Here is a 72089-nt window from a genome sequence, read left to right on the forward strand (position 1 = left end):
ATAAATTTTATTCCTTTTTCCACCATTCTTTCACACTCCACGGCTAGCCGCATCCACGGGTACCGTCCATACCAACACTTTCCAAGGAATTTAATATTTCACAACACAAAATAATTTTTCTTTACATTTCGGGACAAGACATCCCTATTACAGCCATACTTTCATGCAATGAAAAATGAATAAACACTCATCTTGAGAATAACCTATCTAACATGGAAGATACTAGCCACCCGTTTCCGCTTCATGAGCGGTACACGCACACAAAACAGAAGTTTATTTTGAATATTACAATTCGCACATACAAATTTACATAGAACGACAATAAAATACCGCATATTGGTAGGTATGGTGGACTCATTTGGCACAACTTTGGCTTTGGTACTTGGATGCACAAGAAGCATTCCCGCTTAGTACAAGTGAAGGCTAGCAAATAGATTGAGAAGCGCCCAACTAATGAAGGATAACCATCATAAGCGAACATTAAACATAACTAACACCGAATAATGCAACACAAGTAGGATGTAATTTCATAGATAATTACTGACTTCATGTGCATGCATAGGGAATCACATACCTTATCAACAATATTCTTACTAAAGCATAATTACTCATCAACACAAATCGCATATCACTATCTTCATATCACAAAACTATTGCAAAGAATCAAGTTTAACATCCAATGATCATCATTAAAGTTTTTATTATATCTCCCCTGGATATCTATCACTTTGGGACCAATTTCATTTAAAGCAAATTGCCATTGCTAATAACAAGCTCTCAAACAAATATAAGTGAAGAACGAGAACACAAGTTTCTTTAAAATTTTCAACTCTAGAAATAATATGAGTGAAGAAAGAGAGGATTTCTTCAAAGTTTCTACAAACTGTCAAAATAATCTAAGTGAAGAATGAGAGCATCTTTCTTCAAAATAACAACACCAACGTGCTAAAAAATATATAGTGACGTACTAGAGCAATTTCATGGTTCTAAAACATTTAAGTGAAGCATAGAGAGCGATTCTAACAAATCATAGCATATTTTGGTTGTCTCAAATTGTTATTTCCCAAAGGGATTATTATGAAAAACTAACAAGAAAAGCAAGAAAAGACACATAAAACACAAGACGCTCCTAGCAAAACCCACGATATGTGACGAATAAAAATATAGCTCCAAGTAATATTGTCAATGGTCGTTAGAAGAAAGAGGGGATGCCTTCCAGGGCATCACCAAGCTTAGTTGCTTGGTACTCTTTGGATATTACAATGGGGTGCCATGGAGAATCCCCAATCTTAGGCTTTTGTCACTCCTTATTCCTTTATCCGTCTTGATCTCACCAAAAACTTAAAAACTTCAATCAGACAAAACTCAAAATAACCTTCATGAGATTCGTTAGTATCAGAAAACAAATCTTTGCTTTTTAGTATTGTTGAAAACCATTCCAATTTTGTTTTTTGCATTATAACTATGGTATTCTAACTTTACCATGACTAATAATCCCTCCACCAATACAATCCATAGATTCATCAAAATAAGTACACAACAGAGAACAGTGTCAAAAACAGAATCTGTCAAAAACAGAACAGTGTGTAAAGACTCGAATTTTACTCATAGTTTTGTACCTCAAAAAATTAGGAAAAATTATTACAACCTAATAAGTTTGTATATGAATCTTTTGTAAAAGCTTTAGACACTTTTTCGCTTCTGTGATTTTTCAATATTCTGCTACTGGACTCAAAAGTTTTGTTTACCAACAAGATCAAAGCAACTATCACCCAACATGACCCTAATGGATTTACTTGGCACAAACACTAGTTAAAAAATTAATAAAACAATAATAATAGTAGCATAACAGTTCAAGCACTCGAGAAAATAAATCAAAAGTGAAAAATAAATTTTATTCATTGGGTTGCCTCCAAACAAGCGATATTGCTTTACGCCCCTATGTAGGCATAAAGCATAGATTCAAGTATTGTCATGTTTATTGGTTTCTCCATAGGTTACCCTCATGATTGATTCATATGGTAATTTAATATTAGTTAGTGGCAAGTGTTCCATACCCTGTCTTAGTGGGAAATATAATTTAATATTCCATTCTTACATATCAATCATGGCTCCTATACTACGTAAAAATGGTCTATCGAGAATTATTGGACAAGATGGATTGCAATCAATATCAAGAACAATAAAATCTATGGCCACATATTTCTATTTGTAAGAATAAGAACATCATTAATTCTTCCCACACGATTATTAATAGTAGAATCTGCTAGGTGCAAATTGAGAGAACATTCTTCAATATTGGTAAGACCAAGGACATCACAAAGAGATTTAAGAATTGTGGAAACACTAGCACCCAAATCACATAAAGCATAACACTCAAAAATTTTGATCTTGATTTTAATGGTCAGTTCCCATTCATCATATATTTTTCTAGGAATTGAAATCTCTAATTCTAACTTTTCTTCCAAATTTTTATTGCTTCCGAAATATGTTTAGTGAAAGCTTTATTTTGTTCATAGGCATTGGGTGAATTTATCATAGATTGCAACAAAGAAATACACTCAATAAAAGAGCAACTATCAAAATTAAAATATTTGTAATCCAAAATAGTGGGTGCATCACTAGCTAAAGTTTTGACCTATCCAATCCCACTTTCATCAATTTTTTCAACAAGATTTTCACCCTCCAAATCATGGAAACGCCTTCTAGCTAAAGTTGACTCTTCTTCAGTTCCCTCATCGTCAATTTTAACATTAGTAAACAAGGAATCAATAGAATAAACACAAATCATTTTAATCTGTTCATCATTTTTATGAAAGCAATCAAGAGATTTGATGGATTCATTACTAAAGCTTTGATGGATTCATTACTTTCATCTATAGAAACATATAAAGCTTTGATGGATTCATTACTATAATTTTTAGATCTAAGCATAGCGGTTCTTTTATTACTTTCATCTATAGAAACATATAAAGCTTTGATGGATTCATTAAACTTTTTGCGCATTCATAAATTCCTTAATATTATTCTCAAGATCAAAGGGCATCCTATTATTATTATTATTATTGTCAGAGTTACCATAGAAAGTACCATAATTATTTGAAGTACTTCCAGGATAAGGCCTAGGACTAATATTGCCTCTATAAGCATTATTATTAAAGTTGTTTCGAGAGACAAAATTCACATCTATGGAATCATTATTTTGATCCATCAAAGTATAAAAAGGCACATCATTAGGATCAACAGGAGCATGTTTACTAGCAACAAATTTAGTAAGAGCATCAACTTTATCACTCAAAGCATCAATTTCTTCAAAAGAATTAACTTTGTTACTAGTAGGAGCTCTTTCGGTATGCCATTGTGAATAATTAGCGATAATACTATCAAGAAATTAAGTAGCATAACGCAAAGTAATTTCCATAAAAGTAACACCCGCGGCGGAATCTAAAAGATGTCTAGAAACAAAATTCAAGCCCACATAAAAATTATGCATGATCATCCACAAATTTAAACCTTGAGTTGGGCAGTTTGTTATCATCAATTTCATCCTTTCTCAAGATTTGGCCAAATGCTCATGCTCAAGTTGTTTAAAATTCATAAACTCATTACTAAGATAAATACTTTTCATGGGAGGAAAATACGTCATGATAAAAGCATCTTTGCACTTGTTCCAAGAATCAATACTATTTCATGGCAAAGAAGAAAACCAAATTTTAGCACGAACAGGCAAAGAGAACAGAAATAATTTCTACTTAAAAATATCATTATACATATCTTTATTGTTTTGCAAAGCACACAATTCCACGAAAATGTTTAAATGGGACACAACATCCTCATTAGGTGCACCAGAAAATTGGTCTTTCATAACAAGATTCAACAAAGCAGCATTAATATCATAAGACTCCATGGTAGTGGAAGGAGGAGCTATCGGAGTGCTAATAAAATAATTATTTTTGGTATTGAAAAAATCACACAACTTAGTGTTTTCTTGAGTCATCGTGAGTATACAAACAAGAAAGCAAACAAACAAGAGATCCGGGAAGAAAATGGCAACCGAAAAGAAGACAAATAAAAAGGCAAATATTTTTGTGAAGTGGGGGAGAGGAAAATGAGAGGCAAATGGAAAATAATGTAATTGTGAGAGTTTATGTCAAGGAATTTGATAGATCTCGACTTGATCTTCCCCGACAATGGCGCCATAAACTTGCTTGGTGTTGCTGATGCGTTGGTTTTTCCCTCCAAGTGTAAAGGGTCATGTAGCACACCGACGACAATAATTCCCTCAGTTTGTAACCAAGTTATTGAACCAGTACGAAGTTCCACAAGACTATGTAAGCAGTACCTGCACACAAACAACAAATCCTCGCAACCCAACGCATGTAGGGGTTGTCAATCCCTCGTTGGTAAGATAAAACACTAAGTAGATTGATTGGTAAATGCAAATAAAGTAATGGTAAATAAAACACAACAAGGTATTTTTGGGTTTCTGATAATATAGATATGAAAATAAAAGAGAAAATAAATTGGAAACACAAATAGAAAAATAGATCTTCCAACTAGATGATGGAAAATAGACGTGGGAGCCATATGTTTCACTAGTGGATTCTCTTGAGAAAATAGCATACGAAGGATAAAAAAATTACTGTGGGGCCATTGATAGAAAAGAGAATAATTATGACGATATCCAAGACAATGATCATGTATATAGGCATCACGTCCAAGACAAGTAGACCAAATCATGCGTGCATCTACTACTGTTACTCCACACATCGATCTCTATCCAGCATGCATCTAGTGTATTAAGTTCCTGGTGAAACGAAGTAATGTTTTAAGAACGATGACATGACGTAGACAAGATCTACTCATATAGGAATAGACCCCATCATTTTATCCTTAATAGCAACGATACATGCGTATCATGTCTCCTTCTGTCACTGAGATTGAGCATCGCAAGATCGAACCCATCACAAAGCACCTCTTCCCATGGCAAGATAAAAAGATCAAGGTGGCCAAACAAAACCCAACCATCGAAGAAGAACTACAATGCTATAATAATCAAGTATGGATATAATTTCGTGGATCTGATCATAAACTCACAGTTCATCAGATCCCAATAAACACACCACAAAAGAAAGAGTTACATCAAATAGATCTCCTAGAGACCATTGTATTGACAAACAAAATGAGCGAGAAAGCCATCTAGCTATTGCCTACAGACCTATAGGTCTGATATGAACTACACATGTATCATCAGAGGAGCACAAATAAGGATGATGTACCCCTCTGTGATCGTATTCACCTCCAGCAGGGTGCCGGAAAGGGCTCTAGATTAGATCTCGTGGCTTCCGGAATTTGTGGTAGCTGAAATGACTTTTTGTTCACTCCTCTAGGGTTTTTGGAATATCGGGGATATTTATGGATTCAAGAGGCGGTTCAGGTGGTGCCCGAGGCTCCCACTGCCCACTAGGGTGCGCCAGGGGCCCATGGCGCGCCCTCGTGCCTAGTGGGCCACCTGGGCCTCCTGTGGTGAGATTCCTTGGTTCTCACATTTCCTTGTGGTCATAAAAAATCTCCAAGTAGTTTCGTGGCGTTTGGACTTCATCTGATATTGATTTTCTGCAAAGGAAAAACGAGCAAAAAATAGCAACTCGCACTGGGCACTATATCAATAGGTTAGTCCCAAAAATTGATATAAATTTTCTATAAAATGATTGTAACACATCCAATAATGATAATATAACAACATGGAACAATCCAAAGTTATACATACATTGGAGACGTATCAGTATGCCATTGAGAATAGTTGACCATGATGTTCTCCAGAAGTTTGGTGGCCTCTCCTAGGGTCACCTCCATGAAGGTACCACGTGTGGCAGAACCTAGAAGATTTCTGGATGAAAAGTTTAGTCCCCCATAGAAATTTGGGATAATCATCCATAAGTTTAGACCATAAGTTGGACAATTTATTATCATCAACTTCATTCTCTCCCAAGCTTGAGCAACATGTTTATGTTATTTCTGTTTAAAATTCATTATTTGATTCCTTAGGGAGATGATCTTAGCAGCACGAAAATACTTGGCAATGAAAGCATCTTTACACTTATCCCATGTTCCAATACTATTACATGGCAAAGATGAAAACCAAGATTTTTCTTTATCTCTAAGTGAAAAATGAAATAATTTTAATTTCACAATGTCACTTTCTAGGTCCTTTTCATTTTGCATATCACAAAGTTCCACAAAATTATTGAGGTGTGAAGCGGGATCCTCATTAGGACTTCCGAAAAAAATGATCTTTCATGATAAGATTTAGCAATCAAGCATCAATATCAAAAACATCCGCACTAGTGGCGGGTCGTATAGGAGTACTAATAAAATCATTATTATTAGTAATTCAAAAGTCACACAACTTCGTAGTATCTTGAGACATGATGACTATGAGAGCAAAGTAACAAGTGTAACAAGCAAACTAGAGAGCAAAGATGCAATCTAGTGGCAAGATAAGCAAGCAAAGATAAAAAAAAATTGTATTTTTATTTTTTTATGCGACAAACTAAATATACCAGCCAATAAAAGTCCAACAAGTGAATGAAATTTTGTGTGGAGTTACTTGATAGTTTGTGATGATATTCCCCGGCAATGGCGCCAGAACTCCTTCCATGTACTCATGATGTGTGTTGGGTTTTCCGTGAAGAGGAACGTGTAATCATAGAACAAAGTGGGTAAGTATTTCAAACAAGATATGAAACCAAGTTTATCAAACTAGTATTAATATCAATCTACAACCATCTTCTGCGGCTGCGCACAAAAGAACAAACAACTTGTACACAACGCGGGCAAAAGGGTTGTCATACCCCTTGGTCTAGTTATTTGCAAGCGAATGAGGTGTGTAGACAATTCTAAATTGCAAAATAAAATAAAAGTAAATAAATGGCAGCAAGGTGTTTGAGGTTTTAGCAATATGTTGTGAATAGACATGAGGGCCATACCTTTCCCTAGTGGCATCTCTCATGAAAATAAGCTTACGGTGGGTGAAAAATTATTGTGGGGCAATTGATAGAAGATTTGATAGTTATGTGATTTTCACGACAATTATTATGTAAATATAGGCATCACATTTATAAACAAATAGGTCGAATCATGCCTGCACCTATTACTATTGCTTCACTTGAAGAGCGCTTCTATGCTTTGCCTCTCTATATATTAGGTTCATGACAAACGAGGTAATGCTTGGAGTAAGATGACATGATGTAGACAAAGTAAACTCAACCAATATTAATAGGGATTTTTATTTCTGTGCCCCTGGTTCGTTAGTTCTACTCATTCATCCCCACGCTCTTAACTTTTGCTCACTTTTCCCCACTCCCTAGCCCGAAACCCTCAGAACTGGTCACAGCGGACGTTGCCGTTGGGTCAATGGCTTGACCGTTAACTCTCACTAGTGGGGCCGCATAGGGCGGAGTACACATTGTGACCGTTACGTGGTAACCAGTGGGGCCGCAAAACTGACACTCACCTGAATCAGATCCAGTCGCTTCCGCGCCGCCCCCTTCGCCGCCGTCGTGCCGCCTCCGCCGTCATCGTGCCGCCTCTGCCGTACTCTTGCCACCTCCGCCACAGTCGTGCCGCATCCGTCGCATCTACCCTCTCTCGCCATCTAGGATTAGGAAGTTATGTCGGGGGGCACCCCGTCCGGCCCATCGACCGTGGAGATGATTGGGTCAAATCAGAGGCTGATAATTCATGGATTCCACCTGGGTAAGCATCGTTCTCCTCTCAAATTGATTACGAGATCCGAAATTAGGCTGTATTTGACCACCGTTGGCGTGAATCAGTGCAATTTATCTGAAAATTTTAGGCCTAACTACGCCCTTTATCTTATTTCAAACGAATAGGATTGATCCTGCACTTGCTTTTTAGCTGGCGGTTAGAATGGAAACTAGCGAGCTGTGTGGAACTAAACCATATGCGATTTCTGGATTTTTCTATCCTAAAGTGGTAGAAACCACTTTTTCGTTCAGAGATTTCCGCGAGGCACTCTGTTGTGAGTATCTATGGAGCCCTGCCGATGCTGTTGAACTGAGATATTTTGACAGTACCGAGCAGCGATTTCTCCCATTAACTTGTGATGAGCATCTGGGATTGCTATTTAGTTTGAATGCTGACAGCCGTTTCGGTAAAATCCATATCGGTGTGCTTCAGGAATGCAAACAACGTATCCCGAAGGGTGTTCAGACATCATATGTCTCTACTAATAGTGAGCGTCCTCGCACTCCTTGTAGGTCGAGACCAAGTAAACCTAGTGGTTCTGAAAGCCACAACATGTCAGCTGCCGCTAATTCTGCCACTTCTCCTCTTCCTTCTGCACCTGATGTAGAAGTAGATACGGAGCCTGATGAGGAAGTGCCTCGACATGATGATGAGGATGAGATTCTATTCCCTGAACTGGTAGATAGAGTCAGTCAACAGGCAGTGGAAGATGAATATGCAGAGGAGCCTAGCAGCCGTGCAAGATTTGATGACACTGATGATGAAGAGAGGGAGGAGAACATCGACTCCTTAGTTTTACAAGAATATGATGGTGAGGACATGCCAAATTGAGTGGAACAAGGAGAATCCTGACCTTATTCCAGGAATCGTATTCGAATCGATGGTGGACTATCGTAATGCAGTGACTACATATTGCATTGTCACTTAAAACTCTTATGAGGTTGATAAGAGAGAGCCAGGAAGATTCACCGTTCATTGCCCTTATGATAGGTGTAGATGGAGGTTGCATGCATCCACTATGCGAAAGAGCAAATTGATTCAGGTATTACAACTGAATATTAATTGTACTATTTCTTAATTTTATTTGACATCATTTTTCATTTTGTTTCGGATAAGAAGCAACCCACACGGGCACACTTGCCTACCTGGAGGGGGAGGGGGAAAGGACAAATCTAAGCTTGCAAATACTAGGTGGGTGGTAGATGCAATCTTGGATTGGGTGAGGGAAACACCGACAATTGGTCCAACATCACTCCATGGGAAGCTATTTGAGAACTACAAGATTAAAGTACAATACATGAAGATTTCCTATGCTAAAGAAAGGGCTCTTGATAGGATTAATGGCCCATGGAATGAGAGTTTTCAGTTGCTTTACACCTTCAAAGCTGAAGTGGAGACGGTTAGTCTAGGGAGTGTTGTAGAGATTGACAAGCATACAGTCAAGTACAAATTAAAAGAGAAGACAATGGAGAAGGAGTGCTTCAGGAGGGCTTTTGTTTGTTTCAAGGCTTGCTGGAAGGGGTTTCTGAATGGTTGTAAGCCCTATTTGGCTGTCGATGCGACTGCTTTGAATGGAAGATGGAGAGGCCAGCTAGCAGCAGCTTCTACAGTTGATGGACACAACTGGCTATTCCCAGTTGCATTTGGTGTGTTGGATGTAGAGAGTGAGGAGAATTGGGTCTGGTTTCTGCAGCAGTTGCGCAACATTATAGGTACACCCTCAGGTTTAATTATACACACAGATGCTGGCAAGGGTTTAGAAACTGCAGTAAAAATTGTATTCCCTAGAGTGGAACATAGGGAATGTACGCGACACCTAGCACAAAATTTTAAGAACAAATTCCAAGGCAATGTTTATGATGAGAATCTATGGCTAGCATCATACACATGCAGCTTGAGGAAGCATGAGCACCATTTGAGAGTGTTGAATGCTCATAATCCTTTGGTGAAGGAGTACATGGATGAACATCATGGAAAGTTGTGGTCAAGAAGCAAATTCAATGAAATCTGCAAAGTAGACTATTTGACCAATAACCTCGCTGAGTGTTTCAATGCAAAGTTCAAGTCAGTGAAAGGGTTTTTGTTGTGGCAAGCATTTGATAAGATCAGGCAGATGATCATGGTAAACGTGGGCCTTCGTAAAAGAATTGCAGAAACACAATATGTTGGCCATCTTATGCTCCCATCTCTGATTAAGGCATTGCATGCCAAGGCAAGAGGACTAAGAATGAAATGCATTCGACCGTCGACATACGAGGCTGCGATGACATACACTGAAAGTAAAAATAGGGAATGGAGATATCCAGCAAACCTTGCAACCAATGAATGCAGCTGTAGGCAATGGCAGATCCGCGGGAAGCCGCGCATACATGCCCTACATCTCATGACTGTTATTGGAGGTGAAGATGGTGAAGTTGTTCAGTATTGCTCTGAATATTTCTCTGTTGCCAAATTTAGGGCTGCATATGCTGAAAATGTGCCTGCACTCTTGGGAAAATACCAATGGAAGATAGTACACCCAGGGTTCAAACTCCATTCTCCTGTACTGACTAGACCACCAGGAAGACCAAGGAAAAACAGGATAAGAGTTGGTGAAGAGGGTCGTGTAAAAAAACAGCGTAAGTTCAAAAGATGTGGTATCTGAGGGCATATTTCTAGGCTTGTACCAATCCAGTTGATGCATCATTTGGAGAAGAGGAACAATGGGCAGCAGCAAATGCAGAGGAGCATGCGGCAGTAGAGGAGAATGCAGTAAGTTTAGAGTATAATGCAGCAAGTTTAGAGAATGAAGCAACTAAAGTAGCTATAAGAGAGGAGGAACTTATTTTGTCTATAAGAGAGAAAATACCTCGAGAGGCAGAAACTTCGGTTGAACCATCATCTGATACGGAATATGAAACCATGTCTTGCTCCTTTAAAGATTAGTGAGCCCACAGATTTGAACCATCTCTTATAAGGTTTTGAAGCTATAAGAGATGAGGAAGTTATTTTGTCTAAAGTTCCTTTAAAGATTAGTGAGCCCACAGATGACCGTCAACTGATCATCACTTGCTCAATCAGTCAAAGCTCAACAAAACTGCCACCACCAGAAGTGAAGATCAGAAGCAACAAGACAAAGCTTTCAAAAGCACAAAATATCCGAGCCAGGGAAACGAGAAGCGAGACGGTTAACCCATCCCGGAACACAAGGAGCAAGGCAAAGATTTGAATTTGAACTTGAATGCAAGTCATAAACTTTGAATAATTTGTAATAAGGATTATGTCGTCAATTTGAAGTATTGTGAAAACTTGTAAGGTGTAATAATTCTATATGTAAACTTTGAATTTGAACTAGTGAGGCAAACTTTGAATTTTAGGCAAACTTGGAATTCGAACCAACACTTCAGTCCATTCCCCTATGGTGTGACTTGCACAGTTTGCTGACCTATTATAAACGTTAGGTGATCAATCCGATCTCTTTTGCGTCTACAAAACTTGTAGTCATGAGAAATGTGCTCGAAATGAGCTCCCAAGCTAGGGTAAACAGCCCCATTTGTAATCAAGTTTTTTTGGACCTACTCCAAATGAGCCAAATATTTTTTATTAACACCAAATCAATCTATATAGTGTAGATTCGAAGAATCACTATTTATTGAATTAATCTCTCTATTTGTACATTTTATTCAAAAAATTATTATTTAATAGAAAAACCATTAAAACACGTTTACAATATATGAAAATGGAAAACTAAGTTCAGATCCTTCTTATTCACTTTGAAATCAAGCTCTGATGATTTTTTTGATTTTTTTTAATTTTCAAAAACCGAAGGGAAACCCTACCTCCTCACCTTGGTTTCTATGAAACGTTGTACATGATAGCTCATATGTGTGAAGGTTTTTTCATGAAAATGTCCATAGACAAAGTTTATGATTTTTGGTTGGGAACATGTCACACAAGACAACATTGTGCGCAGGTTTCATATTTTTTTCCTTTTTTTAAATTAATGGTGATCATTTTACCTCAGTCGTGCCAGCTAGGGCTTTTTCATGAAAATGACCATAGACCAAATTTAGTATTTTTCCTCGTTAGTGTGTCTTATAAAACAACGAACGGCGAAGGTTTCGTATTTTTTAGATTTTTTTCAAATTAGTTATGCTCAGGCAAAGCTTTCATCACCCCGTTGACCAGCTCAAAACCCCTCTAAACCCCGCGGGGTTTCGCCTACCCTAGCTCCCAACGTCAGTCATCCGATCATACCCTAGCGCCAAGCGACAACCCTCAGATGTGGTCTTCTAGAAGTAATTCCGAGGGCAGGCTGCGAGCATGCTCCGCGCTGTTGAATCATCTGGACGGCCGCATCGTTGCATCATGGGGCGATCCGCGAGACTTGTTGGTTGTGCCTCCCCTTTCTTAGGGTACCCCCTCCTCTGCTTCTTCTTCTCCAGCGACGACAGGAGCTACTCCTCTACTTCTTCCTCTTCTACGACTTTGGGCGATATGTCGAGCTCCACTTCACCCACCCGCCCCTCGTGGACCCAGTATGGTCCACTTCCCTTGGAGTGATGTCGTGACTACCCACGCAATGCGCCACTGATACGGTTGACTTCGAAGGAGGTCAAGAATGGCAACTATGGGCGCGAGTTCGTGAAATGTGAGAGCAAGCCAGAGGGGCGGGTTGGATCTCATGATTTTTCTCTGATTTCTTTTTCTATTTTCTTTTAAATATTTTTCGATCTGGGATTTAGGGTTCTTGTTTTTGTTTTAGATCGTGAAGAAATGCACACATTTTGAATGGCTGGATGACTATGTTAAGAGGATTCAATTCAATGGTGCCCCAACCCAGGAGCTCAATCTGCCGTCAACAACAACGAATTTGGTCTCTGAAAGTGCTGCTCTCACAGTTGGGGATGCAGGTCTGAAGGGGGAAATAAAGAAGATGAACAAGAACTTGAAGCAGATGATTCAATTGAATAAGGAGGCGAATCTGATAGCTTTAGGATTTTATCCCTTTTTGTGTAGTTGCTCTAGGATTTGCTTACTTGCTGGTTATCGCTCGTTAGAGATGTTATTAGTGTGGTGTCATGTGCTCTAGGATTTGGTTAGATTTGTGGATCATGTGCTCTATACTCTGTGTTGCTTAATTCGTGGATCATGTCAGTTTCGGGGACCCGTCAGTTTTGCCACTTTTGTACACTTTCAGTTTCTTCAGTTTCATTGCATTGAATGTCATTGCGTCTCGTTGGTCCGTCTCATTGCGTTGAAACTAAGCTCTGGTTGGGTCGTCTCATTGCGTTCAATGTCAAAGGCCCACGCGCTGGCTCTGGTTTTTCCCTTGATTATTACCATGGTAAATCCATTTGTTGCCATGCCGAACAAAAATAGTGCATGATGGTAAATTGATTTGTTGTTGGACTTGCACATGTCAAATTTATTTGTACTCCACATATCATGACAATTTCCTTGTGTATATTGCCTACGGCACAACACTTTCATTTTTTGTCTACGGGTATTATAAACAAGTTTTTGCTGCAAGAAAAATATTGTACACATGATTTTTTGTTTTTGTTCTTTTATTAAGAACATGTCAGACTTAATTATGTAGATCATGATATCCATCAGAAACCACGTCTAAAATAAAGTCCGGTGGCACCATTAGCGAGCATATCAATCTGGAGAGCATGTCTAGGCTTGGCTATGGCACCATATCCATCTAGAGAGCTTGTCTACGGCTCGGCTATGGCACCATATCCATCGACCGATATCTCACGTACTCCATGACATAAAAACTAGCAACCATAGCATACTTCTTACATAAAACATAGGGTACCCTAAACCATAGCATAGTCCACAAACTATTAAAAAATTAGCTTGTTTTTGTTCATATAATATAAGGAATAGGGCCACCAACAATTCAAAAAAATTAGCTTTTCTTCTTCTTCTTTTCAACATCAACATGGCTCATTTTTCTAGCTTTTAGTTTCCTTTTTGATACTTCAACTACTCCATTATCCGCGCGTTCGAAAACTTGACCCTACTCTAAATGGGCGAAAACTTGCTGGTTTCATTGAGGAATGCAGAAGGGCTCGTGTACGGCACCATATCCATCTAGCGATTTATCTCATGTCAAATAAGATAGAAATAGAAAGCAAAAACACTGATAACCAACAACATATGAAATAGGGATAGAAATATATATCAAGCATAACCAAGTTTACGGTACAACCAACGACATAATTAAGTTAAAAATATATATAATATAAAAATCCCTAACACCCTAGGGAAAGAACGGGTCCAGGACTTCACAACCATCTTCACTACTCCCTCTCCATGCCGTATTGGCCGATGTAGTAGGGGAGGCTGTTCATACCATCGCGGGTGGGGAAGATGCAATCGAAGTTTGTGTAGATGTTGTGGGTTGTGAATGCGATGAATTCGCATCCACACCAAAACACCTTGCTGAGCAGGTAAGACGCATCAAAACTGTTGGTGAAGGTGACGGTGAGCCCTATCGACGGAGTCCTGGAGTTTGGACCCACATCGTCCATTCGAACATCACCAGCGAGCCCGCCGGGAGGTGGGCGAAGCCCGCATGGAGGAACCACTCGGCAAACATCCTTGCACCCCTCCAGCGTGAGAAGCCCACACGCGGAGCTTCCTCTCCACGACGACGTCGGGCGGATACCGTCTCTCCGCCACGGTCAATGGGAGCTCGAAGGTGGGGCCGTTGTACTACATCCTCGCCTCGCTTTGAGAGTGCTCTGGGTTTGGGTGAAGGGGGCGGCTCAAATGGATGTGTGGAGAATAGGTGGAGGGGTGATGGTTTAAATAGGGAAAGGGGAACAGAAGGGGAGTGGCACCGGCCGCGCTTTGGATTTGCTACGTTCAAACGAGCCGCGTTGATCGATATGCCACTTTAATTGCCAACAGGTTTTAATTGCCACGTTGAATAGATGCGAGTGGATCGAAAAGTGTGAAACAATGCTCTACATCGAGGACACATGTGTGGGAGATGATACGAACCAGCGGCAGCAACCGTCCCTGCATCCGTGGCGGCTGGCGTGAAAAAGAGGCCGGTCAGCGTCCGTGGCGGCTCGCGTGAAAAAGAGGTCGGTCAGCGTCTGTGGTGGCTCGCGCGAAAAAGAGGTTGGTGAGCGCATCGTGGCGGCGGTTGGCTGCGCATGCAGGTAGGCTAGCTACGTGCATGCATGCAGGCTAGCAGGACATGTCGTGCATGCATAATAGGCTTCTGTCGTTGCGGCGTGCGCACGACCCAATTCTAACCACGGCCCAACAGGCTAACCACGGCACCATCCACCGCGACCCCACTCATTAGGTCCAATGGGCGACATAGTCAGCACGGCCCCACTCATCAGAGTTAACGGTCAAAACACTTACCCGACGGCATCCATCGTTTGTGACCAGTTCTAAGGGTTTCGGCCAAGGGAGTGGGGAAAAGAGAGCAAAAGTTAAGAGCGTGGGGATCAATGATTATGGCTAAGGAACCAGGGGCAAAGAAATAAAAATCCCATATTAATAAACCCCAATGTTTTACCCTTAGTAGTAGCACCACAAAGACGCAACTTGTCCGCTTCTATCACTGGGATGTAGAAACTCGCCAGGTTGAACCTTCTACAATGCACCTCTCTCACCGAAGAAATATATATCAATCTAGTTGGCCAAACTAACTCAATAGATCAGAGCGAATTATGAAGCTATTATAATCATGGACATAAGAATCATATCATATTTAGAGGAGACTCAAATATTTATCGTGAATAATATGAACATAAACCCACAATTCATAGGATTCCAACAAACGCACTGTACAAAAGAGTTACATCATCTGGATCAAAGCGAAGATGCGATGATCATTGTATTGAAGATCAAAGAGAGAGAGAGAGATGCCATCTAGGTACTGCTATGGACCTATAGGTCTGTGGTGAACTACTCACACATCATCATGAGGGCAGCAAGGCTGATGAAGAAGCCCTCCATGATCGATCCCCCTCCGCGAGAGTTCCAGACCGGAGCTTTGATGCCCCCCCCCCCGTCAAAACAGAGACTTGTAGCAGTGTAAAAAGTGTTTTGGGACCTCCTATGATGTTTCTAGGATAAATAGGAATTTATCGTCCATAGAACGGGGTCGGGAGAGCCATGAGGTGGCCACAAGCTATCAGGCTGCGCTCCCCCAGGTCACGGCCTAATGGCTTGTGAGTGCCTCGTGTGCCTCCCGGCCTTCTTCTGGTTCTCCACTTTGTTCTTTTGTTCTAAAATAATTCACAAAAAGTTTTAGGTCCATTGGGCTTCGTTTGGTACTCAAACCTGAAAAGTCGAAAAACATGCAGAAAACAACAACTAGCATTAGACACTGGGTTAGTAGGTTAGTGCTTAAGTAATGTATATTGGTAGAAGTTCCTAAAAAGTGTTCTAGAATGATCACATAATAGCATGGAACAATAGGAAATTGTAGATACCTTGGAGACATATCAGTGATGCACAAGTGTCTTAGTCGTGCGCCCCCACGATTGTTGTTATTCTGCACGTGCTTGTCGCGGTTGTATTGCATGGGACACGTCGGATATTTCACCGCCGCCTCATCCACTAATGTGGCATTATCCTTGGACGCTGTTGGTGCATCCTTGAATGTCACAACGGTGGGGTCCGGGTCACGGCTCGTAGAGATTCATGCAGTGTTGTGGCTGCGCTCACCAGCACGGTGAGCGCGGTGCTCACATCCGTCATCATCGCCTGTAGGCACCTGCAAAGGCAGCTTGGACATAGACAGGGTGACTGCCGACGCGTCCTTGGCCTTCTTGGGTGCCACGGAGTTTAGTGAAAATGATGATGGAGATGTGCCAAAGCTGGTGCAGGTTCGCACATACAATCCCACTACCAGGCGCGTAGAAGATGTCGAGGTACGACAATCTCTGGGACCGGCAAGGCCCCTTTGTGGTTTGACTGTGGGGATCTACGTGCACAAAGAGCAGCACCAACCAATGCATACGAGGTTTAGACAAGTTTGGGCTGCCCTAATTCGTAACACCCTACCTCCTGTGTGGTTTGTGGATTATGAGTATTCCCAAGTTCTAGGGAGCACAACAGCTTGGCAAGGTGCTCGAGAGTGCTACGACACATGCAGATGAGCTGGGTTTTAACCCTTGTAAAGGTAGCCATGGTACTCCTTTTATAGGAAAAGTGGTTACCACAATGTCCAAAAAGGTAAATACACAAGGGTAAATGGTGGTTGTAACAGTGGTCAAACTATTGACACATGTTGTAGCGGAAAATACCTAACCCTCACGGATTAGGAGAGGCGCATTAAATGTGCCATGAGGCATCGTGTTGGCATCGCCCCCGACATGATTTGTCTCTCCTTTTTGCCGTCGTCCCAGCTACGTCTTATTCGTTCTCCACACTATTAGGATGGGTGTCATTCAAGTTTGTGTAGTTCTCCAGAACTGCCACATGCCCCGACAAACCCTACCTAACAGCATGTTTGCTCGACACATCATTGACGGGTGACAATCAGCCCGATGAGGTGGAGCGGTGGCTCAATCGGGGGATCTTACCAGGCGTCGAAGGTTGTTGGGTTTTCTTCTCCGACAAGATGCTCGATGGTGGCTTCGTCTTCTCTTGATGTTGTCTTGAGTGAAGTATCTTCCCCGCAAGGGTTACAGGACCAGAGACCGCTATCGTTGGTGCATAAGTCAGGGTGCTAAAGGACCCATTCTTAAGTACACCAACACAATTCTTGTGGAAAACTAAAACAAAAGCAAACTGTAATACATGATGCTCCAAGCAAAACAGATATAATGTGAAGACTAAAAACATAGGTGCAAGTAACATACCGCTAGAATGGAGACGAAAGAAGGGATGCCTTTCGGGGCAACCCCAAGCTTCGACGCTTGAGCATTACTAGGATACTACCTTGGGGTGCCTTGGGAATCCCCAATCGTAGTGTATTTCCCTCCTTATTCCTTCATCCATCATGATTACACCCAAAACATCAAAACTTCGGCACAGAAAACACAACAAAAACCTCGTGAGGTCCGTCTAATAGGAAAATCTTAAATTTTAGGTACTATTATAAATGGATTCATACTTAATTATTACATAAGGTACTTTATTCTAACTTCTCCATGCCCCCGATATAACCCACAACATCATCAAAACAAGCAAACAATGCAAGCAAAAAATAGAATCTATCTAAAAGAGAACAATCTGCAATGCTCAACACTAAAACCATACTTCTATAACTCCGAAAATTCTGAAAATTTAGGAAACCTGGGGAATTTGTATATTAATGCTTTTAGAAAATGAGATCAAAAAGATATTCCAGTCAAATCATAGAAATTGTGCACTGCAGGTAAGAGTTTCTATTTTTGCACAAGATCAAATCTACTATCATCCAAATGACCCCAAATTATTTACTTGCATCAAACACTAATTCAAACATAAAAACACAATCATTAGAGTAGCAATAATCAAGTCCGCTCAAAATAGTACAAAGTATTTGGTTCTATCCCAACAAGCTCTTTCTTTATAGCCATAAAGATAGGCTTGGGATAATAATGATACTCACATAAAGCATGGGAATTGAAGCACAAAGAGAGCATCATAAATCATGTGACAAACACATTTAATTCTAACATACTTCCTATGCATAGTCTTATTATAATCAAACAAATTATCAAGAGAAGAAGTGTCTAGGATATGCAAGTAGGTAGAATGAAGCATTAACAATTTGAACATCAAGATAGGTAACTGAGTAACATGAAAAAAATCTATAACCAGTTTTGCCTCTCGCATAATATCTACATGCAGGGTCATATTCAAATTCAACAATATAGCTATCATATAAAATATTCTCTTCATTATCCACATCATAAAAGTTTTATAATGTTCTAAGATAGTGGGATTAACATCAACTAAAGTCATGACCTCTCCAAACCCACTTTTATCAAAATTTGATAAGATTGATCGTTCTCCAAATAGTGCGATCATTATTACCTAAATTTTATGCTCTTCCAACCACTTTTAGTAATATTTCAAATATCATAATTCATACTAGATTCATCATCAAGCTTAGAATTATCAAGATCACAAGAAACATCATGATTATCACCCCAATCATGATCATTACCATTATTGTTCATAGAATTTATACTAGCACGATTGCAATCAAGCTTTTCATTCAAGGAACTATCATGAGTCACTTTATAAAATTATTTTAACACTTCATCTCAATTTTGGGATTCATGATTTCCAAGCAATACCTCATAAAGATAATCTAGTGCACTCAACTCACTAGCAATTGGTTCAACATATATGGGTGTTTAAAAATTGAAAAAATATTACGTCTTGAGGTAAGTAGTCATCTGAGTCACCTCTTCCTTGTTGCAGACAAAAAACTTGTCCAGGAGAAAAGGTATTGCATAGCAAGGGACACACTACTTGACAAATAAGAAACACAAATTACACTTTGAAGAAGAAACATAAATTATATTTCCCACCAATGTTAAGATTCACTAATGCATAATAATTTTAGTCACACTGTATCATGATGGAGAAGCATTTATTGTTGTCAGGGTGAGGATCATCGTACAAACCGCTTGTGTTGGAACAATACAAGCACTCTTCCATTTTGTGCTCCATTCATAGAATAAAAATTCAACTTGACCTTTGGTAAAAAAATGGACGTATTGAGTGCCAGAAATTTGATGAAACAAAAATGAATCCACGTTTCGCCAGAATTCGCAACTCTATCGACATTCCCTACAAAAATAAACATAGTGCGAGACAATTCACAACAACACACGATGCAAAGTTGCATTGGATTTAACATGCCACACATCGAAATATATGTAATTTTCGATGAACAAATACATACACATATATATAATGCATTTCATCAACCCACAAATACACATATAATGCATTTCATCTATTCACAGATACACATATAATGCATTTAGTCAATTGGTAGAGGAAGTTTTGTACCGTCCGAATCAAGAGAGGGGTCGTTTGTGAGGAGGGCGCGAGAGGGGGCGCCCGTGAAGGCGATTCGACGGGGTGGGGGTTGGGCGGACGGGTCAACCAGACATGACAATGGAGGAAGAGAATGGCTGGAAATGATGAGGGAGAGCAATCGCACTGGAGAGGCTCTTCGATGAGCTAGGTCACCGGGGGGAACGACTTGGCAGTGTGAGGGCACGACTCATGCAAGGTGGGGGCACGACTAGCGGACAGTGGGGCACGTCTGGTGGGGAACAACGAGGAACGACATTGCACGGTTGTCTGTTGGCGGGGGAGAAAGGGGAGGAGGAGGCTAAAAATGAGGTCAGCGTTCCCATAGTGAGCCAAATGCTGGTTGGTTGTTAGTGGTGGCGCCAATGATGTGGCCAATGCCATGTGTATTTGGTTTTAAGGCTGGTGCTACTTGTAAATTGCGCTAGTATTTTTTCCAAAGAGGAGAGGAGATGCGACATAGTAGAGATAAGTATTTCCCTCAGGGATAACCAAGGTCATCGAACCAATAGGAGAACCACGTAAATTTCCGTGTTCAACACCTACACACGAAAGAGCACACACTTGTACCCAACATGGGCAAGAGGGTTGTCAAGCCCCTTTAACTCGTTACTTGCAAGTATTAAGTAGTGATAGATAGATAATACAAATATAAAATAAAATAACAGAAAAAAAGGCAACAATATTTTTAGTGTTTTTGTAATAATATTTGTGAAGACCCGGGTGCCATAGTTTTCGCTAGACGCTTTTGTGTCAAAGAAAGCATATGATGGGTAGACATATTACTGTTGGACAATTGGTAGAAACACGCAGAGTTATGAAATATTTATTCATGGCAATGATCATATATATATAGGTATCACGCCCATAAGCAAGTAGACTGACTCCTGCCTTCATCTACTACTAATAGTGCACCCATCGACCGCTATCGAGCATGCATCTAGAGTATTAAGTTAAAATAGATTAATGCTTGGAGCAATATGACATGATGTAAACAGAGTAAACTCAACTAATATGAATAAACCCCATCTCTTTATCCATAATGGAAGAAATAAAAATATGTGTCATACCCCCTTGTGTTACTGGGATCGAGCACCGCAAGATTGAAACCATTACAACGCACCACTCCTCCCAAAGATGAATCAATCTAGGTGGCCAAACCAGATCGAAAGATGAGAGAGAAAGATGAATCGATAATATCATGCATAAATGTTACAGATAAGATTCAATATATTTTCATGAATAATATGATCATAAACCCATAATTTATCGGATCGCAACAACCACACCGCAAAGAAGATTACATGGAATAAATCACCGAGGGAATCGCACCGAACTTTGTATTGAAGATCATTAAGAGATATATAGAGAGAGATAACCATCTCGGTACTAGCTTTGGACCCGTAGGTCTGTGGTAGACTATACATAGATCACCATGGGAACAACAAGGTTGATGTAGAGGCCCTTGGTGATTGATCCCCACTCCGATAGGTCACCGAAACAGGGCTCCAGATGGGATCATGGCAGAACATAGACTTACGAAGGTGGAAAAAGTATTTCGGGTGGCTCTATGGTGTTTTCCAAATATTTTAGAATTTCTGGAGGCAGAGTTAGGTCTGGAAGCTTCAGGAGGTGGTTCCAAGCCATCAAGGTGCATCCTGTTGGCTTCACACCACCCCGTGTAGCGTCTGATCTCCCTCCGATGCTTTCAGGTCTTATATTTGTCTAAAAAATGATCAAAAAGTTTCATTGCATTTGGACTTCATTTGGTACTCATTTCCTCAAAAGACAAAAACACGCAGAAAACAACAACTCACACTAGGCACTGGGTTAATAGGTTAGTTCCCAAAAAATGATATAAAACAACATAAAAATGCATATATAGTATCCAAGATTTATAATATAATAGCATGAAACAATAAAAAAATATAGATACATTGGACAGTTATGATCTAGTCTAACTGATAGATGGCGAGTAAAATGCATATTACATATATTAGATTGATATACAAATAAAAAGTGTGGATCAAAGTATATAATAATGAAATTTAGGAGGTACACACAAATGAAGTACACAAATGCATGTGAAGTGCACAATGAAAATTACACAAATGAAGTACACAAATCAGGTACGACGGCGTTCGACAATCCTCTCAACGATGGTTTGGGAATTTTGAATCTTGCTTTAGTACTTCTGGATCACACTATGACTCTTTCTTAAGAAGGGACGTTTTGTCTGAGGCAATGTAGTTCTGCTCCTTCTGATGGTGTAATCTTCATCATCATCCTAGTTCTCATCTTCTTTTGGGTCCAGGCCAAATTGACCATAGTCATCCTCGTTGGCCACTTCGTCCATCCCGACGATGCTCCTCTTGGATCTTCTGATGGCAACACAACTTGGCTTTCTCGGGTCGATTATGTAGAAGCATTGTCACACGTGCTTAGTCAATACCCAAGGCTCGTGTTTGGTGGTAATTCCTTTCACACCCTTTGCACGAGCAGGTTGTGCTTCAGGCAAAGATATGGTAACGACACCACTTTCTTCCTTCTCTACATTCTTCACTCATCTGACCTAACATAATGGCATTGTGTGATATTCGCCATACTCAAGTTCCCATATCTCTCCGGTCCTTCCCTAGTATCTACTATTTTCATTCTCGGTGAAGGCAAGTATCATGACGCCTGAGTTCTCGTAATCAAAGTTTTTTCTTTTTCCTGAGTATGGAATGTGTATCCATTGATATCAATGATTGGTAGATGGTCTAGTGCTAATGCATAGATGAGATTTGCATTGGCAATACCGAATTCCAATGGTTTCTCCCCAATTTGCCCTTTTAACCAAGATGCAAATTCGGAGTTGTGCTCTCTCTTTAAGGTGTCCTTCTGAGCCTGCTCCTAAGGAGTGATTATATTTGCTTGTTGTAACACCACTGTGTGCGCTATGTCAAAGTCATCTCGGCGATTTTGTATATCCACATTTAAATCATGCTTCAACTATGAGTACCCTACTCCTTCGAGCCTATCGGCATGCTTCCTCGTTGGTGAACCAAGAGATTGATCACCGTCTACTTAATTCTTGCAGAATGAATTGCACTCCTGTGGAAGATAGGCATGGATGATGCTTCCGTCCGGACGGGCCCTGTTACGAACATAACCCTTGACAGTTCCATTCACCCATTCAAACAGGGACATGGTATGCAAGAATGTTGGACCAAGGTCTTTAACCTCAGAAACAATATGAACTAGGAGATGCACCATCACATCAAAGGATGACGGTGGGAAATACATCTCAAGCTCACATAGTATTGAGATGATATCCTCTTTTAGTCGTGTGAGATGTCGCACGATCATCGACTTTTGAGATAGAGCGTTGAAAATGTTGCAGAAGTCAAGAAGTGTGTTGCGGATGTGATTGTCCACTATCCCAATGAGAACTGTCGGAAGTAATTGCCTCAACATCATAAGACAATCATGTGACTTCATGGTGCTAAACCTTTTCTTATTTGCTTGAAGATATAAGCGTATGAGCCCCGAGTAACCAGAAGGAACTTTGATGGCGTCAAGTCACTTGAAAAGAGAGAAAGCTCATCCTTGTCGAGCATGAAGTTGGGTGGCAATAATTAGCTTTGGTTTTTGACATGGTTTTGCCATTCTTTATCTCGGCGACTATGGAGACTTTTTGCCCTTAGGCACCTCCTTGGTAATTTTAAGGGATGTGGGTTGGATCTCTTCCCTAATACTGATACCTTTCAAGTCTTATCTTTCCCTAGGATGATCATTACATTGTTCTAGCATGTGAAACGGTGTGCCAAGAAAACCCCCGAACACAATTTTTGTGATAGGCATCATATCAAGAGAATAAGGCATACTAAGTAGTTCCCAATACTTCAAGCCCCAAAAAATAGACTTCCTTTTCCATACTTTTAGCAACATTTTCATAGAGGCCCTCTTTCTCTTCCTTCCTGGCTTGGGGTAATATTTCCAACTCTTTAACATCTCATGGATTTCTTCACCACTCCTCTTACATGGTGGCCCACGGGTGTCATCCGTGTCGTCGAACATATCTCCACAAGTTCTCCACTCATCATATTTCTCAAGCCACCTTTGATGGACAATGAATACGGTTTTATTACTTTCCTTTTTTGATAGCTGGCAAAAAGATGTGTCATCCATTCATTTAACAGATCCGCACTGTCCATGACACACTTGTTTGGTAATATATCTATAACCTTGATAGTCATGAATGGTCGAGAGCAATGCCGCTCTCAAGGGAAAATAGTTTCTAGTGCTTCCGTCCCATGTTTTGACCCCTTCATCTTCCCTAATTGTCTAACTCCTCCTTTAGTAGCTCAAGATAGGTGTTGATATTGTTGCTTGGTTGGATCGGCCCTTGAATTATCATTACCATGTGTATGTACTTCTGTTTCATGCAGATCCAAGGAGGGAGGTTGAACATATAAACAAACATGGCTCATGTACTATATGTGCTACTCTAGTTTCCAAATGGATTTAGTGTATCACTACTAACATCCAACCTAGGGTTTCTTTCTTCTACAGTGAATTCTTGTTCTATGTAGTTGAGTGCTTTCCACTAACAACATTATGCAATATGGCTCATATGCCATCATTTTTGGATGTCCTAGTCATGTTGTTTGCTTACTTTGTATCCGCAGAATAACGTTGCAGGCATGGAACCAATGGGAGGTACCATACAACCTTTCGATGCGCCTTCTTTCCAGGATTGTATTGGGGTTCATTTCAAGTTCGGCACTCTGTTTTGTGCTCATGCTTGTTATGATATAAGATGCAATCATTTACGCATGTGTGATATTTTTTCGCCTCATGGACAATCTCGAGAAAAAATCCCCTTGGGCAAAACTTTGTGTAAATATTCCAATGTAGCATCAAGACTTGCATATGTGCTCTTGAATATTGCCTTGATGTCTACAAGTTTGAGCATGACGTGCAAGCGGGTGTGCTGAAGATCGCAACCTTCATGGAGTGGAGCTTACACAACTAACTTTAATTGCGCCAACTTGAGAGCCTCTTTTATAGAAGCTCTCTAACTTGTCGCCTTCTTCTGAATCAGTTCATTAACAAGAGCATCCTCCAACATTTCGGCCCACGACATATCTTGGGTGACATGATCCTCTTCATCATCGTTGCAAACATCCTCATTCTCCTGACAATGCTTTGTCCGTCGTGTATAACCTTCAACAAAACCAAGATGGAGCAAGTGCGTGAGGACCCTACCATTGAACAGGTTATGGCAAATTCCAGTTTTTGCATTTCTAACATTGACATAATATCTCGGTTTCACACTTTTGTATCATATTCGTCACTGCAAAATTGAGAAAGGCCTTCAAAATTCAATCCATATTGAATGTTTCGATAGAACAAAGTAGCCCACAAAGGGTATAAATATAGAAGGAATTACATATATTACCAAAGAGGGCATACAAAATTTCGGGATTACCGGTTTAAAAAATGGACATATTGAGTACGAAAAATTTGATGAAACGAAAACGAATCAACATTTCGCCAAAATTTTGGCAACTTTCTCTATACAGTTCCCATCCATGTTTCGCCCTATATAGCAATCAGACACACATAATCAAATAATGATAAAGTATTTGTATTAATTACCTCAATGAAGAGACACGAGTCGAGCTAGTCCTTGACTGATTGTGTGAGAAGTCGGTTGACGTAGGTTGGAGGGTGCCAATAATGGAGGGTGATGGAAAATTGAATGCAAATGGGTGGAGGAGAGAGCTAGCTTGCTAGCTTAGAGAGTGGTTGTGTGGAGCCTAACAAACTTAATTAATGCATCACCTAGCTAGATCTAAATACCTAATTAAGAATCATCATAAAAAATTGGGTTTCTCACGAAGAAGAGGAGAGAGAGAGAAGGAAGAGCAAGAGCAACAGGAAGAAGAAGCGAATATACTAGGTGGATCAACAAGGTTATCATGTGGGAATAGTGTTGTGACTTTATCACTAGCATTTCTAAACAAGGCAACACAAGTACTACTATGTATATTCTTGGCGTGCCATAGTAAGCGACGCCGGTGTTATGTTGGCCCCAAACTGGACTGACAAAATGGAACACCATAGTTATAGGAAGAAAGCAACACCATAGTTATAGGAAGCAATGCTGACACGGTATACATCTGCTACGCCAACATTAAATTACTGTGCACACAACATTGGAGCCCACATACAAGTGGAGTTCCATAAAAGTTCAACTCCAACACTAAGTAGCTGTGGGTTCGAAAATGGGAGACGAAAGCGCTCGTTCAAAAATATAGTGCTGGCGTTAGCTGGAAATGGCACGCAACCAACAAGAGTGTGGTAAGGTTGTTAGAAAGGTATGATACAGGCACATGCATTAGGCTTTTGTGAGAGAAATGGTTGGTGGATCTTGCATCAAGATCCAAGTTGTAAATGAAGATACATAACCTGGTAAGCGATAATGTACTACATCGTGGGTGGCTCGTCTACATGGAGATCGGCGAAAGGCCCTCCTGGAGGACGAGGGAGCCTACCACACACCTAGCAACGTGAAGGAGCCCGGAGAGGCAGATAGGCATCATGGGTCATCTTGCCCCCCAAGTCTATGCTTGTAATGACCTAGATCGCATCTCCCACCTTGTAAAACCCAAGCCCCCACCATGTATATAAGGTGCGGGAAAGAGGGATTTCATTCCCACCTATTCTCATAGATTGGACTCTCGGTAGAACTCTATACATGAAATCCCTCCATGAGGTATACCCACCATGAAAAAGAATAGCAGGCATGACATAGGGCATTACTCCTTACCGAAGTGTAGTTAAGAAGTTCGTGACGGGAGAGAATACAGCCGATAATGTTTCTGCGAGGCATTTTGCATAGGACTAATAAGTTTGTTGGCCTACTTTCTTACTCTACTGTCCATCACCTTAGTAATGTGATTATACAGGCATCTAAGTAGACAGATGTGATAGAATTGCTGAATGCGATCAACCAGAGACACTTTAGACAATAAAGCAATACTGTCGTAGTTGATACCCTCCACATCACACGTCCCTTTATAAAAAACTCACACACAGCTGCATGATGTCATGCTTAACTGTCTTACAGCAACGTTAATACCGTTTGATAGGAATGTTATTAGGTTTGGGTGCCCTATTGGCTTCCATTGCAAAGGTGCTTATCTCACTTCATCTTCCGTAAATTCTAGAACTATATGAGCATTATCCACATCATTAAGCTTTGCATCATCATTCCAAGTATCGGGATTAAGATGGAATTCATTGCGAGGAGCAGGCCCAAAAGATCTTTCATGAGCATGGGCAATTAGATTATTTATTACTTTAATTTCAACATCACCACATTTTAAAGCGGGAATAATGTTTTTTCCTCTTACACGCATTAGCTAATTTATGGAAATAATTTGTATAAAGGTCTCTTTGGGAAACCATCTCCCATGAGATTGCTGCATGGACAATTAGATTATCCATTCCTTCATTTTTATTTTTATGAAATCTTAACAACACCTAGTCACCAACGACGTGGTGAATCCTGCTCAACTCTTCTATGTAGTATTTTTTAAACTTGAGCAAGTTGGGGAGGCTACAACTGTAACATTAATGTGATTTATCATACACCTAATTTAATGGCCCGCTATTTCATTTACAACTGTGCCACAATTCTAGTTCCAAATCCAATTCTCTATGCAATAGAACATTGATATTCACTTGGTTTAATTCCAATTCACTAATGTTGTGCTTAATTATGCACGCAAGGGCATCCTCCCTAAGAACAATTCTAGCAGAACCCAAATAACTTGTTAGCCTGCAAAATAACTACCATTTTTCACTTCCGCACGAAAAAAGTGTCCCAAACACACCCTGTAAACGCGGCAGGCCCTTAAAAATTTTAAGGGACGCGGTAAAAGTGCCCCTCCGACCCACAAATACACAGTTTTCGCCCCTGCCCCGTCGGTGCGCTGTATCTCGCAAAAGAGGTTGGAGGAGGAAAATTTTAGCGCGCGCTGGTTCCTTCCCCCATCCCGCACGGCAACCGCTCAGCTTCCACATGCAAATTAGGCCATACCCACCACCGGAATAACGCTGCTAGACTACTCGAGCTCCCGCTCCATCGTGTCGCCTCTGCCCGCCGGACTGGATCAAACACCGCCGAGCCACCGCCGGGTTCGGCCCGCCTCTGCCTTGAATTCTAAGGTTTGCGGCTGCCCCCGGTTTGCCACCGGTGAGTCCTTTCCTCCCCTTGTCTAGTTCAAAGTAGCGGTCGATTAGCTAGGCTAAGAAAATCCTTTCATGTGATCTCTGGTGCGCCATTTTTGTATATGGATTTGAACCCTTCCAAGGAAATTTTGCTCGATGATTTGTCCTCATCAAAGGACTCAGACATAGAGTCGATGCTGGAGAAACATCCAAGGAAAATTGTGATGGTCATGCTCGTCGTGAAGGAGTACGAGGAAATGAACGGGAAGAGACGGGAAGGATCTATCTTCGGTCGCTTATGCATCCACTACTAGGAAAAATCCTACCAGTAGTGAGGGACTTTTAGATACTAGTAGTTCTGGTATGCACGCTACTCCTATGGTGCCATAGCTAATTTTTAGCGGTAGCATGCTTCATGACCCGCGCTACTGGTCAAGTCACATATCAGTAGTGTTGTCAGCTCATACGCGCTACTGATATGTGGCTTTACCAGTAACACTCTTTTTTAACGAGCGCCACTACTGATCCCGTATAATTATTTTATATATATTTATTTTTTATTTTCACACGGTTATGGATACTAATATTCAAAAACAATAATAACTTTGCAAAAAACAACATTTAGATTAAAGTGGATGTGTGCAAGTGATCAAGTTGGCTTAGAGAGAAAATATGATGTTGCAAATTGCAACATCATATTTTCCTCTAATTCAGTTTGGTCACTTGCATCCATCCACTTTATTCCTAACTTATCATTCTCTTAATCATCTAACAACTCATCATCCTATTAATCATATAAGAACTCATCATCCTCTTAATCATCAAATAGCTCATTATCATCTTAATCGTACCAAGTTAAAATGTCATAACACAGAAAAACATCATAATAATCATCATCCTGATCGATCATGGCAAGTTAATGTATGTCATAGGACCTACTCTTCTCTCCTAGGTAAAATGTTATAAAACAGAAAAACACCTAAGTTGCCATGATGAAGTAAAGACATCCAACGGTCTCCAACTTGTGGCTTGCGATCCTTCTTTATTTACCTCCATGCTTCAATTTCAAGTTTTCCTTGTTGTTTTCGCTCAGTCGAGTATTTAAAGATGAAAGGGGCGCATAGACGGCTTGCAATTACCATCATACCTTCACCATGCATCAATAGAGGCACAACATCATTTGGCAGTTTTTGTTAAAGAACATAATAGTAGCCTAGTTAGCAATGCAATTTAAATAATAGTAGCATAATTAGCAATGTAATTTACTTTATAGTAGTGTAGTTAGTAACTCTTACCAAGATATTTGCGTGAATGTCATCAACCCTCAACCTATGCACTAGTGGCATGTATAATGTATAATTTGGGCGAGCTCTATAATTCGTGACGTTCCTACTACATAGGCAACCATTAACAAAGGTGAAAAGAAAATCCTTCTCCTCCCAAGTTATATGTGATCCTTAAGTGTAGTGTGTCCTGTTGATGACCCACAAGTATAGGGGATCTAACATAATCCTATTGATAAGTAAGAGTGTCGAACCCAACGAGGAGCAGAAGGATATGACAAGCGGTTTTAAATAAGAAATTCTCTGCAAGCACTGAAATTATTGGTAATAGATAGTTTTGTGATAAGGTAATTTGTAACGGGTAACAAGTAACAATTGTAACAAAGGTGCATCAAGGTGGCCCAATCCTTTTTGTAGAAAAGAACAAGCCTGGACAAACACTTATATGGAGAAAATCGATCCCGAGGACAGATGGGAATTTATGTCAAGCTAGTTTTCATCATGTTCATACGATTCATGTTCGTTACTTTGATAATTTGATATGTGGGTGGATCGGTGCTTGGGTGCTGCTCTTACTTAGAAAAACCTTCCACTTATGATTATCCTCTCTCATAAGCATCCGCAACTACGAAATAGGAAGATAAATCTAACCATAGCATTAAACATATGGATCCAAATCAGCCCCTTACGAAGCAACACATAAACTAGGGTTTATGCTTCTGTCACTCTAGCAACCCATCATCTACTTATTACTTCCCAATGCCATCCTATAGGCCGAAATAATGGTGAAGTGTCATGTAGTCGATGTTCACATGACACCACTAGAGGAGAGACAACATATAACTTATCAAAATGTCAAACGAATACAAATTCAGATGATTACTTATAACAAGACTTATCCCATGTCCTTAGCAACAAACATAACTACTCACAAAGCATATTAGTGTTTATAATCAGAGGAGTATTAATAATCATTAAGAATCTGAACATATGATCTTCCACCAAATAAACCAACTAGCATCAACTACAAGGAGTAATCAACACTACTAGCAACCCACAAGTACCAATCTGAGGTTTTGAGACAAAGATCGGATACAAGAGATGAACTAGGGTTTGGAGAGGAGATGGTGCTAATGAAGATGTTGATGGAGATTGACCCCCTCTCGATGAGAGGATCATTGGTGATGGCGATGGCTTTGAGGGAAGTTTCCCCGGCTGTCACAGCCCAAGTTTACCTTGTTTTCCATTGCATATTCATGCATGCATTCAAATTGCATTGAATCTGAAATGGGGAAGTGATCAAGCCCTAGGAACCAAATTCTGGAAAATAAGCGATATAAAACTTGCTTTAAAATGCACCAACAAAATGTTCCATGTATTTTGTGAAAACATTGGACTGAGATAAAAATGTCAACAAATATTTTGGATCAGAGAAACAATTACATTGGTTTTTGAACTAATCAAACAACTATTATAAATGGGATTTTATTTTACTATATATAAATATGGTTCCATAAATGCCAAAAACTATTATGTGGCACTGGACAATTATATTTAAGTCACATAAAAATATATCAACATTTTTTATAAAATGATTTGATTTTTTTTGAAAACAAATGTTAGAAAACAAATAAAAGCTGAAAATAGAAGAAAAAGAGAAGAAGAACTAACCTGCGCTCACCTGGTCGGCCCAGTCCACCAGGGCCTCCCCCTGCTCGTCGTCTACCCCGAGCAGCTGTGTGGCAGCAGCGCGTGCGCTGGCCTCCACCTCCTGCTTGCCACCTCCTACTGCCTCCCCGCTCTTATCCCCTCGCCTGGAGATACCCCAGAGCCCCCTCTGTCTTCTCCACCCCTCTCGGGCTCCCCTCCTTCGCTCTCTCGCTCTCTCCCAGCCATGGACTAGCGCTGCTTGTCCCCGCCGTCCATCGTAGCTGTGGCCACCGGTCCCTCTAGCCCACGTACCATGTCCCATACCTCCGTCGTGCTCCTCCCCGTATCCTGGAAGAAAGAATCAAGCCCGGAGGCCCCGTGTCATCGCCATCACCGCCACCTTCTCCACCTCCGGCCATCGGACCTCTTCCATCGATTCGCTCCCTCCGGCGCACCCCCGAGCCTGCCAACAACACCAGCGGAACCGCCGTGAGCTCGTCGTCATTTCCCCTCTCATCCCACGCTCTTCTGTGCCCCGTAGCTCCGTTCCCCACCATGGCGAGATCCCCTCGCCACCGTCGCCGTCATTGTCGGCGCTGCGGTCCTCTAGCGATGCATTCGAGCTGGGGAACGAGCTCCTGGAGCTCCGTATATGCTGTCAAGCCCTCACCTGCCATTCTCGTGCCCTACAGCCACCGTCCGCTCAAGCCCGTGCTCTGGCCGCCGCTTACCTCGTCGTCGGCCTCACTCCGGCCACCTCCTGGCCCGTGGCTGGGTGGGAATGGATGCGGCCTCCACCTCCTGCTGCCTCCCCGCGCTTATCCCCTCGTAGGAGATGCCCCAGAAAACCCTATGACTTCTCCACCCCTATCGGGCTCCCCTCCTTCGCTCTCTCACTCTCTCCCGGCCATGGCCGAGCGCTGCTTGTCGCCGCCGTCCATCGTAGTTGTGGCCACCGGTCCCTCTAGCCCACCTACCATGTCCGAGAGCTCCGCCGTGCTCCTCCGCGTCTCCTAGAAGAAACAATCAATCCCGGAGGCCCCCTGTCGTCGCCATCGCCGCCATATTCTCCACCTCCGGCCGCCGGACCTCTTCCGTCGATTCTCTCCCTTCGGCGCACCCCCGAGCCTGCCAACAACACGAGCGAACCGCCGTGAGCTTGTCCTCATTTTCCCTCACATCCCATGCTCTTCCGTGCCCCGTAGCTCCGTTCCCCACCATGGCTGAGATACCCTCGCCGCCGTCGCCGTCGTTGCCGTCGCTGTGGTCCACCACACTACAAGAAATATGCTCATACATGACGTTTTTTATACGTCGTTGATGAATTCATCATAAATCTGTGACGATTTCATCCGAGATTGTCGTAAACCGTTTGAGGGGATCAAATCTACATGTAAATTATGACGATGTGAGTCAAAAACGTTGTAACCACATAAGATGAGATCGTCATAACTTTTACGACGATTATAAAAATGTCGTAACATGTTCTAACTATGTTGACATGTCACTCGTGGGTCCATTATATGTCACGGGCCAAACACAATTAGAACATCAAAAAAGCTGCGATTCCCTTGATCGTCGATCCAAGAGGGTAGAAAAAATTAGAAGTTATAAAAAACTGGAAAACACAATTACATGAGCTGGATTCCTATTGGTGGAAACGTTTGTACCATGGATCAATGACGTGGCATGTATCCATCCATCCATCCAGCTATCCAACCCACATATCCATCCATCCATCCACGAACTCCTCTCCCTGGCCGCACATATCCATCTATCCGACTGTGGGTAGCCAATTGGGCCGACCAAAATACCCCCGCGCGCGTGCCTATGAAACTAAACGCGCGAAGCCCATCCAAATTTTTCTGGCCCTCGTCCCCACAGCCTACCCTAATATCTCTGCCCCCTCTTCCTTATCCTTTTCTCTCCCGATCTGAGCGGTGGCGGCGGCGAATCCCATCCTCTTCCTCCACTCCTCTCCCCCAAATCGAGCTCTACCTGTCGGTGGAAGTGGAGGAAGGTCTCGCCGCCATGATGCGAAGGAAGGTCTCACCGTCCCGTCGATTTGGATGCATGAAGCAGTCGAGCTCCACCCCCAAGTGGAGGAAAAGGTACATACGCGGTCGTCGATATGGGCGCATCTAGCCAGGGAGGGCTTGCCCCTCTTTCATGGCTCCTTCGCACGAAGCTAATTAGTATGGTGCCCATGGTCACCGAGGCGTGGGCGCTCGCTGGGTGCGGCGGGGTGGCGGCGTGCAAGCCGGCCGCGGCGGCGCAGGAGGTGCCCGCGTTGCTGCATCCTGTCGCCAAGAAACCCATCTCGTTGAGAAGGGTGGCCGAGGCAAGGAGCGCAGGCCAGGACGCCGCTGTCGTCGTCGGGAGGCGCCGCGGCATCGTGTCGTGCCTGCTGGTCATGCTCGCACTCGCCGGTGCGTCCTCCTCGGGCGGCGCCGCGCGGGCCGCCATCCTGGAGGCCGATGACGATCTGGAGCTGCTGGAGCACGTCAAGGAGGACAAGAAGAAGCGGCTCCAGAAGCAGGTGATCATCAGCTCCTCCGCCGCCGAGACAGGTCGGCCAGCTTGATCGATCAGCTTAAAGCCTTAAACTAGCCATGCCTTGTAGCAGTGCCTATCTGCAATGCTTTGCAAACTAGTGCTGACAATTAATCCTTATCCAAAGGGTACTTGCAGGACCTGATGTACAAGCTAAGCAAGGTGGGGCAGGCCATTGACAAGGACGACCTCGCCGCCGCCAGCGATGTCCTCGGCCCCGGCTCCGACGCACCGTCAGTGCAGAACGTCAATGCAGCTTTCTCCAAGGCAACACCCTTGTAACAAAAGCAGAGATACTTACACTTACACACATAACTGTTTGACTGATTTCTATCACTGTATGTGCGCAACAGTTCAGCTCAAGTAGTGAGGAGAAGAGTGTGGTCAACAGCTTCTACTGCTCCTTGTCCTCCTTGTTCACATTAAGTATATATATACTTCATCAGTTTAGCTCTAGCACTGCAAGAATTAGGAAAAGGGGTCCTGAACATCATCTCCGATCCCTCAAAAACATTTCCACTTTCTATTTCCATTCTTGTTGCAGTGAGAAAGAGCGACATCAACTCCTCCAAGTCGGCGTTCTTGTCGTCGGCCACGGCGCTGGAGAAATGGGTGGAGCTGGCCGGGCTCACCGATAAGCTCAAATGCTTCTGAATTTTCTGACATGAGTGAATTATTGGTTCACGAGTACATACCTACCGGAGATGATGTTTTCCTCCTGTGCACAAAACTTTGTTTTACGAATTAGTAACAAAGCTTCCAAAATGCATAGCTAATTATTATTTGTCCTTTACTTGATCTGCTACTGTCCAGAGCAATGGGAAAGATCTGATATGTACAAGCTCCTGCTGCAGCAGGTGGACAAGGAAGCCCTCATCCCCATGGCTGCTACTGCTTCACGCGAATAAGTCTTTTGTTAGTGGTAGAAGTTGGAAAGGAAATGAAAGGAAACCAAGTCAGTATTTCCATGGTAAATTTGGGAGCTATCGATTAGAAGTTCTCTTGATTGTTGCCTGCTGCTGTTGTTATTTCCCAGTCACTCTTTTGTTAGTGGTAGAAGCTCTTTTGATTGTTTCCTGCTGCTGTTGCTATTGAATATCGGAACTATCGATCGAGAGTCGCGTCATGTTCCACGTGTTTGGATTTGGACGTGGTAGGGACCCTAGTAGGCGTATTCACAGTTTCACACACGACAATGGTACAAAAGAGTTGACATCTAGGATTGGACCTTTAGGTGAGAATCGTATGAGCAATTTATACAAAAAAATAGTGATACGTTTTACGTGTGGGTATGTGCATATAAAAAATACTTCATTCAACAAAAAATGCTCTATGGTAAGATAAATAAAAAAAGGATAAGTTCCGCGTTTGAATTGATCTCCGCCATCTACCGACCCCACCTTCTCCTTCTCGGCCTAGGCCCCGGATCCACACTCGAGCAGCTGAGGCATCTGATTTGGCTGTGTCTGTGTGAAGGCGTGTGTGCAAGGAGAATCTGCTCTCATCTGGTGAGGATGCCAACCTAACCACCTACAAGCCCCACCTGTTGCTAACCTAGATTCATTTCTTCACTGATTTGCTGCTAAAGTAAAAAGGCTAAATTAAGGCAGCGACGTCTTGGTGTTAGAGTTTGTTTATCGGCATCTTGTCGGGTAGTTAAACACATCAAACCAAGTTCAAGTGTATGGGTATGTATGTTGCTTCTTCTTTTCGTTTGGTTCGTAGCATAGATTTCGATAACAGGGCACTATAGACACTTAATTCATGTTGTGTACATGCTAGATAGCTAAAAGCTAAGTTTTGTCTAAATTTTCTTTAGCTTAACTTGTGCAACTTTCATGGTTTGAACAAGCTGGGACCATTCCACATGCTAACTTGCTTGTGATTAACAAAGATGAAATCATTTGCATGATTTGATTCTAAGCTAAGTTGTAGCTGGTATGAGATCAATTGCATTTGCATGTATGGAGGCAGATAAAAGCTAATGGCAAGCTACCTACTACATCTTCTCCCCTCCCAGTGGTCGTACGTGGTGAGCTCTCGCATTTTGGTTGAATTTGTATGTGCTTTCCTTTGTTTGCTTGCCCTGCTCGATTACTCATCATGGTGGAATTCATAAATTGATGACTTATTTCATTTCTCAACAAAACAAAACAAAACACACGACATTAGCAAGTTAGTGTACTATTTGAATAAATTGAAACGGCCATCATTTTTTGATAAATTACGGCGTTAATCCCATCAAGTGGTATGGGCATTTCCTTTTTCTGTTTCTGACTGAATCTGGTTCATGGTTAAACACCCACACATTAATCTATCCAACATCTGTGCAGGGGACCTGCTGCAGCGCGTGTGCAGCACCGCTGAGCTCAAGATCTACTTTGAGAGCATCCTCGACACCAGCAGCAAGAAACCCCCTCCTCAACGCGTCCGTCCCGGACGAGCCCTCTTTAACACATGATGTGGAGGAGCAGGCCACCATCCCTCTTCACACCTGCCTCCTCTCTCCTCCAGCACATGGAGGGGATAACTGATGGCTACTTCCCCCTCCCCTCCTAGCCTTGCGGGCATACGTGGTGAGCTACCCCTCTTTCCCCTCTCTACCCATAGATCAGCACTTGCAATCAATTGTACATACATATGAATGCCTACACATCACATTTTGGTTCAGCTTTTACGTGCATGGTTAAACTTTGACTAAAAACGAAGCACCCCTTTTGGATTTCTATTTCTATCAACATGCAGCAGTACATAATGTCCAACTAGATTGTTTGCACGGTGAACTCCAGTGGATACACACAAAAATTGAAAAAAACTCGTCGGAGATAAAATCCCAAGCAATCCTTCTTGGGAGCCTTCCTTTTTTTCTATTCTTTCAGTTGGGTTAGGTTGTTGCACAAATGCACCTCACCCCTTTTACAGCCATGTTGTCGATACAGCAGGAAGTACGAGGACGTGCACCGTCTGAACCCATGTCAAGCTATACCACATGCTGCCACTTACCATGGCTCTACTATCGTGCTTCTTATTAGGTTGCAGCACTGTAGATGACTGAAACTACAGCAGGTCATGTGCTTGCATCAGGTCCTGGTTTAACACTTTGCTAAAGATACAAAATAAACAAGGTTCTAACACACTTTTTGGTTCGAGCGAATTCAAGTTTTCTTTCTAAAATATCACAATTATATATCCCTATTGTCAAGTACTCCCTCGTCCGAAATTAGTTGACGCCAAGACGGATGTATCTAGCATTGAAATACGTCTAGATACATCCGTTTGAGCATCAACTAATTCCGGATGGGGGAAACATGATTTAACATGTGGCTATAGCTAAAAGTATATCATATATCTGCAGTTTGCTCATAGCTAGCCTTGATCTGCTTATACATATGTGTGCCTTAATTTTGTTCAATACAAGAATGGTAGCTGTTAATTTGCTTTCAGTTTACTTAAACTGTGGTACCGCCAGATGAGATGAAACTCGGGGATAAAAAAGTATCAAATGCATGTGTTTTCTTTAGTCAATGTATATTTAATTATAAAGAAAGTATTAATTTGTGAGGCAGAGTGGAGTGAATGCTTGCTCTTCCTAAATTCATTGGGCTCGCCAATCCGTCCCTCCTAAGATCAAACAAATCTCCCATAAAGAGGACTCATTCCAGCGACAAGTAAACTCGTACTTAGCTGGTTGCACCATCTATTAGCTTGTGTAGCATTCTGGCTTGACCATGGAGGCTCTACTGTTTACGGCCAATCCCACACCAGTGCTGCCGCACCGTATGAATTTACCTTCATGATTGTTTCCTTGCGTAGCTGTGGTCTCTAGCATGATTGTATCTTAGACATTTTTGTTGATTTTTCTTGCTGTAAAATCCGCCTCTATTAATTCGTTGCACATTTCTTGCAGCTATCAAGCAAGAGAGTAATGGACTTTCACAGGGCAGGGTCTCCCCATACAGGAACTGGTGCTTTAGACCCTGGACGGGCCGAGACCGCGTGCAAGCACGTGAGGGCACTCAATACCTAGTTTGCAAAGAAATGTATTCATGAGATAGTTATTGTGTTATGTAAACCTGGGAGATGTATTATGTGATGTTATATGATGGATGATTTTAATTAAACTTGGATTTTTCTTGCTTTGAATATGAAATATTGTAGGATTTAATATTGGACAAATAATTTGGTTGAAAAGACCCAACAATAGAAATGAAACCTAGTTGTGGAACAAAAAGTTGCTGAATTCAAAAATGAAAAAAAGGCCAAAACTGAAACTGGATAAGATGTATTTAGGCATTAAAAGGTCAGGGCCCGAATTATAATGATAAAAAAATTCGAAAAAAATACTAAAGTGGTTGTAAATAGGCTAAGGCCCAAAAAGAAGCCCAATAAGAAAAAGCCCAAAAAAATAAAACCAGCCCATGTGATCAATTGAAATGGGTTGGGTCGATTTCAACCATGAAGTTTTGATTTCGTCGTAATTTTGCCACGTAGGACTAGGTTTGATTGCCAACGACGATTTAGGATCGTCGTAAAGGTCACGAAAATCCAGGAATTGTCGTAATAGTTATGACGATTTTGATCAAAATGTCGCTGCTGTTCATTTGTGACGTTCCGTTGTCGACGCTTGGTTTTTCGTCGTGAGATCGTCGTAAATTAAAAACCATGACGATGTAGAGACGAAAAATAGCGTCGTGTATTAGCATATTCCTTGTAGTGCCACGGACGCATTCGAGCTCGGGAACGAGCTCCTGGAGCTCCGTAGATGCTGTCAAGCCCTCACCTGCCCTACTCTTGCCCTGCAGCCGCCGCCCGCTCAAGCCCGTGCTCCGGCCGCCGCTTACCTCGTCGCCGGCCTCATTCCGGCCACCTCCTGGCCCGTGGCTGGGTTGGAATGGATGCGACACTTCTCTAGCTACTCGTATAACCCAACCGCGTGCCAATCCGAAGCCCACTTCTAATGATACCAACTAACTAAGCCCCACAACCACTGATAGACGGGCCTGACTTCTAATTAATTAGTTAGTTAGTTAATAAACCCTCTTATTAAACTATGACATTGACGTGTGGCCCCCCGCACGTCTGGTTTGACCTAGACTAGGCCAGTTGACCTGCTGATGTAATGCTGACGCAATAAGTAATTTCCTATTATAAAATAATTCCAGAAAATGCCTAAAACTTCTAAAAATCATAGAAAATAATCTGTAAGTCCAACGAAAATAATTTATATATGAAAAATGATCAGAAAAATCCAAAGAATCTGATGATGGCATTTTAATGCATGTTTCAGAAAGTTAACATCACCAAGTAGGAAAAATGATGATTAGGGTAAATTTAATAAATATGTTTGGAGTTGGAATTTGATACCTATTTGAATTCCACTTCAATTATTATGACCAAACCTTGAGCTAGGAAAACCAGTACCTCAAAATGCCATCTTCATGCATGCTAAAACAAGTTATACGTGAGCATGAGGTCGAATAAATTAAAAGGGTATCTGGAAAATACCTTGCTTGAAGTGATATTTGAATTCTAATTCAAATCCAGCTTCAACCTAAGAAATGGTAGCTATATTAGCCCTACCACTTCTCATCTTCATTTCATGTTCATGCATCGTAGTGTTGCATTTCTGTGAAGTAATTATTGTTCTTTCTTGTTGCCGGTACTGTTCCCTCTTGGTAGACGATGGTTCTGACGATGGGATCGTGGACATTGATGAAGACTCATTGCTATCTTCACACGTGTCAGGCAAGCAAACCCCCTTGACATACTGATATAAACCCACTCTCTCGCGCCTGCTCTCTTTTATTGCATTAGATGAAACACGATTCAACTGTAACATGTTATCGGTAGTTGAACTCATTCCTCTGCATGACCTGATTTTGCCATAGTAAATATTTGAAACCACTTAGCATGATTAGCAACTGCTTGAGCCTTCTTGTGCTTACTCATTCATGCTTGCTTACAATGCCTGCTATGCTTAGAGTTGTGTCGGGTCGGATCCATCTGGATGATGAATCAGAATGGTTGTGTTCATGTCCTACAGTGTGTGAGTAAAGATGTGAATCCGATTTGGTAAAGGTAGCGATGAGAGGCCATGTAGGAGTACATGGTGGGTTGTCTCATTGGAACCGTCCTTAAGAACTGAGTTCTGTGTATGTTATCCAAGACAAGATACTACCATGCATTGGGCCCTGAAATATGACCACGCTCGGCCTATTAATTGCCTAGATCTCTGTCCAGGAGTTGCAATTAGTTTCTGGTGTTTGTAGGAAAAGTGTTGGTGGCCGTGTTTAGCTCTGCCCGACGGGGTAGGCTTCTCTGCAGTAGATACACAGTGGCACGGTGTACCAAGTGGCACCCGGATGGTGGGCTTGCAAACCCTGCGCACATCGTTTGGGGCCGTAGAGGAAACCTCGGCCGGACTTCCTTGCGGGTTGAGTCTCAAATAGGCGATAAACCTGGACTAGGGTCTTGTGTGGTTAACGGTCATGGCCGACACCCACGCCAGTGCTTCCGCTTGAAGGTTGTCGAGATGCATGACGTGCATATGGTGCTAAGTGGTTAGAGCACGTGTGAAGAATTATACCCCTGGAGGGTGATTTAGTCTGTTCGAATAGCCGCGTCCTCGGATATGGACTACTTGGAAACATTACGTGGTACATAGATAATTTTAATGGATACTCTAAAACATGCAAGATAAGTGTGAGAGCTATGGATGGCCTTCTCGTAGGGAGACGAGAGTGGATCCATGGTGGTGTATTGACTGGTGAATATGTGGACTCGTGTGCACTATCCCACCTCAAAGAAAGAACTTGTAGTCGTAGTACAGGTTAGCCAAGAGTCAAAGTTGGCTTGCTGCAATCAAATCCCACAACCCTTTCATTAATACATGATGCATATGTAGATAGTTCTGATGTAAGACTTAATGAGTACCTTTCTACTCACGGTTGCTTTATTTATGTTTTGCATAGAAGATTTAGTCTCATTAAAAGGTTCTATGCGATGTGTTCGATGTTGACCGGAATAGCTTGGGAACCCCAGACAGAGGTCTGGTTCCTTTGGTAGGGTCGTTGTAGCTTTTCAGGCTCTTCCAGCCACTTTTAGTAGATGTCTGTACCCAGACATGTTGTGCTTCCCCTTGATGTTGTATGAATTGAGTGACGGGTCACGAGACCCCTGTTTGTAATCTCATACTATGTTGACTCCTATGAGTCTTTAATAAAAGCTTGAGTCATAGAGTTATGTTGTGATGCCATGTTGTATCTACGCATATAGTGCATATTGCGTGTATGTTATGAAATGCATTATATGTGTGGGATTCGACACCTAGTTGTGTGCCTTTAGTAGTACACTTTATGGGGAAATGCCTCTTTGTGCTTCCACAAAGCCTTGGTAGCTTGCTACTGCTCGGGACACATTGATTGACCGGCATGTATCCTTCTTTGTTGTTGTGTCTGACCCTTCGGGGAAATGTCACGCGGTGTAATGGAGTCCTTGTAGCTTTCTATGACTCGTCTAAACATGCTGATGACCGACACCTGCTTTGCTAGGTTATGTGTGCTTGTCCCTATACGGATGTACCACTTGGGTTTATAACTAGTCATGTCGACTCGGGTTCTTTGTCGTTTGAATGTTAGCGACACATTCATATACGTGAGCCAAAAGACACGAACGGTCCGGACCAAGGTAAGGTGGCAGTCGTGGAGTTTACCGTGCATGAGGCTGCAAAGTGATGTGATGTGTTACAGGTTGGTTTCTTATGATTCAGGATCGTGGTCCCGACACCGGTGGAATACCTCCATCGGAGCTCTAGATTGGTTCTGTCGAAGTTCCGCCTCGAGGCGGCGGTGTCGCGTCCTGAAAGATCTCTTGTGACTATTTCCAGGTCAAAACCCTTGATATAGCAGAAGATGGCCACCGGAGGCCTGCCAGGGGGCCCACAAGCTTGCAGGGCGCGACCAGGGGGATAGCTCGCACCCCCTGGCTTGTGGCTTCCTCGTGGGTCCCCTCCGGGACTTCTTTCGCCCATTATTTTTTATATATTCCAACATAATTCTCTGTAACTTTTCATGGCTTTTGGAGCTGTGCAGAATAGGTCTCTCAGATTTTCTGCTTTTCGAGTCTAGAATTCCAGCTGCCGTCATTCTCCCTCTGCATGTAAATCTTTTAAAATAAGAGAGAAAATGCATATGTATTGTACCATAATGTGTAATAACAGCCCATACTGAAATAAATATTGATATAAAAGCATGATGCAAAATGGACGTATCAACTCCCCCAAGCTTATACCCCGCTTGTCCTCAAGCGAAAGCTGAGATCGATAAATATGTCCAGATGTTTAGAGATAGAGGTGTTGGTAAAATAAAATACGGACATGCAGGAATCATGATTATCTTTAGAACAACAACATATGTTGACATAGAATATCTTATACTAGAGTAACAGTTCATCCACAAGGCAAAATACGAATCAAGAACTCTATTGAGAACTAAGAAACTATGATTTCAGCCATTGAGGCAATTCCAATTTATCGCAACGTAGGAAAGAGTCAACATAAGAGCTTGTAAAGAAAATCCACATACTCAATCATATTATAGTCTTTCATAATTTCTAACACTCACGTGTTACCTATGAGGTCAAAGCTACAACCGGACACAAAGAAAGACAGGGGCTTATAGTTTTGCCTCCCAACTATTTACCTCAAAGGTAATGTCAACAATAATAACTCATGGTCACCCACATCCGAGTGGATATATTTGTCTAGATCATTCCCCGACACATGACGCTTGCCAAAAGATAAAGGCGAAATAAAGGAAGTGGTGATGATCACCACGATTCTTACATAAAGGTAAGTACTAGAAAGTAAAAGTACAGATAGGCGCTTCGCAGAGGGAAGCAGAGGTTGACATGCACTTTTATAGTAGGATGCACAATCTCTTAATGCAAAAGAATGTCACTTTATAATGCCCCTTGTGATAAAGAACTTTATTATGTAGTCTGTCGCTTTTATTTCTTCTATATCACAAGTTTGTATAAATTTTGTTTTCCTCGCACTACCAAACCAGCACATTTAAGGAGCATTTTTTATTGCTTGCACCGATGACAACTTACTTGAAGGATCTTACTCAATCCATAGGCAGGTATGGTGGACTCTCAAGGCAAAACTGGGTTAAAGGTTTTTGGATGCACAAGTAGTATCTGTTGGAATTATGCCCTAGAGGCAATAATAAATGTATAGTTATTATTATAATTCCTGTATCAAGATAATAGTTTATTATCCATGCTATAATTGTATTGAATGAAGACTCATTTACATGTGTGGATACATAGACAAAACACCGTCCCTAGCATGCCTCTAGTTGGCTAGCCAGTTTATCAATGATAGTCAGTATCTTCTGATTATGAACAAGGTGTTGTTGCTTGATAACTGAATCACGTCATTGGGAGAATCACGTGATGGACTAGACCCAAACTAATAGACGTAGCATGTTGATCGTGTCATTTTGTTGCTACTGTTTTCTGCGTGTCAAGTATTTATTCCTATGACCATGAGATCATATAACTCACTGACACCGGAGGAATGCTTTGTGTGTATCAAACGTCGCAACGTAACTGGGTGACTATAAAGATGCTCTACAGGTATCTCCGAAGGTGTTAGTTGAGTTAGTATGGATCAAGACTGGGATTTGTCACTCCGTGTGACGGAGAGGTATCTCAGGGCCCACTCGGTAATACAACATCACACATAAGCCTTGCAAGCAATGTAACTTAGTGTAAGTTGCGGGATCTTGTATTACGGAACGAGTAAAGAGACTTGCCGGTAAACGAGATTGAAATAGGTATGCGGATACTGACGATCGAATCTCGGGCAAGTAACATACCGAAGGACAAAGGGAATAACATACGGGATTATACGAATCCTTGGCACTGAGGTTCAAACGATAAGATCTTCGTAGAATATGTAGGATCCAATATGGGCATCCAGGTCCCGCTATTGGATATTGACCGAGGAGTCTCTCGGGTCATGTCTACATAGTTCTCGAACCCGCAGGGTCTGCACACTTAAGGTTCGACGTTGTTTTGTGCGTATTTGAGTTATATGGTTGGTTACCGAATGTTGTTCGGAGTCCCGGATGAGATCATGGACGTCACGAGGGTTTCCGGAATGGTCCGGAAACGAACATTGATATATAGGATGACCTCATTTCATTACCGGAAGGTTTTCGGAGTTACCAGGAATGTAGCGGGAATGACGAATGGGTTCCGGGAGTTCACCGGAGGGGGGCAACCCACTCCGGGGAAGCCCATAGGCATTTGGGGGGGGTCACGCCAGCCCTTAGTGGGCTGGTGGGACAGCCCACCAATCCCCTATGCGCCAAGAAAGAAAAAATCAAAGGAAAGGAAAAAAAAAGGAAGAAGTGGGAAGGGGGAAGGACTCCCTCCCACCAAACCAAGTAGGACTCGGTTTGGGGGGGGGAGAGTCCTCCCCCCTGGCTCGGCCGACCCCTTGGGGATCCCTTGGACCCCAAGGCAAGGTCCCCCTCCCTCCTCCTATATATATGGGGCTTTTAGGGCAGATTTGAGACGACTTTCTCACGGCTGCCCGACCACATACCTCCATAGTTTTTCCTCAAGATCGTGTTTCTGCGGAGCTCGGGCGGAGCCCTGCTGAGACAAGATCATCACCAACCTCCGGAGCGCCGTCACGCTGCCGGAGAACTCTTCTACCTCTCCGTCTCTCTTGCTGGATCAAGAAGGCCGAGATCATCGTCGAGCTGTACGTGTGCTGAACGCGGAGGTGCCGTCCGTTCGGTACTAGATCGTGGGACTGATCGCGGGATTGTTCGCGGGGCGGATCGAGGGACGTGAGGACGTTCCACTACATCAACCGCGTTCTCTAACGCTTCTGCTGTATGATCTACAAGGGTACGTAGATAACTCATCCCCTCTCGTAGATGGACATCACCATGATAGGTCTTCGTGCGCGTAGGAAATTTTTGTTTCCCATGCGACGTTCCCCAACAGTGGCATCATGAGCTAGGTTCATGCGTAGATGTCTTCTCGAGTAGAACACAAAAGGTTTTGTGGGCGGTGATGTGCGTTTTGCTGCCCTCCTTAGTCTTTTCTTGATTCCGCGGTATTGTTGGATTGAAGCGGCTTGGACCGACATTACTCGTACGCTTACGAGAGACTGGTTTCATCGTTACGAGTAACCCCCTTTGCTCAAAGATGACTGGCAAGTGACAGTTTCTCCAACTTTAGTTGAATCGGATTTGACCGGGGAGGTCCTTGGATGAGGTTAAATAGCAACTCATATATCTCCGTTGTGGTGTTTGCGTAAGTAAGATGCGATCCTACTAGATACCCTTGGTCACCACGTAAAACATGCAACAACAAAATTAGAGGACTTCTAACTTGTTTTTGCACGGTATGATTGTGATGTGATATGGCCAATGATGTGATGTGATATATTGGATGTATGAGATGATCATGTTGTAATAGAAATATCGACTTGCACGTCGATGGTACGGCAACCGGCAGGAGCCATAGGGTTGTCTTTATACTAACATATGTGCTTGCAGATGCGTTTACTATTTTGCTAGGATGTAGCTTTAGTAGTAATAGCATGAGTAGCACGACAACCCCGATGGCAACACGTTGATGGATGATCATGGTGTGGCGCCGGTGACAAGAAGATCGTGCCGGTGCTTTGGTGATGGAGATCAAGAAGCACGTGATGATGGCCATATCATGTCACTTATGAATTGCATGTGATGTTAATCCTTTTATGCACCTTATTTTGCTTAGAACGACGGTAGCATTATGAGGTGATCTCTCACTAAAATTTCAAGATGAAATTGTGTTCTCCCCGACTGTGCACCGTTGCTACAGTTCGTCGTTTCGAGACACCACGTGATGATCGGGTGTGATAGACTCAACGTTCACATACAACGGGTGCAAAACAGTTGCGCACGCGGAACACTCGGGTTAAGCTTGACGAGCCTAGCATGTGCAGACATGGCCTCGGAACACATGAGACCGAAAGGTCGATCATGAATCATATAGATGATATGATTAGCATAGGGATGCTTACCACTGAAACTACTCCCGACTCACGTGATGATCGGACTTGGGATAGTGTAGGTGGATCATGAACCACTCAAATGACTAGAGAGATGTACTTTTTGAGTGGGAGTTTAGCATGTAATTTGATTAAGTTGAACTCTAATTATCTTGAACATAGTCTAAGTCCACTTTGAATATATTTGTGTTGTAGATCATGGCTCACGCAAGTGTCATCCTCAATTTTAATACGTTCCTAGAGAAAGCTAAGTTGAAAGATAATGGAAGAAACTTTGTAGACTGGGCTCGTAATCTTAAGCTAATCTTACAAGCTGGAAAGAAGGATTGTGTCCTTAATGCTGTGCTAGGAGATGAACCACCCGCTACGGCTGATCAGGATGTTAAGAACGCTTGGTTAGCGCGTAAGGAGGACTACTCAATAGTTCAATGTGCAGTCTTGTATGGCTTAGAACCGGGACTTCAACGTCGCTTTGAGCGTCATGGAGCATTTGAGATGTTCCAGGAGTTGAAGTTCATCTTTCAGAAGAACGCCCGGATCGAGAGGTATGAGACCTCCGATAAATTCTATGCTTGCAAGATGGAGGAAAACTCGTCTGTCAGTGAACATGTGCTCAAAATGTCTGGTTACTCAAACCGTCTAGCTGATCTGGGGATTGAACTCCCGCAAGAAGCTATCACTGACAGAATCCTCCAATCACTGCCGCCAAGCTATAAAAGCTTTGTGTTGAACTACAACATGCAAGGGATGAACAAGTCTCCCGGCGAGTTGTTTGCGATGCTGAAAGTCGCAGAGTGTGAACTCCGTAAAGAACATCAAGTGTTGATGGTGAGCAAGACCACTAGTTTCAAGAGAAACGGCAAAGGCAAGAAGGGCAATTCAAAGAAGAGCGGCAAGCCTGTTGCCAATCCACCGAAGAAACCCAAGGCTGGACCTAAGCCTGAAACAGAGTGCTTCTATTGCAAGGGTAGGGGTCACTGGAAGCGCAATTGCCCCAAGTATGTGGCAGATAAGAAGGCGGGCAAAGAAAAATCAGGTATATTTGATATACATGTTATTGATGTGTACTTAACCAGCTCTCGTAGTAGTGCCTGGGTATTCGATACCGGTTCTGTTGCTCACATTTGCAACTCGAAGCAGGAACTGCGGAATAGACGGAGGCTGGCGAAAGACGAAGTGACGATGCGCGTAGGAAACGGTTCCAAGGTTGATGCAATCGCCGTCGGCACCGTGTCACTTCAACTACCATCGGGATTAGTGATGAACTTAAATCATTGTTATTTAGTGCCTGCGTTGAGCATGAACATTATATCTGGATCTTGTTTATTGCGAGACGGTTACTCTTTTAAGTCTGAGAATAATGGTTGTTCTATTTCTATGAGTAACATCTTTTATGGTCATGCACCGAACGTGAGAGGATTGTTCATATTGAATCTCGATAGCGATACGCATATACATAACATTGAGAACAAAAGAGTTAGAGTAAACAATGATAGCGCCATATTTTTGTGGCACTGCCGCTTGGGTCATATTGGTGTAAAGCGCATGAAGAAACTCCATGCTAATGGACTTTTGGAGTCACTTGACTTTGATTCACTTGACACGTGCGAACCATGCCTCATGGGCAAGATGACTAAAACTCCGTTCTCCGGAACAATGGAGCGTGCAAGTGACTTATTGGAAATCATACATACCGATGTGTGTGGTCCGATGAGCGTGGAGGCACGCGGCGGATATCGTTATTTTCTCACCTTCACTGATGATTTGAGTAGATATGGTTATGTCTACTTAATGAAGCACAAGTCTGAAACATTTGAAAAGTTCAAGCAATTTCAGAGTGAAGTAGAAAATCATCGCAACAAGAAGATCAAGTTCCTACGGTCTGATCGTGGGGGTGAATATCTGAGTTTCGAGTTTGGTACTCACTTAAGACAATGTGGAATTGTTTCGCAGTTAACACCGCCTGGAACACCACAGCGTAATGGTGTGTCCGAACGTCGTAATCGTACTTTATTAGAAATGGTGCGATCTATGATGTCTCTTACTGATTTGCCGTTATCGTTTTGGGGTTATGCATTAGAAACAGCTGCATTCACTTTAAATAGGGCACCATCGAAATCCGTTGAGACGACACCATATGAACTGTGGTATGGCAAAAGGCCAAAATTGTCGTTTCTTAAAGTTTGGGGATGTGATGCTTATGTCAAAAAGCTTCAGCCTGAAAAGCTGGAACCCAAAGCGGAAAAGTGCGTCTTCATAGGTTACCCAAAAGAGACAGTTGGGTACACCTTCTATCTCAAATACGAGGGCAAAGTGTTTGTTGCTAAGAACGGAACTTTTCTCGAGAAGGAGTTTCTCTCGAGAGAATTGAGTGGGAGGAAGATAGAACTTGACGAGGTTGTCGAACCTCTCATCCCTCTGGATGGTGGCGCAGGGCAAGGGGAAACCTCTGTGATTGCGACGCCGGTTGAGGAGGAAGTTAATGATGATGATCATGAAACTCCAGTTCAAGTTTCTGTTGAACCACGCAGGTCGACGAGATCACGCGCTGCTCCAGAGTGGTACGGTAATCCCGTCTTATCAATCATGTTGTTAGACAACAATGAACCTGCAAATTATGAAGAAGCAATGGTGGGCCCAGATTCCAACAAATGGCTAGAAGCCATGAAATCCGAGATAGGATCCATGTATGAGAACAAAGTGTGGACTTTGGAGATGCTGCCTGAGGGCCGCAAGGCTATTCAGAACAAATGGATCTTTAAGAAGAAGACGGACGCTGACGGTAATGTGACCGTTTATAAAGCTCGACTTGTGGCAAAGGGTTTTTCACAAGTTCCAGGAATTGACTACGATGAGACTTTCTCTCCCGTAGCGATGCTTAAGTCCGTCAGAATCATGTTAGCAATAGCTGCATTTTTCGATTATGAAATTTGGCAGATGGATGTCAAAACGGCGTTCCTTAACGGTTTCCTTAAGGAAGAGTTGTATATGATGCAACCCGAAGGTTTTGTCGATCCTAAAAATGCTGACAAGGTGTGCAAGCTCCAGCGATCCATTTATGGACTGGTGCAAGCATCTCGAAGTTGGAACAAACGCTTTGATGAGGTGATCAAAGCATTTGGGTTTATACAAGTGGTTGGAGAATCTTGTATTTACAAGAAAGTGAGTGGGAGCTCTGTGGCGTTTCTAATATTATATGTGGATGACATATTACTGATTGGAAACAACGTAGAGCTTTTGGAGAGCATAAAAGGTTACTTGAATAAAAGTTTCTCTATGAAGGACCTAGGAGAAGCTGCTTACATTCTAGGCATTAAGATCTATAGGGATAGATCAAAACGCCTGATAGGTCTTTCACAAAGCACATACCTTGATAAAGTTTTGAAGAGGTTCAAAATGGAACAGTCCAAGAAAGGGTTCTTGCCAGTGTTACAAGGTACGAGATTGAGTAAGACTCAGTGCCCAGCAACTGCTGAAGATAGAGAGCATATGCGCTCCGTCCCCTATGCTTCAGCCATAGGCTCTATCATGTATGCGATGCTGTGCACTAGACCGGATGTTAGCCTGGCCATAAGTATGGCAGGCAGGTTCCAGAGTAATCCAGGAGTGGATCACTGGACAGCGGTCAACAATATCCTAAAGTACCTGAAAAGGACTAAGGAGATGTTTCTCGTGTATGGAGGTGACGAAGAGCTCGCCGTAAAAGGTTACGTCGATGCAAGCTTTGACACAGATCCGGACGACTCTAAGTCGCAAACCGGATACGTATTTATTCTTAATGGGGGTGCAGTAAGCCGGTGCAGTTCCAAGCAAAGCGTCGTAGCAGATTCTACATGTGAAGCAGAATACATGGCTGCCTCGGAGGCGGCTAAAGAGGGTGTCTAGATGAAGCAGTTCATGACGGATCTTGGAGTGGTGCCAAGTGCACTGGATCCAATAACCTTGTTCTGTGACAACACTGGTGCCATTGCCATAGCAAAGGAACCAAGGTTTCACAAGAAGACCAGACACATCAAACGACGCTTCAACCACATCCGCGACTACGTCGAGGAGGAGGACGTAAATATATGCAAAGTGCACACGGATCTGAATGTAGCAGACCCGCTGACTAAGCCTCTTCCACAGCCAAAACATGATCGACACCAGAACTGTATGGGTGTTAGATTTATTACAATGTAATTCACATGGTGATGTGAGGGCTAGATTATTGACTCTAGTGCAAGTGGGAGACTGTTGGAATTATGCCCTAGAGGCAATAATAAATGTATAGTTATTATTATAATTCCTGTATCAAGATAATAGTTTATTATCCATGCTATAATTGTATTGAATGAAGACTCATTTACATGTGTGGATACATAGACAAAACACCGTCCCTAGCATGCCTCTAGTTGGCTAGCCAGTTGATCAATGATAGTCAGTATCTTCTGATTATGAACAAGGTGTTGTTGCTTGATAACTGGATCACGTCATTGGGAGAATCACGTGATGGACTAGACCCAAACTAATAGACGTAGCATGTTGATCGTGTCATTTTGTTGCTACTGTTTTCTGCGTGTCAAGTATTTATTCCTATGACCATGAGATCATATAACTCACTGACACCGGAGGAATGCTTTGTGTGTATCAAACGTCGCAACGTAACTGGGTGACTATAAAGATGCTCTACAGGTATCTCCGAAGGTGTTAGTTGAGTTAGTATGGATCAAGACTGGGATTTGTCACTCCGTGTGACGGAGAGGTATCTCAGGGCCCACTCGGTAATACAACATCACACATAAGCCTTGCAAGCAATGTAACTTAGTGTAAGTTGCGGGATCTTGTATTACGGAACGAGTAAAGAGACTTGCCGGTAAACGAGATTGAAATAGGTATGCGGATACTGACGATCGAATCTCGGGCAAGTAACATACCGAAGGACAAAGGGAATAACATACGGGATTATACGAATCCTTGGCACTGAGGTTCAAACGATAAGATCTTCGTAGAATATGTAGGATCCAATATGGGCATCCAGGTCCCGCTATTGGATATTGACCGAGGAGTCTCTCGGGTCATGTCTACATAGTTCTCGAACCCGCAGGGTCTGCACACTTAAGGTTCAACGTTGTTTTGTGCGTATTTGAGTTATATGGTTGGTTACCGAATGTTGTTCGGAGTCCCGGATGAGATCACGGACGTCACGAGGGTTTCCGGAAAGGTCCGGAAACGAACATTGATATATAGGATGACCTCATTTCATTACCGGAAGGTTTTCGGAGTTACCGGGAATGTAGCGGGAATGACGAATGGGTTCCGGGAGTTCACCGGAGGGGGGCAACCCACTCCGGGGAAGCCCATAGGCATTTGGGGGGGTCACACCAGCCCTTAGTGGGCTGGTGGGACAGCCCACCAATCCCCTATGCGCCAAGAAAGAAAAAATCAAAGGAAAGGGAAAAAAAAAGGAAGAAGTGGGAAGGGGGAAGGACTCCCTCCCACCAAACAAAGTAGGACTCGGTTTGGGGGGGGAGAGTCCTCCCCCTGGCTCGGCCGACCCCTTGGGGATCCCTTGGACCCCAAGGCAAGGTCCCCCTCCCTCCTCCTATATATATGGGGCTTTTAGGGCAGATTTGAGACGACTTTCTCACGGCTGCCCGACCACATACCTCCATAGTTTTTCCTCTAGATCGTGTTTCTGCGGAGCTCGGGCGGAGCCCTGCTGAGACAAGATCATCACCAACCTCCGGAGCGCCGTCACGCTGCCGGAGAACTCTTCTACCTCTCCGTCTCTCTTGCTGGATCAAGAAGGCCGAGATCATCGTCGAGCTGTACGTGTGCCGAACGCGGAGGTGCCGTCCGTGCGGTACTAGATCGTGGGACTGATCGCGGGATTGTTCGCGGGGCGGATCGAGGGACGTGAGTACGTTCCACTACATCAACCGCGTTCTCTAACGCTTCTGTTGTATGATCTACAAGGGTACGTAGATAACTCATCCCCTCTCGTAGATGGACATCACCATGATAGGTCTTCGTGCGCGTAGGAAAATTTTTGTTTCCCATGCGACGTTCCCCAACAGTATCTCTACTTGGTGCAAGAGTTTCTTTTGGCTAATATGAGGTGGAAGCAAGAGACACATGCTGAAGGATCTTTGACCATATAACTTCTATTTGGAAATAAGCAAACATAACTCATTATGTTGTCTTCCTTCTCCAACATCAACCTTTTAGCATATAATATTTTAATGAGTTCTCACAATCATAAAAGATGTCTAAGATAATATATTTATATGTGAACCTCTCTTTCTTAATTACTGCCATTTAGTTGCAACAATGACCAATAGCTTTGTTTGTCAACTCACAACAAATTTCAATCAACATACTTTTTATATGTGAAGTCATCGCGCCCATAAGATCATTGTGTGTGCTCTTTGGCTTTTAATCTATACTTCTTTCTATTTCTTTTTTTCTCTAGATCATAGCAAGCAAGCAAAACCCTCAACTCAAAACTAATATTTATTATATAACTCTCGGACTTGCTTACATAGGGGGAACAAAAATAAAAACATAAAACTAGATCACACTAAAACTTTATTCTACTAGATCAAGATACAACAAAAGGATCGAACAAGGAAAAATGAAGAAAATGTAAAAATGTGTGATGGTGATACGATAACGGGGCACCGCTCCCAAGCTTGGCACAAGCCAAGGGGAGTGCCCATACCCATGTGTTGAGTTGTCTTTCTTCGGAGGTGGTGATGTTGGATTTGCTGGTGAGGTTGAAGGTTTGTCCTCCGTCTTCCAAGGCATGGGTGCATTTTGACGAGTTGATGGATATACTTCTCGCCCCTCGTTGGACCCCAAGTGGAAGGTGGAGATGTAGTCAGCAGTATATTTCCCTTACATGGAGACTGTAAGGTTTATCGAACCAGGAGGACTCCTAGGCTCAACAAGTAGGTGTCTTCCACCCTAGTGTTAGCAGAAGACATGGACCTGCACACACAACAAATAACTTTGCTCCCGACGAGTACAGAGAGGTTGTCAATATCTTCGGCTTTGTAGTTTGCAAAGGATCAAAACACAAGCGGGAAAGTTATAGTGATTGCAACGGAAAAGTAAATTAAAGTGGTAAATGATGGAGGTGCAAACAATGATGGTGATATGGACCTGAGTCACATGATGTTCACTAGTGATGTCTCTCTCCCAAAAGATGATAAACAACTATGCTTGGGTACAAAGCACAGTTGGGCAATTGACAGAATTATGATCGCACCGCAGTGCTAATTATGCTACTTGATAGTTAGAGGTTCGATAGTAATGGGAAGTACGCCAAGACAAGTAGACCGTTTATTCATCAACATCTACTTACTAATCATCCACCTTGAGATATCTGTTGGAAATATTCCCTAGAGGCAATGATAAATAGTTATTATTATATTAACTGTTTGAAGATAATTGTTTAGTATCCATGCTATAATTGTATTGAATGAAAACAAAAATGCTTGTGTGGATACACAAACAAAACAATGTCCCTAGTAAGCCTCTAGTTTATTAGCCAGTTGATCAAGTATGGTTAAGGATTTCTGACCATCTGCAAGTGTTGTCACTTGATGACTCGATCACATCATTGGGAGAATGATGTGACCGACAAGACCCAAAATATGAACGTAGCATGTGATCATGTCATTTTATTGTTATTGTTTTCTGCGTGTCAAGTATTCATTCCTATGACCATGAGATCATGTAACTCACTGACACCGGAGGATTACCTTGTGTGTATCAAACGTCGCAACGTTGTTGGGTGACTATAAAGGTGCTCTACAGGTATCTATGAAGGTGTCCGTTGAGTTAGAATGGATCAAGACTGGGATTTGTCACTCCGTGTGACGGAGAGGTATCTCGGGGCCCACTCGGTAATAGAAAATCACATACAAGCCTTGGAAGCAATGTGACTAAAGTGTTAGTCATGGGATCTTGTATTACGAAACGAGTAAAGTGACTTGCTGGTAACGAGATTGAAATAGGTATAGGGATACCGATGATGAAATCTCGGGCAAGTAACATACCGAAGTACAAAGGGAATGGTATACGGGATTATATGAATCCTTGGCACATAGGTTCAACCGATAATATCTTCGTAGAATATGTAGGATCCAATATGGACATCTAGGTCCCGCTGTTGGATATTGACCAAGGAGTGGCTCAGGTCATGTCTGCATAGTTCTCGAACCTGCAGGGTTTGCACACTTAAGGTTCGATGACGTTTCGGTATAGTTGAGTGATATGTGTTGGCGACCGAAGGTTTATTCGGAGTCCCGGATGAGATCACGGACATCGCGAAGTTTTATGGAATGGTCTGGAAATGAAGATTGATATATAGGATTGTTTCATTTGGCTTCCGGAAAGATTTCAGGCATTACCGATACTGTGCCGGGAGTGACGAATGGGTTCCGTGTTTTTACCGGGAGGGGCCCACAACCCGGTGTGAACCTAATAGCCCATGGGTGGCGCACCAGCCCTTAGTGTGCTGGTGAGGCCAGCCCAAGTGGACTATTTTGACTAAAGGGAAAAAATCAAGGAGAAAAAAAAGAGGGAGGTGGGAAGGAAGGAAGGGACTCGTCCTTCCCCAAACCGAATTGGAGTTGGAGTCCCTCCTCTCCCACTTCAGCCGACGCCCTAGGGGCTCCCTGGATCCCCAAGGATAGCCCCTCCCCTGCTCCTGTATATACAAGAGGTTTTAGGGTTTTTGAGACACAACTTTAGCCACGTGCAACCCTAAACCTCTATTTCATAGTTCTTCCTCTAGATAGGTTTTCTCGGAAGCTCGGGCGGAGCCCTGCAGGAACAGATCATCACCATCACCGGCGTGTTGTCATGCTGCCGGAGAACTCATCTACATCCTCGTTTCTCTTGCTGGATCAAGAAGGCGGGGATCGTCATCGAGCTGTACGTGTGCTGAACGCGGAGGTGCCGTCCGTTCGGTGCTAGATCGGGATGGATCGTGGGACGACGGTGACTTGAATCACGAAGTTGTTCCACTACATCAACCGCGTTTCTTAATGCTTCCCGTTTAGCGATCTACAAGGGTATATGGATCCGATATCCCTCTCGTAGATGAACATCACCATGATAGGTCTTCATGTGCGTAGGAAAATTTCTGTTTCCCATGCAATGTTCACCAACAGTCAAAGTTGTCGGAATCGTGACTCAAGTGTTAGAATCTTATGATCTTACGATCCAAACTAGCCCCTCCGACTCTACGATTTTTCTCATAGAATCTAAGTTTCTACGATCCTGATAGTTGTGATGATTCTGCGATTCACGATCCTAGCAACGGAGTTCCGATCCGATTCAGAATCGCGATTCTGACAACATTGCCAACAGTGGCATCATGCGCTAGGTTCATGCGTAGATGTAATCTCGAGTAGAACACTAAAGTTTTTGTGGGCGTTGATGTTCGATTTGCTGCCCTCCTTAGTCTTTTCTCGATTCGGTGGTATTGTTGGATTGAAGCGGCCCGGACCAACATTACTCGTACGCTTACGAGAGATCGGTTTCATTGACTAACAACTTGTTGCATAAAGATGACTAGCGGGTGCATGTTTCTTCAACTTTAGTTGAATTGGATTTGACCGAGGCACTCCTTGGAGAGATAGCAATTTGCACATCTTCGTTGTGGTTTTGCGTAAGTAAGATGCGATCATACTAGATACCCATAGCAGCCACGTAAAACATGCAACAACAAATTAGAGGACGTCTAACTTGTTTTTGAAGGGTATGCATGTGATGAGATATGGCCAATGACATCATGTGATATATTGGATGTATGAGATGATCATGTTGTAGTAGTTAAATATCGACTTGCACGTCGATGCTACTGCAACCGGCAGGAGCCATAGGGTTGCCTTTAAACTAATGTTTGTGTTTGCAGATGCGTTTACTATATTGCTAGGTTGTAGCTTTAGTAGTAATAGCATAGATAGCACGACAACCTCGATGGCGGCACGATGATGGAGATCATGGTGTGGCGCCGGTGACGATGAATATCATGTCGGTGCTTTGGTGATGGAGATCAAGAAGCACAAGATCATGGCCATATTATGTCACTTAAGAATTGCATGTGATGTTAATCCTTTTATGCACCTTATCTTGCTTAGAACAATGGTAGCATTATAAGGTGATACCTTACTAAAATTTCAAGATAAAATTGTGTTCTACCCGAGTGTGCACCGTTGCGATAGTTCGTCGTTTCGAGACACCACGTGATGATCGAGTGTCATAGACTCAACGTTCACATACAACGGGTACAAAACAGTTGCACACGGGGAACACTCGGGTTAAACTTGACGAGCTTAGCATGTGCACACATGGCCTCAGAACACAAGAGACTGAAAGGTCGAGCATGAACCGTATAGTTAGATATGATTAACATAGAGATGTTTACCACTGAAACTATACTCAACTCACGTGATGATCGGACTTGAGTTAGTGAATTTGGATCATCCAGACTCAAGTAACTAGAGGGATGTCTATTTGAGTGGGAGTTTATTAGTAATTTGATTAGCTAAACTCTAATTGTCTGGAACATAGTCTAAGTCCACATTGCAATATTTTATGTTGTAGATCAATGGCTCACGCAGTAGCAACCCTGAATTTCAATACGTTCCATAGAGAAAGCTAAGCTGAAAGATGATGGTAGCAACTTCGTAGACTGGGCTCGTAATCTAAGGCTCATCCTACAAGCTGGGAAAAAGAATTATGTCCTTGATGCAGCGCTAGGAGATGAACCACCCGCTACGTCTGATCAAGATGTTTTGAATGCTTGGCAAGCACGTAAGGAGGACTACTCAGTAGTTCAATGTGCACTCTTGTATGGCTTAGAACCCGGACTTCAACGACGCTTTGAACATCATGGAGCATATGATATGTTCCAGGAGTTGAAGTTTATCTTTCACAAGAATGCCCGGACCGAGAGGTATGAGACCTTCGATAAATTCTATGCTTGCAAGATGGAGGAGAATTCGACTGTGAGTGAACATGTACTCAAAATGTCTGGGTACTCAAACCGTCAAGCTGAGCAGGGGATTGAACTACCACAAGAGGCTATCACTGACAGAATTCTTCAATCACTGCCACCTAGCTAAAAGAGCTTTGTGGTCAACTATACCATGCAAGGGATGAATAAGTCACCCGGCGAGTTATTCGCGATGTTGAAAGTCGCAGAGTCAGAACTTCGGAAAGAACATCAAGTGTTGATGGTGAATAAGACCACTGGTTTCAACAAAAGAGGCAAAGGCAAGAAGGGTAACTCCAAGAAGAGCGGCAAAGTTGTTGGTCCTCCGACGAAGAAACCCAAGGGTGGACCTAAGCCGGAAACTGAGTGCTATTATTGCAAGGGGATGGGTCATTGGAAGCGCAACTTCCCCAAGTATTTGGCTGATAAGAAAGCGGCCAACGCCAAACCTGGTATATGTGATATACTGTCACAGCCTTGACACCTTAATCAAGTTAGCTTTGTGCTCATGTTTTCTTTGCATTGCATCTAGGAAATTTTCAACAAGAACAAAGCAAGTGGTGAGGGAAAATTCTAAAACCCTAACCACTTCTCAAAATAAAGGAAAATTCAAACTAGTTAAAATCAATGAACCCAAAATGGCCTCAAGAAAAGTTCAATCTTTTTGATAAATCATGGAAGTAAATAAGCATTGAAGAAAACCATTTTCTTGATACTTTAAGCTTTTTAAATAAATGCAAAAAGCTACCGGTTTCAAGTTTAAAATTTGAAATCAGAAACTTTAAATTTTCAAAAATGTTGAAAACTCCACGAATGGTTAGATATATTCCAACAAATATTCTGGGGTGTTCAAAATAGTTTTTACAAACTATATGGGAGCTGAAATAAATAGTAAATCAATTAGTTAGCAGAACAAAAACAAAACAGAAAAAAAATAGAGGAAGAAACAACCTGTCGCTCACCTCAGCCCAGGCCCAGTAGCGCTGCCGTCTTCCTCCTCGCCAGTAGGAGCAGGAGGTGGCCGCCGCGCCTCCACGCAGCTCCCTGCTTGCCTGGCTGCCGCTTCGCGCTGGCAAGCACGGGGATAACCTCCCCGAGCACGTAGCTATCCATTTCCGTGCTCATTCTTCCCCCTTTCCTCTCGGTTCTCCCGATCCCCTCTGCCGCCATTGACAGGAGCTCGAGCTCGAGCTGCCCGTGCCGCTAGCCATAGGATCTTCCTCCCTAGTGTGCCGTTAGCTCCGCCTCGACGGGCGGGTCCTCCCTGCAGAAGCCGAGGCCTCCCCGAGCCCTGGAACGCCCACGGCACCGTCGTCTTCAACCTTCGGCCGCCGGCGAGCTCTGCTCGATTCATCGCCCTCAGTGTTTCCCCGAGCCGTCTAAGCCCTCCTCTGCACTCCTCGTGAGCTTGTGCAACTTTTCCCTAAGATCTCCCCGTCGATCCCCTCCTCTAGGCCTAGTTTCACCGGAGCCTGACAAGGACCACCGCTGCAGCTCGTCGCCTGTAGCCCTCCGGTGAAGGGTTGGTCCGTCTGAGGCAACCAGCAGCCTCAGGACATCACGTAGATGCTTTAGGAGCCCAACCCCGCGCGTTTTGACCCTGTAATCGATGGCTTCGATGATGGCCGAACTTGGTCGCCGCCAAGCTCGTCGCCGGCGTTGATTCCGGCCACCCCAGCCCCTAGGGTTTGTCCCATCGTGCGCGCCCTCGAGTGGCCGTTGTCCCCGTGGTCTGTGCCGTGAGTTTGGTCGTCGGAGGCGAGTTTCCGATGCCCTCCACCGTACTGGTGGTCGCCGGAGGCTCCCCGCCGACGAGGATAACCTCACCACTGGTGGATCTCAGCTGGCCTAAGCCACTGACGTGTGGGGCCAGCCTCTGGATAATCTGGAATAGTAAAAATAAAACCAAATAATTTAATAAGTCACTGACATGTGGGTCCAGTGAGATTAACTAGCTAATTAAGATTAATTCTAATCTAAAACTGACCAGAGACACTGATCAGTGGGTCCCACTGGTCAGGTTTGACTTTCAACGGCCAGTTGCACCTGCTGATGTCATGCTGATGCAATAAAGAGTTTTCTGATTTAAAAGAATTCCAGAAAAATGTTAAACTTCTAAAATTCATAGAAATTAATCTGTAACTCCCATGAAAATAATTTATATATGAAAAAGTATCAGAAAAATTCAAGGAATCTGAATATGTCATTTTCAAACATGTTTGAAAACGTTACAGAACCCAAACATGTAGATTAATGAATAAGTTAATTCTTATAAATACTTTGTAGATGGAATTTGGAAAATATTTAAATTTCACTATAAATCACATGATCAAACACTGTCCTAACTACAAACCAGCAACCTTACATGTCATTCCATGCATGTTAAAAGCATGTTGATCTGAGCATCAGGTCGAATCAATTGAAATGGTATTCTATAATACCTCGTTTGAAGTAATATTTGAATTTATTCAAATCAACTTCAAACCTACTAAATGTTAGCTATAATAGTATATCACCTTGCATCCTCATGCCATGCTCATGAATCATCTTGATTGCATATGTTTGATATTGATTGTTGTCATTCCTTTCGGTAGGCTCCGCTCCCCCGGATTCCACCGAATATCCGTCTGACGGATATTGTCACTCCTCTGAGCAACAAGGCAAGCAACCATTTTTTATCATCCCGATAAATCCCATGTTCTTGCTCCTACACTTACTTATTGCATTAGGATCAAATGCTTCAAATGCTTTTGCCACGTTAGTTGAACCCACTTCCTTTGCATGACCTATCCTTGTCACAGTAAATAGCTGAACCTTGCAACCTAGCATACCTGGTAGTTGCTTGAGCCATGATGTGCCTTATCCTACTATGCATGCTATGCTTAGAGTTGTGTATGGTCTGTCATCTGGGAGATGAACAGAATTGTGAGAATGTGTTCGGTAAGCAAAGGTGGTACCGGTGAAAGGCTGTGTAGGAGTACATGGCGGGTTGTTTCATTGGAACCGTCCTTAGGAACTGAGTTCCGTGTATGTAATCCACGACGAGATACTACCACATGCCGGGCCCTGAAATATGACCCCGCTCGACTTATTAATCGCTTAGTACTCGGTCCAGGAGTTGCAAGTAGTTTATGGTGTTTATAGTCATGCTGGAGGCCGTGCATGGTGCTGACCTGAGAGGTGAGCTGTGATGCGGTAGGCAGTTGCACGGTGTACCTAGTGGCACCCGGATGGTGGGCTTGGGAACCCTGCGCACATCGTTTGAGGCCGTGGCGGAAACCTCGGCCGGACTTCCGTACTGGTTACTCTCAGATAGGCGATAAACCTGGACTAGGTACTAGTGTGGTTAACGGTCGTGGCCGACTCCCTCGCTGGGCTTCCACTTGAAGGTTGCCGAGGTGCATGACGTGCATAGGGCGATAAGTGGCGAGAGCGTGTGTGACGAAGTACACCCCTGCAGGGTTATGATCTATTCGAATGGCCACGTCCGCGGATATGGACTACTTGGAGACATATGTTGTTCATAGATAACTTAATTGGCTACTCATAAAATTATCAAGATAAGCGTGAGTGTCGTGGACGGCATTTCTGTATGGAGACGGAATGATTCCACGATGGAGTATTGTTGTGGTGTTAGTGGACTCGTGTGTGAGAAATCAAGTTGTCAAAATTATTTAAAAATGCAAGTTGTCTAGCCACGAGTCAAATGGAGGCTTTCCGCATGAAACCCCACCATACCTTATTGATACATTGCATGAGTAGTTAGTTATCCTAAAGTCTTGCTGAGTACCTTCATACTCATGTTTGCTTAATAAATGTTGCACAGGTTGCTAATGACTCTAATGGTGGGTTCTTCATAGACATCGACGACGACGAGTAGCTGGTGTCCCAGCTATGATCTGGCCGTAGGTTGGGTCTGTAGTATAGTCAGGCCATGTGCCTTCTAGTTGCACATGTCTGTACTCAAACAGTTTTAAACACTTCCGCTGGCTTGTAACTGAATGACTGCTATTATGGGTCGTGAGACCCTTACTGTGTAATATTATGTGTGTGGCTCTTCCGAGCCTCTTAAATAAAGCTTGTATGTTTATGGTTATGTTGTGATGCCATCGATGTATCTATACATATCGGTATGCCATGCGTACGTGTGTCATACTTGATATGTATGGGGTTCGATTACCTAGCCGTGAACTTTAGTAGCACTCCTTACAGGGAAATGCCCCTTTGTGATCCAACAAGCCATTGTAGCTCGCTACTGCTCCGGACACATTCGTTGACCGGCATGTGTCCTTCTTAGCTGTTGTGTCTGTCCCCTTTGGGGAAATGTCACGCGATGTAATGGAGTCCTTGTAGCTTGCTACGACTCGTCTACATTCGCTAGTGACCGACAACTGCTTTGTTGGGTCATGTATGCATGTCCCTGTGCGGTACTGCCACTTTGGTTTATGACTAGACTTGTCGATCCGGGTTCTTTGAGATTGGAATGCTAGCGACACAATTGCGTACGTGAGTCAAAAGACGCAAACGGTCCCGGCTAAGATAAGGCTGCAGCCGTGGGGTTAACCGTGCGTGAGACCGCAAAGGGATGCGATGTGTTATAGGCTGGATTCCTATGGCTTAGGATCGGGGTCCCGACAGCGTTGGTATCAGAGCCTGACTAACTGTAGGATTACTAAGCCAAACTGGTCGAAGTTGAGTCTAGAATTGCTTTAGTTATATATAAGGGAATTGTTTGTGGAAGGGAACGTAAGACTCTTGTTCTCTTCTCAAGTTATTCTATTCTGGTCATCCTCGTCTTTTTTGCGGGAATTAAGGACTAGGTTACTTATCTTCTTCTAGGCTCGTGTTTCTGATCGGTAGATTATAGGACTACGGGTCAAGAGATATTTGGGTTTCTTTCATTCCTAGGAAAAAGGAAGTAAGTTTGATGATCAGAGAGTTGAACTTGATAGTTGAGTGGTTACGCTATTCCATTTTGGGTTGTCTCAAAATTTGTTTTTGAGCATTTACAGCCGTTATGCTGCCCAATTTTGCATTCGGAGCTCTAATGCTTTTGCATTACTCTCTATTTACAGATGCCTGGCCGTCCTTCTCGTCAGGTGGTACGTCTGACCAGGTGCATTGATGTGTCGGGTCATACGGCCATGCTGGTCAGGGTGATGTCGGTGTGCGGTTACCGCTGGTACCCGAGTACACAGTGGAGGAACAGTACCGAGACTTCAACCAGAGCCAGTGTATCTGCACTGTCAGGGTACTTCCAGACTACCCTGGAGCTGAGGAGCCAATCTATTGGTCCTATGGGTTGGGAGTCACTGTTGCCATGGCAGTACAAGATGCTGCCTATTCAATGCTGACCATTATGAGGGTGAGTCATGCACTGCTATAGAATTCAGAATTCTGCTATGTTCCGGCCTCTCAGCCTGGTGAAGAGGGATACCTCAGCGAAGTCAATCTTGATTCTTCTATGGAGGATCCACTAATGCAGTCCACTGTTGAGATGCTAGAGAACAGAGACAGGGATGCTCGTGCTCTCTGCATGGAGCTTTATGCTACCCGTGCCCGTCTGTGGACGGCTTTGACGCAGCTGGCACCGGTAGTCCAGACAAGGTACGGAGATATGGATATGCTGAACCCTGTTAGGACCCATCTTCCGGCCCACGTTGACTGGCCAGCTATAGGAGGAGTCACCCCTCTTTGGGGACCCCTCTTACCACCAGTCAGGGGACCAAGGCCACATCCGTGTCCTTATGGATCCCAGGGATCTCAGGCCAGAGTGTTTCCTGATCCACAGGTTGAGCTTCCAGGTCATGGAGGTAATCTCTATGAGATGTTCTATGCGGATGCCTGAGCTGTGAGCGGAAGGATAGTATGGTAGTAGCCGTACGTTCACAGTCCTGCGTGACTTGTGAAGTATGCCTGTGATGTGAACTGAATTCCGGAGGCCTAGATAAATAATGTATAGGAAGCTTGTAAGCCTCTGATGAGTAGTTTCATAATTTCAGTAGTTTGCTCTTCGGTTAAGGTTGTACTGAACTATGTAAGGGTGTGTATGAACCATGGTGTATATATAGCAGTTGCTTGTTACCATGTTGTTCGGATATTCATTTCCGCATTCCGTGTGTTCAGTACATTCTTAATCCATAGCTAGTATTGATATGATATTGGTCTAAGCTGTGAGTTTGTTTGTCAGGATGGTGTTCACCAGGTTGAACCGTGCCCCTGCTCATGATCAAGGCGAGGGTAGTCATGCGTCGCAGGAAGACTTGCCTCACCCGTCCTCTATGGCGGAAGTTATGCTAGAGGCAGAGAGAAACAAAAGAGAGACCAACCGACTGTTAGAGCGTATTGAGCAGAATACGGCTCATCATCCTAGGAATGCTGAAGTGTCCCTCAACGATTTTGTGAAGCTGAATCCTCCAAAGTTTCATCATTCCGTTGATCCCCTCGACGCTGATGACTGGTTGTGCAGCATCTCACGCAAGATTCGCTCTGCGAATGTTTCTGAGGCTGATAAGGTGACATTTGCGGCGTATTTCTTGGAAGGACCCGCAAATCTGTGGTGGGAGAACTTTGAAGCTATGCGTCCTGTTGGACCAGCAGCCACATGGGCAGACTTCAACGTAGCCTTTCATCTGCACCATATTCCAGAGGGCCTGATGGACAGAAAGAGAGAGGAGTTCTGTGCTTTTACTCAGGGCAAGTTGACCGTGGATGCCTATAGCCACGAGTTCGGTAACCTCGCCCGCTATGCAACAGAGGAGGTGTCTACTGACGCCAAGAAACAAGCAAGATTCCATAAGGGTCTGAGCCCTGAGCTTCGTCGTGATCTGCGCCTCCATGAGTGTGCAAGCTTTCAAGCCCTGGTCAACAAGGCGATCAGTGCCGAGACTGGTCATACCGACTTTGAAGCCACAAGGAAGCACTCCCGTGACTTTGGCTCGTCTTCTGGTTCCGCGTTTCCCAAACGTAGGTTGTGGGTTCCGAACAGTTCTCTATCGCCAAGATACACTCCGAGGCCATCCTACGTGGCGCCTCAGACGAATCAGACCAACCCTCCAGCAAAAACTAATGGTGGTCCAGCTAGCAATGCTGCACCACGTGCCAACCTAGTGATATGCTACAAGTGTGGAGAACCAGGGCACTACTCCCATGAGTTTCCTCAAAATGTGGGTGCCAAGCAACCCGGAAAGTCCGTCGGGCAAGGCAAGTCGGGCAAAGCTTACTATGTGAAGCCAACTCCTGCACGTGGTCGTGTGAACTATGTGTGAGCAGAAGAAGCTGCAGAGGATCCCGACGTCATACTGGGTATGCTTCTTGTTAATCATCACCCAGCGTCTGTTCTCTTTGACACTGGGTCTTCTCATTCCTTCATTTCAGAAAGTTATCCACAGTTGCATAACATGTCTTTTTGTGATATGCCAATTCCATTGGTTGTCCAAACTCCTGGTAGTAAATGGCAAACCTCTAGGATAACCTATGACAATGAAATTCTAGTAGACAGGCTAGTTTTTCTAGCCTCATTGATAGCCTTGAAATCTTCGGATATTAATATCATCTTGGGTATGGACTGGAGGTCAGCTCACTATGCCAAGATTGATACTTATTCTAGAAAGGTCCAGCTTACCCATCCCTAGGGTGAGATAGTAACTGTCTCCACTCGAGTTGACAAATGCCAACTCTATTCCCTAAATGCCAACCATCTTCCGGAACTTGAAGACAATCCGGTAGTCCGTGACTTCCCGGATGTTTTTCCGGAGGAACTGCCAGGAATTCCACCTGACAGAGATGTAGAGTTTGTGATAGATCTTGTTCCGGGAACCGTCCCAATAGCCTGAAGACCATATAAGATGGCACCCCTGGATCTAGCCGAACTTAAGAAGCAACTAGATGAGGCCTTGAATAAAGGTTTCATTCGTCCTAGCTCTTCTCCTTGGGCTTGCCCCGTCCTCTTCGTCAAGAAGAAAGACGGAACGGATCGGATGGTTGTAGATTACCGACCAGTTAATCTGGTCACCATAAAGAACAAGTATCCGCTCCCCAGGATCAACGACCTGTACGATCAGCTCGCTAGGTCCTTAGTCTTCTCCAAAATGGATTTGATGTTGGGATACCATCAAATCAAGATCAAGAACGGGGACATTCCAAAAACGGCGTTTGTTACTCGTTATGGCCAATACGAGTACACCGTCATGTCCTTCGGTTTAACCAATGCCCCAGCCACCTTCTCTCGTCTGATGAATTCAATCTTCATGGAGTATGTGGATAAATTCGTCGTGGTATACCTCGATGATATTCTCATCTACTCGAAGAACGAACAAGAACATGTCGAGCATCTAAGGCTGGTATTGATGAAACTTCGAGAGCATCGCCTTTATGCCAAGTTTTCAAAATGTGAATTTTGGTTACCAGAAGTGACCTATCTAGGTCACGTCATCTCTGGTAAGGGTATTGTTGTCAATCCCGAGAGAGTTCAAGCTGTCCTTGATTGGACTCAACCTGAATTGGTTAAGCAAGTTAGGAGTTTTCTTGGTCTACCGAGCTATTGTCGCCGCTTTGTCGAGAATTTCTCCAAGGTTGCAAAGCCTCTAACTGAACTCCTCGAGAAGGATAAAAAGTTCGAGTGGACACCACAGTGTGAGCATAGTTTTCACGAACTGAAAAGACGCCTGACTTCCGCACCTGTGTTGCTACCACCAGATTTTTCTAAGGACTTTGTTATCTATTGCAATGCCTCGCGACAAGGATTAGGTTGCATTCTCATGCAAGATCGTCATGTGATCGCATACGCATCTCGACAGTTGAGTCCACATGAGGATAATTATCCCACACATGACCTTGAGCTTGCAGCCGTTGTCCATGCACTAAAAACCTGGCGACATTACCTTCTGGGTAATCGTTGCGAAATATTCACTGATCACCAAAGTCTGAAATATATCTTCACCCAGCCAGATTTGAATCTCAGGCAAAGACGGTGGTTTGAGTTGATCTTGGATTACGACTTAGGGATAACTTACACCTCGGGGAAGGCCAATGTTATGGCCGATGCACTAAGTCGTATATCTTATTGTAACAATTTGATGCTACAACAAGGTCAACCACATCTCTATGAGGATTTTCGGAAGTTGAATCTTCATATTGTTCCTCAAGGATTCCATTCTACCCTGGTGGAGAAGCCTACCCTTAGGGATCAAATTATAGCTGGCCAAAAGCGTGACAAGGGTATATCACGGATCAAGGAGAATATTTTTAGCGGAAACGCTAAAGAATTTTCCATGAACGATCAAGGTGTTGTGTTCTTCCAGAGTCGTCTAGTGGTTCCTAAGAACCCACATCTAAGGCAGTTAATCCTTAAGGAGGCCCATGATTCTCCTCTCACCATTCATCCCGGTAGTACTAAGATGTATCAGGACCTACGCCAGAGGTTCTGGTGGACTAGGATGAAGAGACAAATTGCTGAGTTCGTTGCTAACTGCGACGTTTGTCGTCGAGTTAAGGCAGAACATCAAAGGCCTGCTGGCACCCTTCAACCTCTAGCTATTCCTGAATGGAAATGGGATAAAGTTAGTATGGATTTCATTACCGGATTTCCCAAGACCAAGAAAGGAAATAATGCTATCTTTGTGGTCATTGACCGTCTTTCCAAAGTGGCTCATTTTCTTCCCGTTCGTGAGACTATCACAGCTAGCCAGCTAGCAGAGTTATATATCTCTTGAATAGTGTCTCTTCATGGTGTTCCCCTGGAGATTAACTCGGACCGTGGGAGTATCTTTACTTATCGCTTCTGGGAAAGTTTTTAGAATGCCATGGGTACTCACCTATCTTTTAGCACTGCTTTCCATCCACAATCAAGTGGTCAAGTAGAAAGAGTGAATCAAATCCTAGAATATATGCTCCGAGCTTGTGTTATATCGTTCGGTATGAATTGGGAGAAGTGCCTTCCATTCGCCGAATTCGCTTATAACAATAGTTATCAATCAAGCTTGGGCAAAGCTCCTTTTGAAGTTCTCTATGGACGAAGATGTCGAACACCTCTTAATTGGTCAGAAACCGGAGAGAGGCAACTCTTTCGCCCGGATATGATCCAGGATGCAGAAGAGAAGGTTCGCATTATTCGTGAAAAGTTGAAAACAGCCTAGTCTCGTCAAAAGAGCCAACATGATCGTCATCATAAGGCTGTGACCTTTGAAGTTGACGAGAAGGCTTACCTTCGGGTTACACCTTTGAAGGGTACCCATCGATTCGGTATCAAGGGCAAGTTGGCTCCTCATTACATTGGTCCTTTTCGCATTCTTGCCAAACAAGGAGAAGTTGCCTACGAGTTGGAACTTCCTCCGCATCTTTCCAAGGTTCATGATGTCTTCCATGTCTCGCAACTCAAGCGTTGCTTTTCGGATCCTATCCGTGAAGTGGACCACGAAACGCTTGATCTCCAAGATAACCTTTCATACCAAGAATACCCCCTGCGTATTCTTGATCAAGCTGAGCATACCACTCGACGTCGAAACCTCTAGTTTCTTCAAGTTCAATGGTCAAATCATTCTGAAAAGGAGGCAACTTGGGAAAGAGAGGATCGTCTCCGACTTGAGTATCCTGCGTTATTCCCGACGACTTCTAAATCTCGGGACGAGATTCTTTTGAGTGGGGGTGAGTTGTCACATCCCTGACACCTAAATCAAGTTAGCTTTGTGCTCATGTTTCCTTTGCATTGCATCTAGGAAATTTTCAACAAGAACAAAGCAAGTGGTGAAGGAAAATTCTAAAACCCTAACCACTTCTCAAAATAAAGGAAAATTCAAACTAGTTAAAATCAATGAACCCAAAATGGCCTCAAGAAAAGTTCAATCTTTCTGATAAATCATGGAAGTAAATAAGCATTGAAGAAAACCATTTTATTGATACTTTAAGCATTTTAAATAAATGCAAAAAGCTACTGGTTTCAAGTTTAAAATTTGAAATCAGAAACTTTAAATTTTCAAAAATGTTGAAAACTCCAGGAATGGTTGGATATATTCCAACAAATATTCTGGGGTGTTCAAAATAGTTTTTACAAACTATATGGGAGCTCAAATAAATAGTAAATCAATTAGTTAGCAGAACAGAAACAAAACAGAAAAAAATACAGGAAGAAACTACGTGTCGCTCACCTCAGCCCAGGCCCAGTAGCGCTGCCGTCTTCCTCCTCGCCGGTAGGAGCAGGAGGTGGCCGCCGCGTCGCCGCGCGCCTCCACGCAGCTCCCTGCTTGCCTGGCCGCCGCTTCGCGCTGGCAAGCACGGGATAACCTCCCCGAGCACGTAGCTATCCATTCCCATGCTCATTCTTCCCCCTTTCCTCTCGGTTCTCCCGATCCCCTGTGCCGCCATTGACAGGAGCTCGAGCTCGAGCTGCCCGTGCCCCTAGCCATAGGATCTTCCTCCCGAGTGTGCCATTAGCTCCGCCTCGACGGGCTGGTCCTCCCTGCAGAAGCCGAAGCCTCCCCGAGCCCTGCAACGCCCACGACACCGTCGTCTTCAACCTTCGGCCACCGGCGAGCTCTGCTGGATTCGTCGCCCTCAGTGCTTCCCCGAGCCGTCTAAGCCCTCCTGTGCACTCCTCGTGAGCTTGCGCAACTTTCCCTAAGATCTCCCCGTTGATCCCCTCTTCTAGGCCTAGTTTCACCGGAGCCTGACAAGGACCGCCGCTGCAGCTCGTCGCCGGTATCCCTCCGGTGAAGGGTTGGTCCGTCTGAGGCCACCAGCAGCCTCAGGACATCACGTAGATGCTTTAGGAGCCCAACCGCGCACGTTTTGACCCTGTAATCGATGGCTTTGACGATGGTCGAACTTGATCGCCGCCAAGCTCGTCGCCGGCGTTGATTCCGGCCACCCCAGCCCCTGGGGTTTGTCCCATCATGCGCGCTGTCGAGTGGCCGTTCTCCCCGTAGTCTCTGCCGTGAGTTTGGTCGTCGGAGGCGAGTTTCTGATGCCCTCCACCGTACTGGTGGTCGCCGGTGGATCTCACCTGGCCTGAGCCACTGACGTGTGGGGCCAGCCTCTGGATAATTCTGAATAGTAAAAATAAAACCAAATAATTTAATAAGTCACTGACATGTGGGTCCAGTGAGATTAATTAGCTAATTAAGATTAATTCTAATCTAAAACTGACCAGAGACACTGACCAGTGGGTCCCACTAGTCAGGTTTGACTTTCAACGGCCAATTGGACCTGCTGATGTCATGGTGATGCAATAAAGAGTTTTCTAATTTAAAAGAATTTTAGAAAAATGTTAAAACTTCTAAAATTCATAGAAATTAATCTCTAACTCCAATGAAAATAATTTATATATGAAAAAGTATCAGAAAAATTCAAGGAATCTGAATATGTCATTTTCAAACATGTTTGAAAAAGTTACAGAACCCAAACATGTAGATTAATGAATAAGTTAATTCTTATAAATACTTTGTAGATGGAATTTGGAAAATATGTAAATTTCACTATAAATGACATGATCAAACAGTGTCCTAACTACAAACCAGCAACCTAACATGTCATCCCATGCATGTTAAAAGCAAGTTGATCTGAGCATCAGGTCGAATCAATTGAAATGGTATTTGATAATACCTCGTTTGAAGTGATATTTGAATTTGATTCAAATCAACTTCAAACCTACTAAATGTTAGCTATAATAGTATATCACCTTGCATCCTCATGCCATGCTCATGAATCATCTTGATTGCATATGTTTGATATTGATTGTTGTCATTCCTTTCGGTAGGCTCCGCTCCCCCGGATTCCACCGAATATGCGTCTGACGGATATTGTCACTCCTCTGAGCAACAAGGCAAGCAACCATTTTTGATCATCCCGATAAATCCCATGTTCTTGCTCCTACACTAACTTATTGCATTAGGATCAAATGCTTCAAATGCTTTTGCCACGTTAGTTGAACCCACTACCTTTGCGTGACCTATCCTTGTCACAGTAAATAGCTGAACCTTGCAACCTAGCATACCTAGTAGTTGCTTGAGCCATGATGTGCCTTATCCTTCTACGCATGCTATGCTTAGTGTTGTGTATGGTCTGTCATGTGGGAGATGAACAGAATTGTGAGAATGTGTTCGGTAAGCAAAGGTTGTGTGTTGAACCTGATTTGGTAAAGGTACCGGTGAAAGGCTGTGTAGGAGTACATGGCTGCTTGTTTCATTGGAACCGTCCTTAGGAACTGAGTTCCATGTATGTAATCCAAGACGAGATACTACCACATGCTGGGCCCTAAAATATGACCCCGCTCGACTTATTAATCGCTTAGTACTCGGTCCAGGAGTTGCAAGTAGTTTATGGTGTTTATAGTCATGCTGCAGGCCGTGCATGGTGCTGACCTGAGAGGTGGGCTGTGATGCGGTAGGCAGTGGCACGGTGTACCAAGTGGTACCCGGATGGTGTGCTTGGGAACCCTGCGCACATCGTTTGAGGCCGTGGCGGAAACCTCGGCCGGACTTCCGTACGGGTTACTCTCAGATAGGCGATGAACCTGGACTAGGTACTAGTGTGGTTAACGGTCGTGGCCGACTCCCTCGCTGGGCTTCCGCTCGAAGGTTGCCGAGGTGCATGACGTGCACATGGCGATAAGTGGCGAGAGCGTGTGTGACGAAGTACACCCCTGCAGGGTTATGATATATTCGAATAGCCGCGTCCGTAGATATGGACTACTTGGAGACATATGTTGTTCATAGATAACTTAATTGGCTACTCATAAAATTGTCAAGATAAGCGTGAGTGTCGTGGACGGCATTTCTGTATAGAGACGGAATGATTCCACGATGGAGTATTGTTGTGGTGTTAGTGGACTCGTGTGCGAGAAATCAAGTTGTCAAAATTATTTAAAAATGCAAGTTGTCTAGCCACGAGTCAAATGCTGGCTTTCCGCGTGAAACCCCACCATACCTTATTGATACATTGCATGAGTAGTTAGTTATCCAAAAGTCTTGCTGAGTACCTCCGTACTCATGTTTGCTTAATAAATGATGCAGAGGTTGCTAATGACCCTAATGTTGGGTTCTTCATAGACATCAACGACGACGAGTAGCTGGTGTCCCAGCTACGATCTGGCCCTAGGTTGGGTCTGTAGTATAGTCAGGCCATGTGCCTTCTAGTTGCACATGTCTGTACTCAGACAGTTTTAAACACTTCCGCTGGCTTGTAACTGAATGACTGCTATTATGGGTCGTGAGACCCTTACTGTGTAATATTGTGTGTGCGGCTCTTCCGAGCCTCTTAAATAAAGCTTGTATGTTTATGGTTATGTTTTGATGCCATCGATGTATCTATACATATCGGTATGCCATGCGTACGTGTGTCATACTTGATATGTATGGGGTTCGATTACCTAGCTGTGAACTTTAGTAGCACTCCTTACAGGGAAATGCCCTTTTGTGATCCAACGAGCCATTGTAGCTCGCTACTGCTCCGGACACATTGGTTGACCGGCATGTGTCCTTCTTAGCTGCTGTGTCTGTCCGCTTTGGGGAAATGTCACGCAATGTAATGGAGTCCTTGTAGCTTGCTACGACTCGTCTACATTCGTTGGTGACTGACACCTACTTCGTTGGGTCATGTATGCCTGTCCCTGTGCGGTACTGCCACTTTGGTTCATGACTAGACTTGTCGATCCGGGTTCTTTGACATTGGAATGCTAGCGACACAATTGCATACGTGAGTCAAAAGACGCAAACGGTCCCGGCTAAGGTAAGGCTGCAGCCGTGGGGTTAACCGTGCGTGAGACCACAAAGGGATGCGATGTGTTACAGGCTGGATTCCTATGGCTTAGGATCGGGGTCCCGACATATACATGTTATTGATGTGTACCTAACCAACTCTTGTAGTAGTGGATGGCTATCTGATACCGGTTCTGTTGCTCATATTTGCAACTCGAAGCAGGAAGTGCGAAATCAACGAAGGCTGGCGAAGGATGAAGTGACAATGCGCGTGGGAAATGGTTCCAAGGTTGATGCAATCGCTGTCGGCACGGTCTCACTTCAATTAACATCAGCATTGGTTATGAACTTAAATAATTATTATTTAGTGCATGCATTAAGCATGAACATTATATCTGGATCTTGTTTATTGCGAGACGGTTACTCATTTACGTAAGAGAATAATGGTTGTTCTATTTTTATGAGGAATATCTTTTATGGTCATGCACCCAATGTGAGGGGTTTGTTCATATTGAATCTTGATTGTGATGACACACATATCCATAACATTGAGACCAAAAGATGTAGAGTTAACAATGATAGCGCCACCTTTTTGTGGCACTACCGCTTAGGTCATATTGGTGTAAAGCACATGAAGAAACTCCATGCTGATGGACTTTTGGAGTCACTTGATTTTGATCACCTTACACGTGCAAACCATGCCTCATGGTCAAGATGACTAAGACTCGGTTCTCCGGAACAACGGAGCGTGCAAGTGACTTGTTGGAGATCATACATACTGATGTGTGCGGTCCAATGAGTGTGGAGGCGCGCGACGGATATCTTTATTTTCTCACCTT

At 43.4% G+C, this 72089-nt stretch overlaps 1 protein-coding gene across 1 annotated transcript; it reads left to right on the forward strand.

The window, feature by feature from the left end:
* Nucleotides 1-33132: 33132 nt before the first annotated feature.
* On the forward strand, nt 33133-34142 carry LOC123429970 (thylakoid lumenal 16.5 kDa protein, chloroplastic-like). The gene is made up of 4 exons (XM_045113931.1): nt 33133-33505; nt 33616-33755; nt 33842-33914; nt 34033-34142. The coding sequence occupies exons 1-4, from the start codon at nt 33133-33135 to the stop codon at nt 34140-34142; spliced, it is 696 nt and encodes a 231-aa protein (XP_044969866.1).
* Nucleotides 34143-72089: the final 37947 nt, after the last annotated feature.

Source organism: Hordeum vulgare, chromosome 2H (genome assembly GCF_904849725.1).
Source record: "Hordeum vulgare subsp. vulgare chromosome 2H, MorexV3_pseudomolecules_assembly, whole genome shotgun sequence".
In the NCBI taxonomy this organism is placed as follows: domain Eukaryota; kingdom Viridiplantae; phylum Streptophyta; class Magnoliopsida; order Poales; family Poaceae; genus Hordeum; species Hordeum vulgare.

Coding starts and splice junctions, on each gene's coding strand:
- LOC123429970 (XM_045113931.1), top strand. CDS start 33,133: ATGGTGCCCATGGTCACCGAGGCGTGGGCGCTCGCTGGGTGCGGCGGG. Junction 33,506..33,615: donor CTCCTCCGCCGCCGAGACAG/GTCGGCCAGCTT, acceptor CCTTATCCAAAG/GGTACTTGCAGGACCTGATG. Junction 33,756..33,841: donor TCAATGCAGCTTTCTCCAAG/GCAACACCCTTG, acceptor TGTGCGCAACAG/TTCAGCTCAAGTAGTGAGGA.